At 50.6% G+C, this 66,092-nt stretch overlaps 1 protein-coding gene across 1 annotated transcript; it reads right to left on the bottom strand.

Moving 5' to 3' along the window:
• Positions 1 to 38,474: 38,474 nt before the first annotated feature.
• BPIFB4 (BPI fold containing family B member 4) lies at positions 38,475 to 65,814 on the bottom strand. The gene is made up of 16 exons (XM_060615566.3): positions 65,709 to 65,814; positions 64,874 to 64,936; positions 63,826 to 64,345; positions 62,754 to 62,858; positions 61,799 to 61,942; positions 58,779 to 58,842; positions 58,261 to 58,321; positions 57,052 to 57,143; positions 55,490 to 55,693; positions 53,685 to 53,738; positions 50,426 to 50,596; positions 49,258 to 49,325; positions 47,000 to 47,042; positions 45,005 to 45,068; positions 41,881 to 41,957; positions 38,475 to 38,767 (listed from the first exon to the last, which is right to left on the bottom strand). Exons 1-16 carry the CDS (start codon positions 65,812 to 65,814, stop codon positions 38,744 to 38,746), a joined length of 1,860 nt encoding a protein of 619 aa, XP_060471549.3. The 3' UTR covers positions 38,475 to 38,743.
• Between the last annotated feature and the right edge of the window lie 278 nt (positions 65,815 to 66,092).

The raw sequence follows: 66,092 nt of genomic DNA, 5'->3' as shown, positions 1-66,092 counted from the left end.
CAAGTGGCCCCATCCTTCTGTCTCTTGCCCCCCAAACATTCTGAAGATCGCCACGTGGGGTGCCATCGGGAGAAAGCCCACCACTCACAGGTTTGGAGGAGGATGTCTGCAAATCCTTGCTCCTCTGCACAGTCTCCTGGGATCTGCTAGGGGCTGGTGGCCTTTATGTGGTGGTGACAGGATGGGAGGCTGTGCACAGAAGCAAGCCCTGGTTCCGGGGCCATCCAGAGCGATTCCAAAGAAAATAACCCCTGTCCAGGATGAGCAGAGAGATTTCCAGCCCAAAGGTCACCCAGGATGCTTGAACTGAAATGGATGGACATGCAGAGGACTTTCTGCCAAGACTAAGACCAGGTTCTCATGGAGCATCCAGCTGCCAAGACGGTGGCCATTGTGAGTGGGGGTTGGGGTAAAGACTGAGAATGGATGAAGAGGAGAATGTTCTGGTGGGAGGACCAAGAGTGATCATCCAGCTAGTTCTGTCCTCACTTGGGAACTGAGGCACGGAGAGGGGAAGTAACCAATTTGAGGTCACCCAGCAAGACAGGTCCAGAGGTAGGGCTAGAATAATGGCTCACAGAGAGTCAGGGTCAGCGACCAGGGAGGTCATTCTACCCAACCCTCCTCTGGTGTCTGAATGCTCTTCACAAAATCTCGCGTGGTGGAGCCAGTCTCAGTATGATGTTTGTGCTGATGGAGAGCTTCCTATCCCCCACAGCCTGTTCCATCTAGCTGGTCGGGAGCTCCTCCTGGGAGTGAACAAAATTTGCCCCACATTACCTCCATATATGTGGGCAATAGTGAGGCCCAGAAAAGTCGAGCGTCTCACCTGAGGCTGCACAGCCAGTGTCAGGAGATACGCACCAACAGCCTCATCCCTGGTCTCCCTCTGCCCACTTGCCTCCATTCGCTCTACTCTCAGCACAGCAGCCGGAGGGGTGTTACTCAGCCTACCCCCAGAGTCCTCACCATGGCTCTCGAAGCCTGTGTCCTCTGTGCTCTGCCTTTCAGAATCATCTCCTACCTCTCCCTCCCCAGCCCCTACTGGCCTTCCTTCTGTTTCAGAAAGGTGCCAACCTCTTTCCTGCCGTGGTCCCTTGCAGAGGCTGTGCTCTCATCCCCAGTTGTCCCCAGCCCTTGACACCCACCTCCCCAGAACCTCCCTGACTATCCAGCTGAGGGAGCCAGCCGCTCCCACCCTCAGTTCCTTGCCGGCTTCTTTCACAACAAATCATCACAACTGGGTTTTTTTTTGTTTTAACTTGTTTCCTGCCCTCCAGCAAGTTGTTACTGTCCTGTGCTCTGGGCCTTCCTCTCGCATGGGTCCCTAAGACACTGACCTGTCCTTAGAATGTTCCGGGCCTCTCCCTGGAGCACCTTGTAAAGCCAGCCACCCACCTGGGCAGGTGGTGAGGTCCCCAACACCAGAGATGCTCAGAAATTGGACTAGGTGATTGCTGAGGTCCCGTGCAGCTTCATGTGGCTGGAGCTGTGGTTCCAGATCTCCCTGACCTAAGTTTAAAGAGTGATGTGCATTTTCACGATTCTTCCCTGCAGGTTCTCTTTCTGCCTGGGTCCGGCTGCCTTCCTGGGGATGTGGTTTCGTCAGGCTTCCCGCCTCTTTCTTTTTCTCACCTGCCTGGCCCCGCTGTGGCCTCCTGGAGCCACCGTGGCTGCTGTGGCACCGCTCCTCAGCACAGAGCACATCAGGACAAAACCAGCCTCTCCCCCTGGCATAGCTGCCTCTCACAGCTGAGCTCTGAGGTGATGTTGACTAGAAGCTTCTGTCCCCTGGGGTGCTCCTGGGGTGGCACAGAGACAGGCGAGTGAGTAGTGGGCCCTACACCTCCCCTGTGCAGCTCAAAGTTCCTGCTTCCTAAGGAGCCGTATTCTCCGGATCATTCTCTCCTCTGCTGCTTCACTGGCTCTGCTTACAGGCCCTCGCCACACCCTTAAGGGCTCCCATCTGCTGGAGCATTTGGGGGAATCCCCCAAATCTGGTGTAGACCAGGCTAAATCTATCAAAGTGGAGGGAACTCAGGCCCTCTTCTTCCTGGGGCTCTCCAGATCCTACTCCTAACAGTGGTGTGGGACCCTTGAACAAGCACATTTACATACGTGTGCACACATGCACACATATGGGCATGCGTGTGCATGTGCAAGAACAAGATGGCACAAGCTAGACTCCTCTGAAGAAAACAGATATGTTTCCCTGCCCGCAACGAGGAGAACTTACAGAAGCCTAGAGATCATGTTACCGCAGTTCTGAATGAGAAGAGCTTACTACCCACAAATCGGGGTTTGGGTCTCCACAGGTTGCCTGGGTCTGTTTTTTCCTTTAAAGACTTTAGATACAGGGGCACCTGGTGATTCAGTCGGTTAAGCGTCCGACTTCAGCCCGGGTCATGATCTCATGGTTCGTGGGTTCAGGCCCCACATTGGGCTCTGTGCTGACAGCTCAGAGCCTGGAGCCTGCTTCGGAGTCTGTGTCTCCCTCTCTCTCTGCTCCTCCCCTGCTTGCACTCTGTCTCTCAAAAATAAGTAAAAAACATTAAAAAAAAAAAGATGAAAAATAAATAAATAAACAAATAAGGACTTCAGATACAATTATCTGGTGAAGACCACTGGAGAATGAAACCAATACTAAGGAAATGAGAAAGTTTGTCATTTGAGTGTCTAGATCCAACTGTACCTGAAGTCATATATATCTCTGGACTTTTCGGTTCAAATAAATTTCTTCTTCCCTTTTTTTTTTTTTTTTTTTTTTTTGCTTTAGCCCGTGTGAGTGGGATTCCTGCCACTCAAACCCACAGCAGTCCTGACTCACACCTTTGTAGGCTCACGTTGGCCTCCTCCCTTCCGATGGCTACTTGAGGGTTACACCCTATACTTAAAACACTGCAGACCCCGAAGCCAGAGGGAGCTGAGAGTGCATCAGTTTAACCTCCGTGCTGGGAAGTCTGGGGAGCCTGTGGCCCAGAAAAGGAGAAGGACTGTGCAGTGACCTTGGACCCCTCTTATCTTCCTCTTTTCTTGTATGGCTTTCAATTTTGTTGGAATTTTCTAATTTGGGCAATAGCCTTAGAAAAAGAAAAGATTAGGGGCGCCTGTGTGGCTCAGTCAGTTAAGCGTCCAATTCTTAATTTTGGCTCAGGTCATGATCTCACGGTGTGTGGGTTCGAGCCTCATGTCAGGCTCTGGGCAGACAGTACGGAGCCTGCTTGGGATTTTCTCTCTCTCCCTCTCTCTCTCAGCCCTTCCCCCGCTCATGCTCTCCCTCTCTCTCTCAAAATAAGTAAATAAACATAAAAAAAGATTAAACAAAATTACTTAGGAAGCATGTTTAACGTACAGGTACTTGAGTCTGATCCCTAGCTAATTTGGGTCAGGGGTTCCTGGAGCCCCAAGGGGGTCCGTGTCTAGGCTACCCCCGGGGGTGGGGGGCGGTTGACCAGAAACGAAAACACCTGGACTGGATGACTCACTCAGAGGTGCCTTGTACCTTGATTCCTATGGCCTACCTGTGACCCTTCCCCAACCTCTGGAGCCCCAGCTCAGCCTAGACATGACCAGAACAAGCCTATAGATCATGTGAACAGCACCCTACAGTGTAGTCTGTCTTGCAGAAGCTGGTATGAGACCTGTACCAGCAGACGATGGACAGTAACAACTGCCATTTATTGGGCACCTACTTTGTACGGTGCTTTGACTTCATCTGGTTTCATCCCCCCAGCAGATTTGCGGGGTGTGTTACTGCCCCGTTTCTCGGATGAGGAGCGTGGGGCTGGGGCAGGAAAGACAACTTGCTCGAAGCCGGGGGACAGGAGAGGGCAGGGCTGGGAAATGGTAACCCGCCAATTGAGAGCGGCTGTTCCAGGCGCGGCCTCTTGGGAGAAGCAGCGAGTCCCCCTTTTCTGCCCAAGTGCCCTGCACCCAGTAGGGGCAGGGGAGTGTCCAGCAGCTGCTGGGTGCCTGGTGCTGGGCTCGATGCTTTCGGGGCACTTTCCCCAGCTAGTCCTCATGACCACCCTGTGAGGAGGTTTTGGGAGCCGCATTACCAGTTGAGGAAACTGAGGTTCAGAGAAAGGAGGTGGCTTGCCCTGGCCTTACAAAGACAGGAACTGGTCATCTGGGTCCCCAGGGAAGATCCCTCCACCCCTGTCACACTGAGGCCAGCTGGTGGGGCGGGAGAGCCCTGGAGCTTGAATATCCTGTTTATCCCTCAGCCTCTGCTGTTTGAGTTGGTTGTAACGCCTGGTGCCCTGGGCCTGTGTCAACCCGGAACAGGCCTCAGGAAACGCCAATGGGTGCCACTTGGCATCAGGCTGGGGAGCCCTGGCAGAGGGCTCAGGAGCATCCCGTGTGTCTCCTCTGTTCCCCCACCTGCCGCTCAGTAAGGACCCGGCGGCCTGTCCTTCAAGCAAACGTGGCCGGGGCGAGGGTGGGATGGGACTGGTGGCTGGGGACCTAGCTCTCCTCACGCTGACCGTGGTGCTACCATTAGAGCATGAGCAGGGTGGTGGCCCAGGTCCCCAAGCCTGGGGTGGGGACCTGGAGAACCCCTCTAATAGAGCTGTGCTGGGTGGCCTTGGACCAGTCATCAGACCCCCCCACCCCTCGCCTGGCACCTAGTTCTGCCAACGTGGGGCCCCTTTCCTCCGGCCTTGGGGCACAGAGCTGAGGACAGGGCTGAAATCCCTGAAGAGAGTTTTTCCCACCCCAGGGACACAGCCCAGAAGGCCGAATGTGTCGTAAAGACCTCAGGCCTCGGTTTCCTCGTCTGTAAAATGGGATAAACACCCCCGTGCCTGGATCCCAGGGGCAAAGTGGAAATCAAAAGGGTGCCGAGGGGGCTCTGAGGGTGGTGGTCAGAGCCTGGCTCGGGGCTTGGGCAGGCCTGGCTTCAAATCCCCTGTCTCTGCCTGTTGCTCGCTGAATGACCTGGATAAGGGGTGTCATCTCTGGAAGCCTCAGGTTCCCAATCTGTGAAATGGGACTAACAGCGGGACTTACCCTCCAGGGGTGTTGTTGAGGATGAGGAGGGTAACCTGTGTGGAAGGGTTAGCACGAGGTAGGCCCTCGACACATGGTAACAGCAGTGACGAGGGTGATTAAAGTTATTGCTGGTTTCTGGTCCCTTTACTCCTGTCCACCTCGGTTTTCCCATCTGCACACAGCCCTGCCACCACGGGGTTAGTGACAAGGCTAAAGGAGACAGTGCGTCCGATAGGCTTCATGCTCACCTAATGGCGGCTGTGCCTCTTCTTTTTGTGTGCAGTGAGGTCCTGATGAGCTGAAATGGGTTCAGGCTCCCCGTAGACCAGTGCCCACCAGTCCCGGCTCCCTGGGCCGCTGGTGTGTGGCTCGTGCATTTCCTCACTGGGCCTCAGTTTCCCCTCCCGGGCCAATTTAGGGAGGTCTGAGAACTCTGGTCTCGTGCACGACTCTGATCGCAGGGTTCGATGGAACATTCTGCTGAGATGGCCTCTGAGGCAGCTCCGGAGCTTGGAGGGGATGGTTGGTGAGTGATGTCTGCCACCTTTCAGGCCGGGCAAGAGGAGCCTGGGTGATCACTAATGGTCCCTCCGGCTTGGCCTGAGCACATCTGCGTTGAGTTGGCCTTGGTTGTGTGTCTCAGTCTTTCCCCTTGTTGACTGTGTGACAGCAGGCCAGTGCCCTAACCTCTCTGAGCCTCTGTTATTTTTAGCATAAAGTGAGAATCAGAACGGTCTCTACCTCAGAAGAGCTGCTAGCGGGGGGCTAGAGGAGGAAATGGCAGTGGAGAGCCCAGCTCAGCTCCTGCTGGAGGTGTTCCGTGGATAACAGTTACCGTCTCCGTTATTATTGCTGCAGTAAACAGTAGCGAGGGGTGATGCAGCACAGTGTGTAGGAGCCCAGGGAAATTGGGAGGGTGACAAGGGGCAGTGTGGGAGCATGACAAAGGACACAACAGGCCTGGGCTTAAATCCTCCCCCAGCCATTTACCAGCCCTGTGACCTTACCCTCTCAGAGACTCAGCCTTCTCATCTCTTAAGGGGGCACAATAAGTGTGCCTACCTCCCAGGACCAGTCTGAAAAGGAGACAAGGTAACATGTGCACAGCCTGTAAGCGCTTTTGAAAGATGTGTGGTTCTCATCCTCCCTCTAAATTTTTTTTTTTTAACGTTTATTTATTTTTGAAACAGAGAGAGACAGAGCATGAATAGGGGAGGGTCAGAGAGAGAGGGAGACACAGAATCTGAAACAGGCTCCAGGCTCTGAGCCATCAGCACAGAGCCCGACGCGGGGCTCGAACTCACGGACCGTGAGATCATGACCTGAGCCGAAGTCGGACACTTAACCGACTGAGCCACCCAGGCGCCCCTCATCCTCCCTCTAGAATGGAAGCTCCAGAAGGCAGGAATTCTTTTAAAAAACTTCTTTTTTTTTTAACATGTATTTATTTTTGAGAGACAGAGTGAGACAGAGTGCAAGCCGGGGAGAGTCAGAGAGGGAGACACAGAATCCGCAGCAGGCTCCAGGCTCTGGGCTGTCAGCACAGCTCAAACTCGCGAACAGCGAGACCATGACCTGAGCTGAAGTCGGACGCTTAACCAACTGAGCCACCCAGGCTCCCCGCTGTTATTATTTCTACACACAGGTCAAGGACTTCGCCCACAGGTGGCTCCCCCAAAGAAGAGCCATGGCTCTCTGTCTGCTAGTACTTTCCACGCGTATCTGCCTCTCCCCAGAGGTTATGGCACAACCCACCTCTCCTTTCTCGCTCTGGCCCCTGCTTGCTGACCTGCTTGGTGGCCCTCGGGGTGCAGAGTGGCCTTGATCATGGGCTTGGCTGGCCAGGCCCGCTTCTCCCCTCAGCTGTGCAGCCTTGGGTCTCCCTGGCCTCTCTGCTCTGGGTGCTAATGCTGGGCTCAGTGTTTCTCCGGTCTGCTGTGATGTCTGAGGACGTCAGTCTGGGGCTGGCACAATGCTGGGGTGCTGTATCAGTGTCCCCTCCCAGCCAAGTAAACGATCTCCAAACCCTCAGGACGCGGGTATGAGGGGGCACGCAAAGGGCCTTTGGTGGTGGCCAGGGAGGTCAGTCCCCTCCGAGGCCACCTGAGGTCCAGGCCGCTCGTCCGAGCCATCCCGGAAACAGAAACAGTAACAGCTCCTCTTGCGTATTCTGTCCCCTCTGTCCCCTCTCCAGGGGACAGGCAGTCTCCACGCATGGCAGGTATTTGCCTTTCGGGGACAAGGGCCCCAGCCTTGAGGGTCGTGGGATGAATTTCTCATTGAAAATCTCCAGTGAGGCATTAAGGATTAGCTGGCTGTCTCAAGCCTGGGACGTGCTACCTCGGTGTGACTACTAATCTCCACCGTGGCAGCTTCCTGGTCCCACTGACCCAGCCCTTAACCTCTGAGCTGGTATCTTTTTCCCAACATGGCTCAATTCCCTGGCAAGAAAGGTCCTAAAAGGTCATCCAGCTCACTGAGACCAGACAGGGGGAGCAGTGGGGCTGAGGTTGCAGAGGGGTGGGGCCTGGGGGCTGGGCTGAGGCTCACCCCTTCGTCAGGCGATGATGGCTGCAGAGATGCGCACCCACTCATCCACCCAGTGAAATTCCTGTATTTTACTGGAAAAGACTGAAAGGATTGTCCCCTTTCCTTTGAAATCAGTCAGGTGCGAATAATTCATCCAATTTACAATAGGCCCCCAGTTTCCCACACTTGAACTACCCACTCAGGAATTCTTGGCAAACAAGAAGGATCCAAGTGACAAATGTTTTCCCATGTATTGTCATTTTCACGACTGCTCAATGTAACAGTGAACAAAGTTGTCACAGTCTGAAGACCTTTAATTACACATGTTGGGATCCTGACGTTGGTTTTCTTTTCCTGATGTTAGAGAAAACACATTTTGTTTTTTCAGCTCTCAAACATTTCCCTCATTCGTTCACTCCCTCGTTCGTTCATTCATGTAACAAATGTAAGTTGTTTTGAGCTGGGACCACTCTTCCATTTGATCACCGTTTATTGGGCACCTCCTGACTACCACACCCTGTGTTGCAGTCAAAGATGACCTTGTTCCAGAGACGGGCCACCCTGTGGGGCAGTAGGTGAGCCCCTGCCATCACTCATGAGTGGCAGGAAATTATAGTGTCATATGTACTCACTCCCCCCAGACAACCAGAGGCAGGTGCTATTTTGTTCCCATTTTATAGACAAGGAAGCTGAGGCACAGAGAGGCCAAGTGAATAGCTCAGGGTCACTCACAGTGAGTACTTGGGATCAGAGCCCAGGTAGCCTGGTCCCAGAGTCCATGCTCCGAGCCTCTCACACCACACACTCGTTTATACCCTGGTAACTCACACCCCCTTGGCCTGTGGGAGCCCGTCATGGGCGGGGGAAGCGCTCGGATTCGTGTCTCTTCCCTAGCACCACCCAGCCCAAGGTCGGTGTCAGAGGAAGCACTCATTAAAATGTGTTAGTTGGAGGAACGTGGACTGGAGCTCCTTCAGGTCACGGCTCATGGCTCATGGCTCCGCCTCTTTGTGCGTCCTGCAGTCAGCTGTGGCCTGGCTTGCAGTGGGTCCCCATAAACACTAGAGTGCATTAGAATGCGAAGAACAGGTTAACGGACAGGCTGGCCATCTGGCAGAATAGATAAATGTAGGGGATGAGATCCAGAGTCCAGCGAGAAGATTCCAGAAACCTATGACTCCCTCTCCCGTCCATCCTCCCATCCCTTCATCCATTCATTCATCCCATATTTATGGAGCTTCTATTCTGGCCCTGCCCCACGCCAGGTGCTGTGCCCCAGAGAGCGCTCGTGTGTGCGTCTACCCTCAGACCCCACCAGAGTGTGGAGGCAAACATACCCGCCTGTGATTACTCTCCGCGAAGCAGGTAACATACTTGAACACGTTCTGTGCTTTGAAAACCCCTGCAGATGGTCAGAATTTTTCCTCCTGAGGCTTCGCTGCTGTCCCTGACCCAGAGCCCGGTCCTGGTGAAGGCCCTTCATAAAGAGAATCGCGTTGAACTGAGCCTTTTGAGACTTGAACGAAATGATAAGACATTATGGTACAGGTGGAGACAGAGAAGACAGAAAACAAACACTGGCATAATCCCCAAGCCTGGGGTGGCTTTGAGTATGTTTATCTTGCAGGGACTTGTAGTAATTGACCAGGCCTCAGTTTAAGTCCTAACCCTCCTACTTCCTAGCTGTGTGACCTTAGGCAAGTTACATCACCTCTCTGAGCCTCCAATCCTCATTTGCAAAATAGAAATCACCCGAAGGCCAATTTGCTGACACTGTCGTGAGGATTAAGTGAGGTTTAAGCCCCTTAGCACGGGGCCTGGCACATAGTAAGTGCTCAGTTAAGATAGGTCTGCAATGCCTGCCTGGGAGAAGGGTGGAGGGTCTCTATCCTGACCCTGCTTCTTACCAGCTCTGTGATTTTAGGCCAGGTAAGTCACTTCTTCGAACCTTCTCTCTAAAACCAGGTGCCGATCCTGGCAAGGAGGGACTGGGGGTACATTAAGTGAGAGGAGGCAGAGTTCCAGAACACTAGGTAGAGGCCGCCCAGGAGAAAGTATGGAGACAACAGCGAGCTGCCTGCCTTTCCTCACAGGACCTGGGTCCAGTGCGATCTCCGCTTACCACCATGCTCAGGCTCTCTGTTTCTTCTGGATCATCCCCAGGACTTCCTCTCTGGCCTCCTGAACCTGCTTTGCATCAACTCCTCCCAGTGCCCAGAGCTAGGTCTGAGGATGTCACACCCAGGCAGATCCCCCCCCATCCTTCAGGGCACCCCTTCTATGAAGCCCTCACCGGCACACTTAGCCGGCACTTCTCACTCGTAGGTTTTGAACAGGTGTCTTCCTTGCACGCGCATGCGCGCACACACACGCACAGACACACACGATTGTCAGCTCGGGGAGGCCAAGGTCTGTCTGGGATTCATTTCATTTCCTGCCATGTCCGACGCAGAGTGAGCGGAGATGCGTTTGTCAATTGCATCCGTCAGGGTTATTTGGGTTGCTGGGAATGGGAAGCACAACCCAAACTGCCTTAGGTGTGAAAGGGAGTCCTTGCTCACTCAACCTGAAGGTCCACGGGTTTCAGGTGCGGCTGAATCCAAGTGTTCAAAGGAATCTTCGGGGCCAGAGTTCCACAGTGACTCTCCGGGGTTTAAACATCCTTACTGGAGTCCGACAGGGTGCCATGCCGATCCTGCAGATAGGAGGACCACTGGGCCTCTGCAACTGGCAGCAAAGAGAGACATGAAAAGTTGTCACTGTGAAGCAGGCCTGTAGTAGCACATGGGAGAGGACAAGAGCGGAGGCCGGAGAGGCCCCTGGAAAAACCATGGCCACTACAGGCCTCTCCGGCCTTCGGCCTTGTCCTCTCCTATGTCCCCAACACTCATCGCTGAAAGAAAGGCTTTTGGAATCTGTGCATATTTTACAGGTGGGACAGGAGAGGCCCAGAGAGAGGAAAGGTCTGGTGTAAGGTCACCTGGAGAGCTAGTAGCTGAACTGTGGCTTGAACTCAGTTCTCAGGATGCCGAGGCCAGGGCTTTCTCTGGCCATCTTCCCTGGCTTTCGCCACAACCACGGAGAAATCCCAGGGAAGCCACTAGAGGCCTCTCAGATGAGTCAGGCCATTCCTGGCTCTACAGGGCGACTATAGGCTGCCCCTTCCTGCTTGAAGGGGATCGCGTCTCCTCCCCTGTCTTTTGCTGGGGACCCAATCTTGGTGAGAAACCTAGAGGAGACGGAGGTGGGCTGAGGCAAGCTATGATGATAGTCCTGAAGTCTGGCCAGGACAGCTCTCCTTTGTCCACTGCTCCTGTCTCCTCCCTTCCTTCCCCCACCCCTCAGCATAGGGGATTTGGGAAATAGAACGAAAACACAATGATGTAATAAAACAACAACAACAACAACAACAACAACAAAACCTTCCTGAGGTGCCTGGGTGGCTCAGTCAGTTGAGTGTCCAACTTTTGATTTCAGCTCAGGTCATGATCTCACGGTTCATGGGTTTGAAGCCTACGTTGGGTTCTGCACTGACAACATGGTGCCTGCTTGGAATATTCTCTCTCCCCCTCTCTCTGCCCTTTCCCTGCTCACTCTTTCTCTCCCTCTCAAAATAAAGAAAATAAAACTTAAAAAAAAAAAAAAACCTCCTTTAAGACTCAGAGATCACTTGGCTTTATTGGAGAGCTTCTCACAATAGAGTTGTGCAATATCCCGGGAATCTCACCACGATGCTTTTCACCAAAGTGAGACAGCCTGGAATCTTACATATAATACTAAGAACAACCTCACTTTAACACCAAGAGAATGGGTTAGCCCAGAAACCCAACGGTAATACCTTCACTATGGAATGAGATATCCCGATAGCTGACCACAACAGTGAAATATTTGAGGAACCCCATGATAGAAGTCTTCCCTATGGGGTAGGATATTCCAGGAACCCCACAACACTGATCATTATGGAGTAGAGAACTTCAGCAATTTCCCTGAAGTACTATTACAGAGTGAGTGAATTTCTTGACAATACTCTTCACCATGGAGTAGGTTAGTCCAGGAGCTCTATCTCAATGCTGATGCCTGCGGAGTGGGCTATCCCCAGAACTCCGCTCCTACATTGATCATTATGGAATGGGCTGCTTCAGGAAAATCTATAACAAGGATCACGATGGAATAGGAGAACCTAGAATTCAAATCTAACATTAATCACTATGGAGCAGGCTATCTCAGGAACCCCACTGGTCACTGTGGCATTGCTTATCCAAAAACCCAGCTTTAGTGCTCCTTATGGATCAAAATATGGATTCTGTGTCAGGGAGGCTCTCCATGGCCCCAGAGCCCATGCTTTCAGAGCCCTTGAGAAAGGACTGCTCAACACTGAAGAAGGCAATGAGGTTGGGAAACAATGGGGGTGGAGATGAGAAGAAAAAACTTACTTTCAATCAGCCAGTTAATGAAAGAGGCCGGGAAGTGTTTGTCCTGGGAAAAACTGGAAAGCCTCCATTAATTGAGCACCATCTGCATGCCAGGCCCCAAGTCTCTCATTTGATCCTTACAACAAACTTGCCATAGAGGGATTATAGACAAGAAAAAGGAGACTTGGAGATGTGAACTGCTTTGCCCAGGTCTTACAGTGAGCTGGTGGCAGAGCTGTTCCTACAATCTGGATTCCCAACTCTGAGTCTGGGCAGTTGAGTGCTGGAAGGCATGGGGGATGTTGTTTCCAAGGTCCCTGAAGGTCCTACTTTGTGGAACAAATCATATTCCTCATAATCAGAACTTCCCATGAGCCGGGGTGCTGGCTGGACCATGTTCATGTTTAGAAGAAGCTCAGAAGAGAGGGATGCAGGAGAGGCCACCATGGGCCACTCCCCCAGCATGGACCACTTCTCCACCGTGGACCACTTCTCCAGCCTGGACCCCACATATTGTGATCCTAAGTAACTAACCTGATTGTTTATTTTATGGATATAAATCTAGGGGAAAGGGGAATAAACCACTAAGTTTTGAATCTCTACTCTGTTGGACAAGGAACCAGACATCTTCTCATCTAATCATTGTACTATAGTTCATACATGTCAAAAAACCATAGATTAAGATACACATGATCTTAATGTGCCACTAAGAATTTTTTTTAATTGCCAACTATGGGATACCATTGAATATAAGACACATGTCAACTTCAGAAATGGTACAATGTGGGGGAAATGTGTGTCTTGGAATTGATGAGCTATGATCACTTCATATGGGTCTGATAATCACTCTCATCTGACAGATGAGAGAACTGAGGCATGGAGAGCTAAGGCCATGTGCCCAAGGTTGCACAGTCAAGCAGCAGCCAAGCCTGCCTCTCTTGACAGGGCAGCTGTGGCACATTTGCCTGACAGAGAAGACCAGTGAGTGATGGGGTGGGGCCACCACCGAGCTAGTCTCAGATATGAAGGTTTGGCTAATCTCAGAAGATTCTCAGGAGAGAACTTGCTGATTTTACCTGAAAGTCCAGGCAGTAATAAGGCTCAGACGATGTGGGCACTTGGGTGAGAGCAGAGTAAAGGTTCCTAAATAACTTGAGTGAGTGGACGTCTGAAGCAGAGAGAGGGACAGAGGTGGCAGTGGGAGGGAGGACAAGAGGAGACACAAGAGATCAAATTGAAATACAGACTCAGAACCTCCTTTGTCCTTGTCATACACAGACTTATCCAGAAGGGGGAGATAATTCCCAAATTGCTGGAAAATACATCGTAGGCCCAGAGCCCTACCGTCTTCCAGCACAAGAGAGTGGAACATTCTTAACTTGGCACATAACAATCCGTCCATCCATCCCTTTATCTGTCTGTACACCCATCCATTATCCTTCATCTTTCCCGCTTCTCTTATATCCATCCATCATTTTTACTGTCTCCTATTCTTCCATCCATTCACCCATACATCTAAATTCCCTTTCCTTCATTCTTCCTTCTTTCCATTCTCTTTCCATCATATTCTGTCCATACCTCCTTGTATTTATCCAGCCACTCATCCATTCTTCTATCCACCCATACTATCGTACATGTTTTCATTTATCTATTTTACTATTCGTTAATACTTCCGCCCCTTGTTCTGTCATCCAGCCACATTCTCCCCTTTCATTTCCAGTTCATACTCCAACAAAATATATATGGAGTGCCCGCTCTGTGCCCAAGTAGGAGCTATAAGACAAACACAAGAAAAACTACGACAGAGTCCCTCCCCTCAAGGAGCTTTTGTTCTAGTGGAAGAAACCAACAGTTACTATACAATATGATAAGCGTGATGGATACATGCACACAAGGTCGTGACAGTCCTGAGGAGGGAGTCAGTCCGCCTGGAGAGATCTGGAAAGACTTTGGAGAAGACAAACTATTGGAGCCACAACTTGAAGGGGTGTGGGATTTTTCCAGGCAGAGGGAGGAGCAAAACTATAATGTGTGAAAAGGTCCTGGAGTTTATGGGATGTCTGAGATCAGCTGGCTGGAGCAGCAAGATGGGGACAGAGGACAATAAGGCTGGAGCAGGAAAGGCCTTGACTGCCAGCTTTGGGGGTTTGAACTTGATCCTCCTGGTAACGGGAAGCTCCAGAAGATTCTGATCAGAGATAGGAGTCAGAAAAATCTCTCTGAAGCCATGAAGGGGAGAAAACAGGAGTGGGTGGGGTGGCTACAGCAGTGTCTTAGCAAGAGAGCAATGCTCAAGCCCATGGCACATCTTACTTTTCGGAATGCTCAACTGATTGATGATGCAGAGCCAGAATCAGACAACTGGCACAGCCAAAATACAGATAAGCAGAGGTCTCTGTGACAGGAGGCTTGGGCCACCCTTCCAGCCCAGCCCAGCCCCTGACGGGCCAGGTACAGAGTGGAGTGATTTTATCAGAGTCTTTTATAAACACGACACAAATCTCCTTCTTCCACAGGTGAAAATGGCTTGGCACACGTCAGTCCCCTATTTCTCTCCCCCTTCCCTAGCATCGGGGACGCGGACAAAGGACAGGGCAGTGAAATTCTGGGAGGCTGGAGAGTCCAGGGATAAAACTGCCGGTGTGGACTATCTCTCCCTACCTTGGCTGTCCCTCTGTACCTCTAGCTGATCTGTGGGGTCTACCTTTGTCAAACTCACCACGTTGGGTAAGGAGTTCTGCAGGACCCGTTTCAGCATGACTTCTGTCCCTGAAGAGAGCAGGCTGCAAAGGGGATCAGGGAAATTTATAATAACAACCATTATAGCTGATGGTTATAAAATGTTTTTCTTTCTGCTCCAAAGACCAGTCTCAGCGCTTGGCAAATATTAACTCAAATTACCATGATAGTTAAAAACACAGATTGTTTGCCTCCCAGTGCCGCTATTTCCTGGCTGTGTGATCTTGTCCAATTTACATAGCCTCTCTGTGCGTCTCCTGTGTAGCATGTAAAATAAAGTTCTTGTGACGATTCAGTAAGTAAAAGAAAGATATGGGCTGGAGGGCTACCTGTCATCAAAAGGGCATCTACCACCTTATGAACAGGTGGGAGCTTTTACATTCCTTGGGACTTGCTTTAAGGTGCATAGAAGGCATTTCTTCTTAGAAACCATGTTCTAAAATAGTGGTTGCCAAGTGGCAGGTTGCAGACCAAAAGAGGCCCACAGGAGTGTCTTCTTTTGCAAGCACAGTCTTTTAAAATTTTAGTGAGTTTTCAGAACTTAAAAATGAAGTAACTTTACATAAAAACCCAAATATCCACTTTCTGTTTAAGATTCAGAAATCTGACAAGACAGGGCCCGCCTTCCCAAATGGCCACAGTCAGCAGGAGCCAAAGAGGGATTGTCCTCTTCAGATAAGAAACATAGCGTCCAGTTTGCCATAGTTCCCACCACTCTCTGTTGGATCCCTAAAACTGAACTTGAACTCGTATGTTGTACTTCTCTTAACTGGAGCCCACTTACCGATTTTGCTAATTTCCTACCCCTAATGGGCTTTTAAGTTTGTGATCTTGGTTCTGAGGCATTGAATTCAGACTCTGGGAGCCAGAAAGGACCACAGACAGCTGGCAGTTGGGTTCTAGGGCTCGCCTGCCTATCTTTTTAAACCCATGTTCAATTTCACTCCTGAGTTATAGCACCCATCTGTGATTTACAGCATCCCTCTCAACCATGAAAAATGATCTTAGAGATTATCCATTAGGTGGTGACAGCATCTGGACACTTACTTATTCAGGGGGATGGTCTGTCTGAAATATAGTGCTACAGAATCTGATTAACCCTTAGTTCATTGCTCTTTTTAATAATGTTTTTAATGTTTAATGTTTAATGTTTATTTTTGAGAGAGAGAGAGAGAGAGAGAGCAATCAGTGGAGGGGCAGACAGAGAGGGAGAGACAGAATCTGAAGCAGGCTGCAGGCTCCAAGCTGTCAGCACAGAGCCCAGCCGGGGCTCAAACCCATGAACTGTGAGATCATGACCTGAGCCGAAGTCTGATGCTTAACCGACTGAGCCACCCAGGCACCCCAGCTCATTGCTCTTAAACTAAGTAAATGTGAATTTTTAGAACTCATCTAGTGAACCAAGCTTAGGTTTTTAGGGGAGACCACAAAAGAATTTTTGAGCCATCAGCTTATCTTTTTACATTTTAATACGTCCCTCCATCCATACACACATCCATCCTATATCCATCCATCTATCCATCCATCCATCCATCCATCCATTCATCTATGCATCCATCCATCCATCCATCCTCCCAGCCACCTATCCTTGCACTCATCCTCCTATTCATCTATTCATCTGTCCATCCAACCATCTACTCATCCTTCTCTGTCTTGTTCTCCAGTGTATCTCCAGGAACAACACTATAGTGAATGGCTCAGTATCTGTTGAGTAAATAAATGAACAAATTAATGACAAATATAAGGCAGCTTCTACTCCCACAGACCTCATGTAGGTGCACACACCCAATTACCACATAGTGTGAGAGGTGCTTTGACAGAGATCCTGCCCAGGGTCTCTCTGTGTGAACACAGACAAGGGGCCATGCAATACTCAGGGACACTTTCATGGGAGATACGTGCTTCTAGCAAGAAGATATCCTTTTCTGTTTAGAAATGTAGGTTCCCTGGTGGAGAAACCTGGTCAGAGGTTGAAATGAGAAGACAGATGCTCTGGTGGCATGGTTTGTTGCATCCTGACTGTGGTCCCCAGTGAGCCTGGTAGCTGCCACTGTGCTTAGCACTGTCCCCCACTGTGCCCTCCTTGTGTAGTACCTACCATTTTCACATGTGGATCCCAGTGAAGACAGTTTGACAGTTCTGCAGAGCGAGTAAGACTTGGCCAGATCTGGTCTGGGGCATCGCTAAGGGAGCCTCCATGGTCACATCCAGCATGGAGCCACTCAGGAAGCTGAGCAGGAGGACAGTGTGAGCTGAGTTCCTGGGGAACCTCCGATGGGGGCCTAAGCAAGAATGGCCTGGGAAGTCACAGCCAGGGCACTCCCTGGGTCCCAGACCACTCCTGGAGGCAAGTCACTGGGCTTGTTTTCTCCACCTCTGCAGTGCAGGCAACCCTCCCCTTCCAGAGCAAATGTTTGGGGTTGTTCTAAAGGCTTCCCTCAAGATGACCCAGACTCAGGCTGACCATTTATTGACTCTGCCCCAGATTGACCATATCTTCCAGATGACCCATTCTCTAGCTGACCAGAGCCATCAGATGGCCTATCCCCAATTTGACTATAATCACCAGATGACCTACCACCAATTTGACCATAATCACACCAGTCTGACCACTCATTAATCCCACCCCAAACTGACCCAAACCCCCAGTTTTCCCTGACCCAAGCTGACCACTTACTGGCTCTTCCCTAGATTGATCAAAACCACCAGATGACCCAGACTGACTATAACTGCCAGACACAGCCACCTCAGACCTGGCAGCACTTTCTAGAGAACCATTTGCAGGAAGACCACTGCCTGAAACACTCATAACTCCCACACCTATAATGTCAGGTTGGGCTGATGACTGTGGTCAGAGTAGCCAGGGTTTTTCATACCCTCTTGACCAAGCTGTCCAGGGAGAGTCATTCCTTTGTGGCCTAAAGACCCTTGGCCAATCACATTGCTTTTGTCAGCAGAGCCTTGAGCCCTCATCTCACTTTGATCAGGGTAACTCATGGTGACCCAAGCAGCCACATGGGTTCTCATGGGGTTCTCATGGACTTGGCCCAGCTGTTCTCACTGGGGGTGTGGTCAGCAGGTTTGTTTTCAAGGGCAAGACTGGATTTCTTGGTCTAGATACTGTACTCAGTGACATCGTCAGTGTCATGGTCCTTAGGAAAATGTACTTCTGGTCCTTCTCAGAGGAGTTCTGTTCACAGATGTGGACAGCTCCTCTGCTGCTTGAAGAACTGCTGGTGGCCAGAGCCTTCTGGTTGCTCCCACTGAGAAGGCCCATCCCAAGCACACCACCATGGCCAAGCACCTGGCTAGTCTTGAGAAGGCCTATGTCCAACAGACCACCGCTGCTCAGGAGACCTCCAGTTCTACTGCCACTAGAGCCACAGGAATAAGCTCATCCCAGAAACAGCTCTGTGACCCTGCCCAGGAACCAGGATAAGGGTTACCTTCGCAGATGTAGAACTGAGACTCTCTTACTAGATTTTATTGAGCATTTGACTCAGGAGGCAATGACAAGTCAGACACAAGGGGACCACACTGGGGCTATTTATGATGGAGCAGAGAAAATGATGATACAGTTATGCTCTGAGAAACAAGCACGGTGGCCTCAAGGGGGGTGTAACTGCTTTACCGTAGACAGCTTCCCAGATCTTGGTGTTAGTGGTCTGAGAGGCCCGGGGGACTTCTGAACTTTGAAATCACTGGAATAACACCTCTCCCCTTTTGATAAATCAATCTTTTTGCTTAACTATTTCATAGGGAAAGTTTTTGTCCCTTGCAATCAAACAATCTCTATGACAGAAATTAGTATCTGGAGTGGGGTTCCAGATAAGAAACCATCAGAGACAATATGGACCAGACTCTGGACTTGAGGCATATGAGTGGTTTCCAAAGTCTTTTATCAGAAGACCGGAAGCCACAAGTCTGTGATAATGTGGTTCCAAAGCAGCTGGCACTGCAATCTCATGGGACTCAGGTCATCAGAGACGGAGGCTGGAAAGATTTGCCTGGGAACCAAGTGTAAGAAGACTACAGTGAGAGGGCAGAGAAATGACATGAGGTTTGTATTAAACATACAATCTAGACACCAAATGGGATCCAAAAGGGATTAGGAACCTCTAGGAAAGGCAGAGGGCCTCCTGTATCACTTGCAAATCTAAGCACTTCTAATGAGTCAGACTTGGTGACAGGTGTCAGCTTGTCCAACAGAGGGGAGTTTCTTCTGGAATCTCCTTGGAAGGAGCTTCCAAGAAGCATGGGGTAACTTACCTGTTTGGGACCTGGGACCTCCAAAATGAGCATGGCTTGTGCTAAGCAGGTGCCAGGGGAGGAAGAGAGCCCACAAACACATCCCCACGTTCCCTCTGGGTACCGATGGAGACAAGATTTGGTCAACAGGGAAACCTTAGTCTGGGATCCAGGAGCCCTGGCGTCTCATTTGATCTTCCCGGTCACTTTCTGTGTGGCTGCATCAAGCCACTCAATTTCTCTGAGCCTCTCTGAGCTTCTTCATCTGCAAACCTGACATATTTTTACTTGTCCTGCCTCTTGAGAGGAAAACACGGCCCTGGATATAGAAGTGCTTTGTAAATGGGCAGTAAGTTCCTCTGCACATGTGGTCCTAAGAACAGCCAGAGTTTACTAAGTGTGTTCTGTGCCCGACATCTTGCCAAGCACTTTGTCTCCATCACCCCATTTTACCTTCATGAGGACCTTATGAAATACATGCTTTTATCATGCTTGCTTTATGGCCAGAGAAGTGAGGTGTGGGGAGAGAGAATAATTTGCCCTAGAACACACAGCTGATTAGTGGCAGTTAGAACCCAAAGCCAGGCAGGCTGGCCCCAGAGCGCATACTACGGTCTAACGCTTCCATTGGTAGACACAGCAAGCAGCAGTCGCCATTTGCCGAGGGCCTACTCTGTGCCAGTTCCCACGCTAGGTGCTTTCCACTCACCATTTCACTTAGTCAAATCTTCTTAACAACCTTGAGAGGCACGCACTATTAACTTCAATTTATAGCCGAAGAAATGGAAGTGAGATAATTTTGGCCAAGGTGACTCAGCGGTAATGACAGAGCCAGGATTATGAGAGATGGTTATTGTTTGAATTCCCTCGGATACTTGAGCTAGTGGATGAGGATGCTATGGTAGATTGCATTTTCCAAAGACGACCACAACTATATATTTATCCTGTCCCACATCTTCTGCATGCAATGTTAATACGGGGGTGGGGGGGGGGTGTCTGTATTCCTCCTCCATGAGTCGGGGTAAAGCTGGCGATTGCTCCAAAGAATGCAGCACAACCAAAGTGATGCTGTGCTTCCATTCTCTCTTTCTGGAGACACCTGCCCTGGGCTTCAGTCACTATGTTATGAGGAATCCCAGGCCATCCAGAGTCCACAGGTAAGCTCCAACCGACAGTCCCAGCCAAGGACACTGCTAATAGCCAGCATCACCCGCCAGACATGTCAGTGAGCAAGCCTTCAGGTGACTACAACCCCAGCCAATACCTAATTCCAACACAGAGAGAGTCCAGGCTGGAACCGTCCAACTCAACTGCTCCTGAATTCCTGATAGAGGCCACCAAATTTGGGGGGCAATTTGTTATGCAACAATATATAACTAAATTGGATGCAAAGGAAGTGGTAACAAGGGCTAAAGCCAATGATCTCCCTTATCACAGTCATTATAGCAACTTACTCATCCTTGTGTGTCACCTCTTGAAGAAAGACTCTGATATGATATCCCCGGATCCTAGCACAGAGCCTACAGGTATACAGCAGGCATTAATGGTAGGAATATTCTTCTCTGCCCATTTTCTTTAGCTCAGTCCCACCACGGGGGAGGCAAGGAGACAAAGGCAGGATGGGTGGTGAGCTGGGCCAACCTCCTCAGTTCCAGAGAAGATCAGCAAGGACTCCCCTTTGGCAAGAATGGGAGTGGATTAGAGTGGGGGCTTATAGGTGGTTATGGAGGCAGGAAGATCCAGCTCCCAGTTCCAGGCTCACCATCTAATTGCTGGGTGACTTTGGCTGAGTCAAGTTACCTCTCTGAGCCTAAGTCTCTCAGCTGTAAAATGAAGCTGAGAGCAGACCCTTGTTACAAGGAGGTTGGAGGATGAATAAGATAATGTGCACAAAGCCCCTGGCATGGCACTGGGCCCATGAGAAACCTTAATGGATGGCAGTGATCATGGAAAGGAATTTCTTTTTTATTTTTTTAATTTGTTTTTAAAGAGAGAGCATGAGTGGGGGGAGAAGGGCAGGGGCAGGAGAGAGAGAGAGAGAGAGAGAGAGAGAGAGAATCTTAAGTAGGCTCTGCACTCAGCACAGGGCCCACAGTGGAGCTCGATCCCATGACCCTGGAATCATGACCTGAGCCAAAATCAAGAGTCAGATGCTCTGCTGACTGAGCCACCCAGGCACTCCTGGAAAGATAATTTCTTATTAAAAAAAAATTTTAATGTTTATTTTTGAGAGAGAGAGAGAGAGAGCATGAGTAGGGGAGGGGCAGAGTGAGAGGGAGACACAGAATCCAAAGTAGGCTCCAGGCTCTGAGGTGTCAGCACAGATCCTGCTGTGGGTTCAAAGTTGCAAACTGGGAGATCATGACCTGAGCCGAAGAGGGGCGCTTAACCAACTGAGCCACCCAGGCGCTCCCTGGAAAGGTAATTTCTTAATAATCTAACAGAGATGGCAGCCTCTTGAGAATCACCTGGAATTTGTTTTTAATACTATAGACATTGGGAGGGAATGTCCCCTCCCCACCCCCAACTCCCTACCCCCCACCATCTCCAGTCCTAGGCCTGGGCTTTTTCTGTGTGTGTTGGAGGTGGGGAGGAGATGGTATGAGCCCAGTGGGGAAGGGAGAAGGCTGAGAAAGGTCCTCATCAGCCTTCCTTGTAGATCAGGACTGACAGTAGTCGCTTTCCAGAAGTCTAGACCAGGGGGTAAAGGATTCAAATGCCTTCAGGAGCCAGGCAAGCAGCTCAAATGAGGGAAGGGGCTGCCATGCACTGGAGGGCAAGTGCCTTTCAAAATGTGCGATTTTTACAAGACACTAGCCAACCGTACCATATGGGAGACGTGGACCCCTTCTGGTTAGAACTTAGAACTTTCCAGAAAAGCAGGGATTTTTTTTTTTTTTTAAATTCTGATGAAGTGCCTGTAAATGTAAGGTCCTTTTTTGTTTTGTTCACTGCTTATTTCCAGCCTCCACAGTAGGGCCTGGCTTATCATGGACACACACACACACAACTTGTCAAGAGCGTGAATTGAAACTTTTGATTTTAAGATATTGGCAACTAAGTCAGATTTCAAAAGTTATTCAAATAGGGACGTCTGGGTGGCTCAGTCGGTTAAGCATCCAACTTTCGGTTTCAGCTTAGGTCATGATCTCACGGTTCATGGGTTCGACACCTGAGTTGAGCTCTGCGATGACAGTGTGGAGCCTGCTTAGGATTCTCTTTCCCTCTCTCTCTGCCCTTCTCCTCTTCATGCTCTCTCTCTCAAAATAAATAAGTAAACTTAATAAAAAAAGTGATTCAAATATATGTTGTGGGACACATGCACACATGTGCACACGCGTGTGCACTCACACTGCTGGGCTCCATCCCTGGGACTGCCAGTTTAAGAACTCAAGCCCCGAACTATAGCTGAGCGAGCTGGATGGAGGGAAAACAGACACAAGGAGCTTGGGATTGGAGGTCACCAGAGTAGGGCAGACCTCACCCTCCCTGGGTGTGAGGAGGCAGATATGGAATGTTGGGTCTGCGCTCTCACCTGATGGATGCTCACGAAGGCTTGAATGTGAGAAATGCTGGAAAGAATGGCCTGTGGAGTGCCTCCAGGCCTCAGGTTGACCAGAAAGCTGAGGGAGGAGGCAGCAGGACCTCCCAGGGCCACTCTGCAGCCTGGGTGACGGGCAGTGGGCACAGCCAACACACACAGGGGGGACTTGTTTGTGGCCCAAGTGCATCCCAGGGAGGGGAGGGCAGAAGAAGGGAGGAGCCAGGGTTCCTGGACTGGATTTCATTTGAGTTAGAAGAAAGAAATATGAGAGAGAGCTGACAGACGCAGAGACACGAGTGGATCTCACAGGCATTATGTTGAACAAAAGAAGTCAGTACGATTCTGCTTCCATGGAGATAAAAAGCGGATGAGACAAGACTCACCCATGGGGATAGAGGTCAGAAGAGTAGTCCCCTCTGGGGGCAGGTATGACCTGGATGGGGCATAGGGGAGACTCTTGGGTGATGGAAGTGTTCTGTCTTGAGATTTGGGCAGTGATTACATGGGCGTACACATAAGGAAAGAGTCATCGAGATGTACATTTTATGTATGCAACTCAATTTAAAAAGAAATTTTAAAATTTAAAGAAATTTTAAGAAATGTGGAAGAAAGGAAGAAAGAAGAAAGACGAAGGAAGGAAGGAAGGAAGGAAGAAAGGAAGGAAGGAAGAAAGAAAGGAGAGAGTGGGGAAGGAAGGGAGGGAGGAATTAAGGAAGAAAGACAGTGGGCAGGCAGGAGGGCACTCCTTTGCTGGAGGACTCAGAAGCTCATCATATCTATTACACCATCTGGTTTTTACTACCACGTTTAAGTGGCTTTGACCCAGATTTTTCTCTCACAGGACTGTCTCTGAAATCAGGAGGCATCTTACAATTCATGTGTTTAATTCGCAGTGCATTGGCTTTCTTGGTAGTACGTACAAAAGACTCATGTCATGTGGTGCCCGCGGGGTCCCCTCTCGAGCACCCTGCAGATGAAGGAGGGGGGAATTATGCCCTCATAAACTGGACCAAGAAATGGAACAACTACAGTTATGATTGTTGTTTGCAGACTCCCAATTGCAATCCCCACCCCACCACCCCCTTGGATCCCCCACAGGACCCCGGTCATGTGAAGGGAGCTCATGCCCCCTTCCGGCCTGGGACCTGTGGGGAGGTGGCCAAAGCAGTCTCACACACGAGCAGAGCTCGTGGGCTCTCTGGGCTAATAGCCCCCAGAACAATGACAACGACAATTGCGCCAGCAGATTCTGGGCCCTGCGCTTAGCACTCATCTCTCATCTCTGTGTCCCTTCCTCCCAGGCAGGGAGTGCTCTGAATCCTTAATATTTGCCACAAATGAGCAAAATCAACACAGTGTGTTCATAAGCCGACACATTTCTGGTCTTTGGACAAGTGGGCTTTGGATTTCCCATAGGTGTGGTGTTGGTTATTTGACAGACATAATATACCAAAGGTTGAGGGTCTCCATTCTGCAGATCTGGAAACTGAGGCCCCAGGGTCATCTGGCAGGTCAGCGTCACGGCTAGGACCAGAACCCAGGGCTCCAGCTCCTTATCCAGCACCACCCGGCTGCTCTCCAGGCCTCTGAGAGCAGGGAATGTGGGACCCTTACCTGGGTTATGGCTCCCGTCACCTGGGACCTTCGGGTCTCCTCCACCTGCCCCTGGAGTGAGAGCCAGCGGTGGAGAAGAGCTTAAGTAGCAGGCAGGAGGGGGCGGGCAGGTGCCCTGGGGGCCCTAAGCAGAACTTCTGGAAGACTGGCCACTTGTGGCTGATAACAGCAAGGAGGTGGGGTGGAGAACAGGAGGCCTGAGGAGGGTGAGGCCATGAAGTCAGCTGGGTGGGAACTTGTCACTTCCTGAAACCACCATGAATCCCTGCGTGTGTGTGTGTGTGTGTGTGTGTGTGTGTGTGTGTCTGTGTGTGTGTTGCATCATGTATGCAATTGTGTGTGTGGGTGTGTGTGTGGAGGGGTTCTCTGCAGGCACCCACGTCTCTTGGTGTGCATCTTGCAAAGTTCTGGGAAGAGGCCACGGCTTTTACATGATTCCCTGAGGCATCTTAAGTGCCCTGGAAGTTAACTCCCATTTTTAGGCAACTTCCTGTGGAGTCTCTTAGTTTTCTTGGGGGAGAATCACTGACTTGGGGCAGACTGTCAGCCTTTCTGTGGGTGTCAGAAATCTCAAAATTCGTAAGGAAACTCACATTTCTGAGAGGACACTCGAATTCTTGAGAAATGCTAACCTTTCCTTATGAAATTTTTCTATGTTGAAGAGCCTTTGTTTCTAAGAATTCTAACGACAGCTCAGAAAGACCAGTGTTCTATAAGAATATAGTGTCTGGGGGTAGGGGGTGGGGTGGTGCACTAATCCTGAGGGAATTCCGGGGCATTGTCAACATCCCTAAGGAGTCTCAGTGGTGTTGGGAGAATTCTGGTTCTGGCTGAGAGAAGGGCCACAATTTCTCTGGAAATGCCAGTACTCCTGTGGGAATTCTCCCTCCTCCCAGGGGTCACCAAAGGAGAAGCAGAGCCCCCAGGCTGGGCCCAGAGTCCCCAGAGTGGCTTTAGGGGCTCTGTCATTGGCCAGCTGGGGAATCTTGAATGTGTCATGTCCTATTACAGGGTCTCAGATGCCCTCCAGGCACTGGCCTCAGCAGTGCTTCCCTGGTGGTCGGGAAGGCTGACCGCAAACTCTAAAGGGTGGTGCCATTGGAGGGCTGTTGTGGCCATGAGGATGGGTCTTTCTGTCGCCATTCACTCATCCTTAGTGTGTTTCTCCTGGGAGAGGAGGCTGTGGCCCAGAGAGGCAAAGGGGCTCAGTGAGATCACACAGCAAATGAGTGCTGCACGAGGGACCTAGGTCCCCTGACTTCCACAGGGGAGGAGGTCTCACTTCATCTTAACCCCACTTTCTCATCCCTCCCAGGCACCCAGGCTGTGCCCTGTGTCCTTAGGATGCCACTGGTGTGGGAATTCGGACCTGGCCACAAGGTGACCAGGCCAAAGGACGCCTGGGCTGGGCAGGCTGCCTGGCAAGAGCTGGCTGGCCTCCCTCTCTGCCTGTAGGCTCTTTGCCCATTTTGCACCTCGCTCATGGGAAATGGTGGGACGGTGCCAGGCCTGAGGGATAGGACGGTGTGACCAGTCTCAGTCAGGGCTGAGGACGCTCACAACCAAACAGCCAGGGTGGCTTTTGGGTAAGTCCCTTTTCTTGAAGCCTCAGTTTGTACCATCTGTAAAATGGGCACATATATGGGTCTGGAGACCTCCATCGGGGAGGGTTGGGAGGAGGTTTATCTGCTGAGATGGGGGGATGGGGCAAATCAGCCGGGCCAGCTTTCCCTCTCATCTCGGGGTCCGGATGCAGAACCTCGTGGGCTGTCCCTTTCTCCATCTGTCCACAGCCCTGGGGATTTACATGCAGCATTATCCCAGAGCCTCGGAAGACACACTAATTTTTAGTCAGAGAAACCTCCACCTGAGCAGACTCCAAATCATTTTGTTTGTACTAATACAATTTGGTTTAAACCATGTGCCTCTCACATCTTTACTGAAGCAGAACATGCAAACACAAAGTGCACAAAGCATAAGCATAGAGCTGGCGGCATTAGCATGAAGTGAAGCTTCCCGTGTGTTAAGGGCTGGCTTGTGTCCACCTCCCAAATCGATATGCTGAAATCCCAACTCCCAGCACCTCAGAATGTGCCCGCACTTGGAGAGAGAGAGAGCCTTTAAACAGGTCATTAAGTTAAAATGAGGTCATGAGGGTCAACCCTAATTCAATCTGAACGATGTCTTTATACAAAGAGGGGATTGGTGCTAAGAGGGAAAAAGGCAAGGCAGAGAGTATGAAGCGTTGAGAGAAAGGGGGAGAAATTTTTGATACAGAGGTCGGAGAAGTCCTCACTGAGAAGGTGACTTAGAGCAAAGACTGCAGGAGGTGAGAAAGGAGGCCATAATTATATCTCAGGGACGAGCTGTCTGGGCAGAGGGGGCAGCATGTGCAAAGGCCTTGGGGTGGAAAAGGTGCCTGTGTGTTAGAGGAGTAGTTAGGAGGTCAGTAGGGCTGTCGCAAAGCTAACAAATGGGAAAAGAACAGGGGAGGGGGTTGGCAGGCAGAGAGGGAAGTGCACTCCTCTGAATCAAAAATATGTATCTTGATTAAAAGTTCTTCAATTTTGTTTTTTACCATAAGGCACTGTTTAAAATAATCTTTTACATTGTTATTGCAATTAACATTCATGGATAGTCTATTAACAATTTAATAATGATTAAACACAAAGTAATATTGATTTGGAAGTAGATGTTTTATGGAAATGAACAGAGCTTTTTCTCAATTTGTTCTTTTATCCGCACATGAATTTAGTCACTGCTGGAAGGGACAGGATTCAGCAAACCAGCAGAGACCTAATTTTCAACTTCGGAGAACTAAGTGCTATAAAATTTTGCTGTTTGTTTGGCAAATGGGTGGACATGGGGGAGTTTCATTAAGACGGTGTTGCTCAATTCTCGGAACTGCTTCCAACATTTATGCCAAAAATCACGAGATTGTGATCAAAGATTGTTTCCCAATAACTCTAAGTAGATTGGTAGCAGCAATAACACTCCTCTTCTGCTGAAAGCAAATTGAAAACCACCTGGCTCGCTTCCCGGGCATTGGTGGGGCCATCACACCCCTTTTGTTCAGAGCCCTGGCGGCCAGGCTCCCAGCCGATGCCCTTGAACAGGGATTAGGGACGGAAAGGGAACTATCTTTCAGAAAGGGGGAGAAGGAATGTCTGTAGAAGGGAAGGTGGGGAGCTTTGTGGGAGAAGCCACTTTTGAGAGGAAGGTTCTTGGGAAAGAGAACACAGACACACTGAGAATCGGGAAATGAGGAAATGGATTCCCGTGACCAGTCCTACAGATGAAGCCATAGAAAGTTCTCTTGTATCCCCGCTCCATCCCCCGGGACTCAGTGAGGAAGCGCATTGCGGGCTCTGGGTTCAAATCCTGAATCTGCCCTTCGTTATCAGTGTGTTCTCATACTGATTGACCAACTCGCCTACGCCTCAATTTCCTCATCTGTAAACGGGGACAAGAATAAGGCAGTGACGAATGGTCTGGCCAGCACATGGCAAGTGCTCAGAGAATCTTGGCTGCTTCTGTGAAAAGATTTTAATAGGACTTTATCACCATTGTCACCACTATTATCCTCATTGACCAGGGGCTGTCTTGGGAGTGAGAGGGCCTGGAGGGGCAGGGCTTCTGCAACCCACTGTCCTGCAACCCAAGCAGCCCACCCCCAAAAGCTGTTTTTCTATCAGGCTGCCCGGAAACTCTCATTTGGTCAAAGAGCTCAGTTTGAACACTCTGGTAAGATGATGTGGACTGCTGATTCCCAGCCTCACACCCTGCTCCTCTGGTCATTTTTCATGACCCCGTGTTTGGCTGAGTTTAAATGTCACCCCATTGTCTCTGTGGCTTAGGTTAGAAACACATGCTCTGAAGTCAGGACAACCTGCATTTGAATCTCAGCTTTGCTCTTCACGCTTGAGGTGGCCCCAAGATACCTTTCTGAGCCTCCGTGTCCTCGTCTGTCTGTCAGATGCAGTTGGTGCTTGTACGTGAAGTAAAGGGCTATTGTGACGGCTGGCTGAGTCGCCTGCCAAGGGCACATCACGTGTCAGGCACCAAGTAAGCCTGAACCACAGCTGCTCTTAGGATGAGGGCGAGGAGTCTTTTGGGTGTGAGCAGAAGGCCTGGCTTGTCACAGAGCCCTGTCCTTTCCTCACCAGGTGGCCTTGAGAAGTCACACCTTCCCATGCCCCATGCCTCAGTCTCCCATCTGTGAAATGGGAATCCCAACCTCTGCTCTGCCTCACAGCTCCCACATGAGGGTCGAATGAATCACAGCTACAGCACGTTCTGTAACCCTCCAGTCGGGGAGGGTCTGCCCAAGTCTGGGAAGAGGAGCTGGGGCCTGCACCCTGCTCTCTGCCAGTGCCATAGAGACAGGAGAGGACCCTGGCATTTAGAGGCTGCGTAGCGGCCAAGATCCCAAGACTGGCAGCCTTGGCAAAGATTCCCAAGATCCAGCATGGCCTCTCAAACAGTAGAGCCGCCTAAGCTCAAAGGACAGGAGGCAGGGGAGGCTGTCTTACTCATCCTGTGTCCCGGAACATAGTAGTTGCTCAATGAACGATCGGTAGATGAAGAATCAGATGCGTGGCCCATGAAAGGGTGGATCTGGGCAAGGACAGGAGCCGGGAGACTCTTCTGGTGCAGAAACCAGGGAACAAGGCCCTGAAGCAGGACAATGCCAATAAACAGTTTGAACGATCTGGGCAACTTGGAGAGAGGGTGACGGTTGCACATCCGGGATGAGGGATGAGGGCAGGTAGAGGGAGGACAGAGAGAGCTGTGAGGGTGCAGCCAGAGAGACTGGGGGTGAGGGGCGGTGCAGAATTCCCCAGGGGGGCAGGTGAATCGGGGGGGGGGGCTTCAGGTGAGATGTTAGTGTTCAGATGGGGCGGAGGTGGGGGCCGGGCCAGGCAGGGGGCTCAGGGCTGACAACAAGGGCTCCTGAGAGCTGAGCCCTGTGGCTCCCCTAGGGCAACAGCCCGGCTTGTTTTTATCAAGCCCAGGCCAGGCCAGTTTCTGCATTTGCCCTTTTCCAAGTCACCTCTTGTGGGGAAAGTGCAGGGGGGCCAGGAGCTGACAGCTGGGCTGACTCTCTGTCATAGTCACCTCCATGCAGGGGACAGGAGCAGACTCATGGGATTTGGGGAATCGCTTGAAACGCCCTCAAGTCAGTCAGGCCCAGCTGGGTTCAGCATCAAATACCTGGGTCCCAAAACCAACTCTGTCACCTGCTTGCTATGTGCCCCTTGTTCTCTCCAGACTCAGTTTCACTGATTGCACAATTAAGAGTGTTAACTAAAACAGTGTTTCTCCAGGTCTTTCCCCCAATCCACCCGTGAAGCTTATTAAACTCAGATTCCAGTTCTCCATCTTGAAGTTACTGAGTGAGAAGCACTGAGAGGGGGCCTGGTGGCCTGCATTTTTACATGCTGCCCCGGGGATTCTATGTTCACCAGGGTGTGACACAGACGGTCACAGTGATGAAGTGGAAGGGGCTTTGATGTGAACTCAAGAGACTTGGTCCTGACCCTGCCACACTACTGGCACGTAGCCCTGGGCTAGCCCCTTTGACTCTCTGGGCCTCAGTTTCCCCATCTCCAAAATGGGAAAGGCTATACTTAATGATCCACAAGGGGTGGGGGTGGGGTTTGCATTTCTCGAGCACCCGCCAGGTGTCCAGAACCCCACCTTTGGGGCTTTTAGGCTGATGGATCATTGAATCGCAGACATTGACTCTTCCCCCAGAATTGTGTGAAAAATGGAAAGTTGAATCATTTGAGGGCAAGCTTTGGTGACGTTGGTGAAGTCCTGTGTCCAGTCAGAGAGCCTCAGTGTGGCAGCGGGCAGTTGGGGACATAGGACGGCCCTCTTGCCTAAGCTCAGACCTCAGGGCTCGGGGGTAGGGACATCGCAGGGATCTAGGCCTCAGACTGGGTGAGCGTCCTTTTCACACAGGGAGGTCCTGGGAAAATGAAATGTCAATGTCCCGTTAACCAGGCCTATACCAGTGGTCTCCTCTCTTCCTCCAAGGCCCTGACCGAGGCTCCAGCCTTTCCCACTGTGGTCTACCTTGTCCACACTAGCATAGCCAACACCAACATCAGGTTCCTCTCCTCCTCAAGAACCTTCCATAGCTCCCCACTGCCAACGGGAGGAAATCCAAACTCTTCAGCCAAACCTGCAGGCCTCCACAATCTGCTGTGAGCTTCCTGCTAGTTAAGTTCCACCTTCCACTGCTCACTTGCTCTGGTCAGACTAGTCTTTTTTCTACTCCCCAGAGTCTCTGGGCTTTCCTCCTTCTGGCCTTTGCTCTCTGTGGTGAAGTGAAAAGGAGCAGGTTCTGAAGTCAGACCTGGGCCACGCTCCTGTCCCTCTACTTACTTGCTGTGCTAACTTGGCCAAGTCCCTTGAGCCCTCTGAGCATCACATCCTCATCTATTAAGTGAGGATCATCCCCTTTGTTCCCCAGAATGGTTTCAAGGATTTTGCGAGATAATGGGTAGGAAGTGCCTGTCACTGCTCCTGGAACTTGCTAGAACTTCCCCTTCCATCCTTCTCCCTTTGTTAACCCGACCTGTCTTAGTGGGTATAAACTCAGAATGTCGTGTCTACCTCCCGTGCTTTGCCCGACCCAAAGACCAACCCAATAACACCAGAAGGATCAAGGTTCCTTTTACCTGAGGAGCCCCAGGGTGGGGCCCTGGGTGCTGCCTTCTCAAAGATTCCCAAATGGCTTTGAGAAGACCGTGTCCAGAGGTGTGGGGATGGACAGGCAGAAGGGGCCTTGGGAAGTTTGTATTCAAAGAAGAGGCTCTCTCAGCGGGCACAGGGGAGGGTCACGCTCAGAGCCGAAAAGCTCCAGCCGTGGGGAGTGTGGGAGCCACGGGCCACAGGCCAGCGTGTGTGGCTCATTGTGCGTTTTCTTGTTTTTCAGATGACATCACCATCTTTGAGCAACCCTTCCAGGGGACCCAACGTGGGTGCTCCACCAAATGGACCACTGGACAACAGAGATGACCACCACCTCCAGAAAAAACCAATACACCGAAAAGCATGCGTGGGGTCTCTCTCTCTCTTTCCTTTCAGCCTTTTTCTTGCTGTGCCAACTGCTTGTTGTTCCTCATAAGACCACCACCACCGCCACCCCAGCTGTCACCACCACCCCCACGACCACACGGCACCAGCTAGAAGCTCCTGGAAGCCATGGGGCCGGTCGATTGTCTACTGTCCTTACGCCACTCCTGTAATTTTCCAGGTGCCCCTTGCCCAGATATTAAATCAGCAAAACTTGTGTGTGGCACATAGCACTGTTCTGAGCACTTTCTCCACATTCATGCATTTAACACTTACACTGCCCTGGAGAGGTTAAGGAGCCTGCCTGTGGTCACACAGCAGGGGTGGCAGGATTAGACCAGGTAGCCTTACTCAAGGCCATGCTCCACCCTGTGTCCGATCCCTTTCTGTGTCAGAGACAAAGGAGAATGTGGGACACGCACGCACGTGTCTTCCACAGAACATCTTTACCTGCGGGGAGTTGTGCTTGTCAGATTGTAATGTTTCTAAGGAAGACCAGGAACCCCACTGAGTCTCTTAATGTCCTGCGTGAGTTAAGAGAGGTGGGATGGGCTGTCACCGCAGGCCGCAGGGTCTGCTCTGGGGAAACCCATTCATGGGATCAGAGCACCTCCTCCCCCAGTCCAGCTGGCCGAGGCCAAGTGCGACGGCCGATACCAGCTCTCGTCTTCCCCCCAAATCTAAGTGAACCAAGTCGGTTTTGGGGCTTGGACATCTCAAAATTTGAGGATGCTGGCTTGAGGCCAAAGTGAGGTGTCTTGTAAATAACACCTGGGTTTTCCCGGCACTCTACTTAATGGGGAATAAAAACCCATAAGTCTCCCTGGCTGGCTTCTGTCTTCTAGGGTCCCGAGAGTTCGCCTGATTGTGATAAAAAGGAATCCAAGCCCCATCCTGCCTAGGGATATACGACATCTCTGGTTTGGGCAGGTTCCAAAACAATTATGTTCGATTACCCAAAGGTCCTTATAACTGCTCCTCAGAATGATCCCTCCCAGTGCACAGATGCTTGATGACAAAACCAGTGATGATACTGGTCTCTCCCCAAGTAAAGACTCATGATGCGGTGGCGGGAGGTGGCTGGCTGATGTGGGGTTCTGGCCATGTTTGGGAGTGACAAGCTACAGGCTGAACGAATGTCCTCTCTGTGCCTGGCTCGGGACTGGGTACCCACTTGGTGCGTGTTTACTAGGGTGATCTTACGTCCCTTCTTGCAAAGAACGGTTCTGGCTGTGCCTGTTGTCCTATGTACGTGTTAATAGCGCCCCTTTCACTCACAGAGCTGTCCCAGGTTGGACGATGGATTAAATGGCTTCACCGTGTTTAAACCTCATGACAATCCCACGTGGCAGTTTTGGGGAGGTCTTCATTTGACAGCAGGGCACCAGCTTCAGAGTGTCCTAGGCCTGGGAAAGAATCCCAGTGCTGCCACCTGCATACCGTCTGACGATGGGAACTTAGCTTCTCAGAGCCTCAGTTGCCTCATCTGTGTAATGGGAAGGAGAAGTAATCATACTTGCATGATGGTAGTTGTGTGTGCTTAGCACAATCCCCAGCACATAGTAAGTGCTCAATAAATGGCTGCTATTATGGCAATGACTTCGATGACGACGATGTCTTCCCATTTTTGACTCAAAAGACCTACCTTCTCAAATCGTCAGAGAAAGGCCAAGACTCCACAGTACAGACCGATGGGCTCAGCGTGGGACTCAAGGAGTGGTCTGGTGCCCTTAGGGACTACAGTCCACTTCACAGTGCTTCTAGGTCAGAACCATCTGCTTAAACAATTGTTTTTAATGTTTATTTTTGAGAGAGAGAGAGAGCGAGAGCAGGGGAGGGCCAGAGAGAGAGGGGGGACACAGAATCCAAAGCAGGCTCCAGGTCTGAGCCTAATGTGGGGCTCAAACTCACAAACCGCGAGATCATGACCCGAGCCGAAGTGGGACGCTTCACCGACTGAGCCACCCAGGCGCCCCTGGAACCATCTGCTTAAATGGGGAGTGAGTGACCCCCTCTGGGATTGGCGATAGGGTCTTGGCACTCCCCCCCTCCCCAGATGGGACCTGGGTTCAAACAGAGACTGGAAGGACTTGCAAGGATGTCAGCCAAATGCCAGTGTAAATGGCCTGGGACAAACAGGTTCTACGGGAGGACACTGGCAGGGCCCAACCTCTTTGGCTGCCTGACTGACACCAGAAAACTGAGCAGGTGCAAGGAAGGGCCTCAGGCTCAACACTGGAACTTGCGGCCACCCAAGCGCCTAGTCAACATCACCCGTGGCAGAAAAATGGCCCCGTTAACCCACAGAAGCAGGATAAATAATCAATTGTTGGGATTTTTAAGCCATTAAGTTTTGGAGTGGTTTGTGATATAATAAGTGATTGAAACAGAGTATTTCCTAGGAATCACCAGCCTCAAAAGCAATGTTACTGAACACACCAGCAACCTGTGTTGTGCCTGCTACTTTGACCTGGGGACGCCCTTCCCCTTTCTGCACCTCCCCGTACTCATCTGAAAAGTGGGAGCACTGGACTAGAATAGTACTGGTTCTAGTGGAGGGCCTACAAGTGGGATTTTAGGTGTGGGGCTGAAGGTGAGGGTGGTGAAGGTAAGAGGCAACGAAGTGAACTTCACAGGCAGCAGGGACGCTCACAGGTTCCCATGACATTGTGACAAAGTAGCCGTTTTGATGAACCTGGAAGGGCCTTTGTGACTGCTTTGACTGAGTACAACAGGGGGGAGCCTGGGTGGCTCAGTTGGTTAAGCGGCCGACTTCAGCTCAGGTCGTGATCTCACGGTTCGTGTGTTCGAGCCCCGCGTCAGGCTCTGTGCTGACAGCTCGGAGCCTGGAGCCTGCTTCGGATTCTGTGTCTCCCTCCCTCTCTGCCACTTCCCTGCTCACGCTCTCTCTCTCTCTCTCTCTCTCTCTCTCAAAAATAAATAAAGCTTAAAGAATTTTTAATAAAAAAAAATAAATGAGTACAACAGGAGTGACACTACATGACCTCCAAAACTAGATCATAAAGTGCCACGCAGGTTCCATTTTGTGCCCTTGGGAGGCTCACATTTTGAACCCAGCAAGCACATGGACAGGCTGCGTGGAGGTGTTCTGGCTGGCAGCCAACATCAGCCCCCAGACAGGTGAGTGAAGAAGCTTCCAAATGATTCCAGCTGCAGCCCTCAAGTCACTCTCGGCCATTCTTCCCAGCTGAGGCCCGGACATCTTGGAGCAGAGAGAAGCTGTCATGACTCACAGAATCTGTGAGGAAACTGAGACTGTGTTTTATGTCACCAAGTTTTGAGATGGCTTGTTACTCAGGCTTAGCAGCAGAAACTTCTAAATGAGCTCCTGGAGGGGGCTTCCAGAGTTTGCTATTCGTCAGCTATGACTGAAGAAGAAGACCAGTGAAGTTACATGGCAAGTCTCATGGCCATGTCCCACCAGGAACCTGCTCAAGCAGCCCCACTTTGCCTCGAAGCTTGTGGAACTGCTTAATAGAGGCTCTTCTCGCTTTTAAACTTAAAACAGCAGTTTAGGGGCGCCCGGCTGGCTCAGTCGGTGGAGCGTGCAACTCTTGATCTCAGGGTTGTAAGTTCGAGCCCCACGTTGGGTGCAGACATCACTGAAAAATAAAATCTTAAAAAGTAAAATGAAACAACTGTTCACTTGGTGGTTTGGTCAATATCATTGTGAGCTGAAGGAGGATGGGGCAGCGTGGTCCGAGGCCTGAGCAATCCGCCAGGTGTTGATGATCCTCTCCTGTTGTATCAGCTGCACTAATCTAATCCCATCATGCCTCACTCCTCCACTAGCACCCGCCAGTGCCCCAGAAGTCCAAGCATTCTGGACCATGTATCATCATTTGGACCCTCAACCCCGTGCTACTCTGCCTAAATTCTAATATGATCCAACTTCGTCCCTTCCTCCTTCCCTATTCTTCCAAATCTTTCCGTCTTCCTACTTTAAAGAATGACTGAACGTGTCCTTTGAATGTTGAGAAACCACAGTCGATGGAAAATGAAACGAGTTATTTATAATCCAAAAGTTCTACACCCCCCCCCAAAGTTTTAGAAAATTAAATAGCAGAAGAAATTAAACTTGTTGGAGCATACAGGTGTGTTTTAATGTCTGAGGAAGGGTTGTAAGGGGCCTATGGAGAGCTTCACTGCCCCTCCTCCAGGGAGGACCAGGGGACACATGGCTAGGGGCAGACCCTACAGGGGTCCTTGTGGACAGTGATGTGGGATTTGGATTTTGCTCTGGATGCCATGAAAAGCCCATAGAAGGGCTTGAAGCAGGGAAAGGAGGTGATTGGATGTCTGCAATTACAAAAACCTCTGGCCACTGAGTGGAAAATGGATAGTATGTGCCAGCCTGGAAGAGCAGAGACCAATGACAAAGTTGGAATGGTTCAGAAGAGAGATGATGGGAGGAACCAAGGTGGAGGTAGAAATAGAAACAAATGGACGAATTCATGGGAATTACAGGAGTTGATTCTAACACAATGGCAGTAGGAACAGCAAAGCCATGCATGACCCATCCGCCTGGGAACCAAGTTCCGGATTCTCTTCACAGACACCGCCCTCTAAGGCGGGACTTCCTCTCCTCTAGCCTTTCCCAGAACAGACTGGACAGGAAGTCCTGCCCCACTTCTCTCTGAGCGGCACCCCCCCCCCCCCATCTCTGGGGCTAGGATTTGGGCGTTACCAAGGAGACCAGGGGAGAAAGAGACCCTAGATCCTTCCGCTAGGAAGAAGAGTGATAATACAAAAGTTTCAAAAAAAAAAAAGTTTTAAAAATCCCGTAGAAAATTAAATGGCAGAAGAAATTAAACTTCTGCCCCAGAGAGGTCTGTCTGATGATGGTGTGTTTCCTCTTTGGAGAGATTGACCTTCCTTGACCACCCAATGGTGCCTCCCCCTCTCCTTTCCCTCTCTGATACGTGTCCCTGTTTATTCCCTCCCTTTATGACCCTCAAGACAATCTCAAAATAGCCTTTTTGGTCATTTGCTTATTGTTTTCGTCGGCCTTATTATTTAAGGTGTATCTTGCGGACCAGAATCTAAGCTTCTAAACTTCGTGAGGGCAGAATGGGCACTCAGAGAAGGAAGGAAGGAAGGAAGGAAGGAAGGAAAGAAGGAAGGATGCAGCCAGGAATACACCCAATACACTATTGAGTTACATAAACTATTGGGAAAAACCAAACCAAACCAAACAAACAAACAAAAACAACAACAAAAAAAGTCTTTAAAAAAAATCCCTGGGAGGAAAAGCTATCTTAATTCTGTAAAAGGGACTTCAGTGTTTCTATGCACTCTCAAGGCTGGAAGCTGGGATCAAATAGCTCTGCTGAAACCACTCTGAATGTGCCCTGTGGCTCTAAACATAGCCATGGAGCCGTTTGGGAGAGCAGCCTCTGCCTTGCTCTGGGAGGGGTTCCTTGGGCACTCTCTTGCCAGCATGTCAAATGCCCTTCCTTGTTCTCAGTTTAGCTCTGATCAGAGGCAAGGGGCCCCGAGGGCTCACACTTGCGACACTAGCACTAACCACAGCAAGCCCAGATTGAGTGCTTAACTGTGTGCCAGCCTTAGTGCCAAACACTTCAGAAAAAAAAAATCTCATTTAAATAGCTTCACACTTAGAGTGTAATAACAATTATTATTATCCATTTTACAGATGGGAAAACCGAAGTTCAGAAGGCTAAGGGTCTCACCAAGTCAACCAACTGGCAGAGAGGGAAGAGCCCCATCCTTCTGACGCCAAGATGCTTATTCTCTAGTGACCTCCTGACACCAGAGTTGAGTTTAGTGACGCACAAAGCTGTCTTGTTGGCAGGGGAACCTCTCTGTAGAATGCCGTGTGATTGTTTTGAACATGAAGACACTGGCTGTTCCCCTCGCTGTCTGGCAGATAGGGTTTCCAGGAGCCTTTGGGTGTGGGTTAGCCAAATAGGTACTCTGAACTGACAATACATTGGCAGGGTCTGGGCTTCAGTGAACCTGGAGTCATTGGGCTTTATTTCTAGAAACCAAGGGCATGCATGAGAAGGACCAGTTTGTGAACCTCATTTTCTGGGCTACTGCTGCATCTGGGCCTCCCCAGTTTGTACCTGAAGGCATGAGGTGCCTTGGGTTTCTGTAGAATCTCTGTGCAACAGGAGTCTCGCTATCCCCCTGTCCTAGCCTCATCTCCCCAGGAGGACATGGGAGAGCGTGGAACATAGTGCCTGTGCTCAGCAATATGTCTGGTTTTCCTCCCCTTCCTCACCATAGGAAAGGATCACACTTCCCTACCCCTTGAGGTCAGGCAGGGTCATGTGACCTGCTTTGGCCAATGAAATATGAAAAGAAGTGATATGCCTCTCTTCCTAGCAGATGCATGGGAGCAGTACAGGTGTGTGACTCTCTGTGCTTTCTTTCTGCTCAGGACTATACAGTTTTGGGGCCAAACTCAGTGGGGCTTCTCCCTGCAGCTTATGAACAGAATCAGTGTGGTGGGTGGTTAAGACATGGGCTCTGGAGCTCACTCATCAGGTTCCAACCCCAGCTCTGCCACTTTGCAGCTGTGTGACCTTGGGCAAGTCCCTGCATTTCTTGGTTCCTCGGTTTCCCCATCTGCAAAATAGGGACCCACCTGGTACCTACCTCATGGTGCTCTCATGAGGTTAAATGAGATCAAGACACAAAGCCTGAGTGCAGGGCTCAGCAGGTAGTTAAGCCCTTGACGGACATGAGCTCTCAGAAAGATGGGGCAGAAGGGTATCTTTTTTTTGTGCCCTGGGATCTGGGATACAGCCATCCACCCTTTAGGATCTGGGAAAGTCTTTCTGGGGACACAGAAGAGGAAAGGAAGGGAGAAAGCAGCTGAAAGCTGAGGAAGGAGAGGAGACCCTCGTCATCATGGCACACGGGAGGTAGGCTAGACGGCAGTTCCTCTGGCAGTGTGGAGTCTGATGATTCTGAACTTGTTGCTTCTGAGTCTGGGCCCTCCCTGTGTGCTGAGGAGTGGTGGGGGAAACCGAGGCAAGAGGAATCAGCCAAATTGAGCCCTGAACCAAGGCAGTGAGAACTGAATTAAATCCCCTCCTGTCCATCTGTAGGGTCCTCATAGGTATCTGACATTTTTTTCACTCATGACCTGAACCATCCTCCATCAGGTCATAGCTACAGCTGCCAGCTGCCCCTGGCCAGCCATCGAGGGAAGAAACACCCAGACCCTGAGGGAAGGTCTTTGTGGAGACTTGCCCCAACTGCAGGGAAATTGGAATCTTTTATTGAAAGTGTAAAGTATGCGGTGTGGAGTCTGGCATGGAGTCCAAAAGGCCTCAGTCCTCCAGGTGACCTCCTTCCCCCTGTGGGTGCTGACTGTAAGGCTAACCGTGGGTGGGACTGTTTGCCCACAGGGCCAATGGCTGGTTCCTTTTTTGGGTGGGGGCATGTGGGAAGAGGGTTGCAGGGCTGGGGAAGGACTGTCATAGGGGGCTGAAGGGACTCGGGGCCAGGGGCTGTGTTAGAGCCTTTCCAGGGCTGGTTCTGGCTTCTTCCAGGGCTTCGGCAGCATCTCTGCTTCTGTTGTTCAGGCACTCAGCACCAGAAGGTCCTTGGAGAACAGAAGAGAGAATCCAGTTAATGGATGAGATGACTTCTGCCTGCAGCCTAGTAGTCACCTGCCTTTGGATTGGGCAAGTCACATTTCTGGGAAGGAGCAGTTCTGAAGAGAGGAGACAATTGGGGGCAAGGGGTCTGAAGATCACCCTGGCCATGTCATTGGCTTGCCCTGTACAGGGGAATATTGGGCAAGACACTTCCCTCCCCACCCCTCATCTCTTTCTTCTCCCAGATAAGAGAAGCAGGCCTGGGCCTTTGTCCACGCTCTCCCCAAATCCAATTTCCACAACTAAAAATATCTACAACAAAGTAAATAATAGGTTTAACCCACAGAACAAAATAAATACCCATGAGTCTGTACTGATATAAATTATTGGATCAATAAATAAATGGTGAGCAGGGATGGTTCTTCCTCGTAGGAGATTTCTACCTAATAAATGTGAAAGGAGTTATAGAGTCTCCATTGGGCAAACACTGCACTAATAACTGTTGCAGACAAGAACCATTAAAGAATGTTAAAATGAGTGGCAGAAAGCATGATGAGAAGTAGGATATTTGGGTCATCTCCAAGTATCTCCTTGTGAGATATTTATTAGTTACAATGGGAAAAATCGTAACGTAACAGTGGGGAAACTGGCAGGAACCACCTTAACCACATGATCAAAGTCAATATCCCTGGGAAGAAGGCGACATTGTGTGCCCCTGATACGGTGCACTGAGAAGGCACACAGCATCGCTTCAGTGGTGTTCTTGCCAAAAATACATAACCTCAATCTAATCATGAGAAAACATCTGTCAAATCCAAATTGTAGGGCACCCCACACAACGGGCCAGACTCATCAGAAATGTCAAGGTCATAAAACACAAGGGAAAATTTAGCAGCTGTCACACATTGGAGGACGCTGTCGCAGATTTGGACTGATGACCAAATGCAAAGTGGGATCCTGGATCCTAAACCAGACAAAGGACATCAGTGGGAAAACTGTCAAGGAAGGCCTGTAGATCAGTTAATAGTTTTGTATCAGTGTGAACTTCCTGGTTTTGATCATTATACTCTGGGTATATAAGATGGCAACATTAGGGGAAACTGAGTGAAGAGTGTTCTAGTGCTCTGTGTACTATTTTTTCAACTCTTCTGTAAGTCTAAAATTGTTTGAAAATGAAAAATTAGGGGCGCCTTGGTGGCTCAGTTGTTAAGCATCTGACTTTGGCTCAGGTCATGATCTCACAGTTGGTGAGTTCAAGTCCCACATCGGGTGAGCTCAAGCCCTGCTTTGGGTGAACACGAGCCCACTTCAGGTAAAAGATGAACCCTGCTTCGGGTGATCCCTGCTTCTCTCTCTCTCTCTCTCTCTCTCTCTCCCCTTCTGGGATTCTTCCTCTCTCTGCCCCTTGCTCACTTGCGCCCCCTCTCTCTCTCTCAACAACAAAAAAAGAAAATGAAAAATTAAAATACATGGCTAGACCCATATAATAATAACAAGAAGAAAGAGGAAGAGGAAGAAGGAGGAGAAGAGAAGGAGAAGAATTAGCTACTATTTACAGAGGTTGTACGAGACCAAGACTGGACTGGGTCTTTAAATCAGTGGTTCTGCTACTAGGAATTTATCCAAGGGATACAGGAGGGATACATAGAGGGAGAGAGAATCTTGAGCGGGCTCTCCCTCTCCCTCTGCCCCTCACCTCTGCTCACATGCAGGAGCTCTAAATAAATAAATAAATAAATAAAATGCTGTATCTCATTTAATCTCTCATCACAAACCCTATGAAAGGGGCATTACCGTCCCCATTTTCAGATGAGGAAACTGAGGCTCAGGGCAGCACCGAGGCCCTCCAGGAGCTCAAGAGATGGGACCAGGACACGCACCACTGAGGACCATCCCAGCGCCTACATCTGACCTCTGTCCGCACTGTCCCTTCAAGGTCACTGCCCGCCTCCTTTGCTCTCCTGAGGTGGTGGTGGGGGCCACCCCTGGGCTGAGACCCAAGCCCAACAGGTGTGTGAGGAGCTGGGCTCTCTGCACGCTGCTGGAGGCGGTGTGGACGGGGCCATCTTTTGAAAAGGAAATGGTTGTTCTGGGGGAAAAGCCCATTCTTTCCATTTCTGGAAGTGTGTTCTGAGGAGCATACTGAATCCCAGACCCAGAAACACCTTTATGCACCACGATCTTTATTACAATGAGGACACTGAGGATGATGGACCATTCTAGACTCCTCACTGTGTGCCAGGGGCTGTTTAAGGCACTTTACACGTAGAATCTCACTTTATTCTAAAAGTAGCCCTATAGTTAGGTACTATGGTTAGCCCCTTTTTACAGAGGAGAAAACAGGCTCAGAGAAGTTAAGTAACTTATCTGGAGTCATCCAGCAGGATACTGGCAGAGGCAGGATTTGAACCCAGGCTGTTGGGTTCTAGCATCCTCATTCTTTAATGCTACTGCCCTACTGATCAAAATTGTGTTTAAAAATAAAACTCCAGAAAGACTGGGATGAAACAGCAAAATGCTCTAAATGTTCATTTCTAGGTTGCAAATATGTCTAAGAGGATAAACAGGTGTTTGTTTAATCTTTTATGTATTTTCCAAATTGCAGATAATGAGCATATGCGGTTTTTATAGTGGAAAAAGACCCCCTGCATTTGAATTTCAAGGCAACTGCCATGATTATAATTAGCAATTACTTCAGGAATATTTATCCAAAGGCCCATCTTCCCACTGGCTGGGCGAGCTTTGCAAGGGTCAGGGTTGTACATTTTGCTCACTGCTGTATTCCCAGCCCCTTGCACATTATTTGGCACTCAGAAGGTGCTCAGTAAAAGTTTTTCCAATGAACTACATCACACTTCCACTTTGGGTGAGCCCCTTACTGCTCTGAGCCTCAGTATTCCCATCTGCGAGATGGAGGCGAGGACGTCTGCCATGAGGACGAAATGAGATGGTGGGTTGGAAAACTTTATTTAAGGGTTCTTAAGCTTGGTGTCCTGTTCCCCCAGCCCCGCCCTTTGAGGAAACAAGCCCCTCTTGCCCCACCCTTCACCTCCCTTCTCTTCCTCATCCCAATTCCTGGGCATGGAGCGGAGAGCGAAAAGAGCTCTTCCTCCCTTACCTCCAAGACGTCGATGTCTGCATTGCTGAAATCGATGTTGAGGATTTTGGGGAGAGGGACGCCAGAGCCCAGCACGGCTGTGAAAAGAGACAACAACAAAACGGTCAGGCACAGTCAGCGTGGCTAAGACGTGTCAGCCACACAGGAGGCTACCAATATTTTCAAGGAAACCAGCCATTTCTCCTCCATCTCTTTGTCCTTGTAGATGCTCCCACCTAGAGCACACTCCCTCACCCTTGACTGCCTGCCAGGTTCTGAGCCTTCCCCGGGACTGTTTGGATGTCATGCCCTCTATGAGATTTCCTCCACCCCAGGCCGAGCAACCTTGGGCTCCTGCCTCTCCCTCGAACTGCCCCCCCACCATTATTGAAATCACAGAATGTTAATTCTCTGCTTCCACATCTGTCACCTCTACCCATCTTGTGAGTTTCTTGCAGGCAAGGACTGTGTCCCCGGTGTCACCCAGCCCTGGGCTGGGCACAGAGGAGTGGACAGATGTTTGCTGAATGGAGGTATGGAAGGATACACATGGGGCCCCAACAAGTGACTGCCATGGGATGTGCTGTTTGCTTTTAGATTGGCAGAACTGAAGTAGATTCATACTGATTCATGTTCTGGGAAGGAAGGAAGGAAGGAAGGAAGGAAGGAAGGAAAGAAGGAAGGAGAGAAGGAAGGAAGGAAGGGAGGAAGGAAGGGAGGAGAGAAGGAAGGAAGGAGAGAAGGAAGGAAGGAAGGAAGGAGAGAAGGAAGGAAGGAAGGGAGGAAGGAAGGGAGGAGAGAAGGAAGGAAGGAGAGAAGGAAGGAAGGAAGGAAGGGAGGAAGGAAGGGAGGAGATAAGGAAGGAAGGAGAGAAGGAAGGAAGGAAAGGAAGAAGGAAGGAAGGGAGGAGAGAAGGAAGTAAGGGAGGAAGGAAGGGAGGAGAGAAGGAAGGAAGGAAGGAAGGAAAGAAGGAAGGAAGGAAGGGAGAGAAGGAAGGGAGGAGAGAAGGAAGGAAGGAGAGAAGGAAGGAAGGAGAGAAGGAAAGAAGGAAGGGAGGAAGGAAGGGAGGAGAGAAGGAAGGAAGGAGAGAAGGAAGGAAGGGAGGAGAGAAGGAAGGAAGGAGAGAAGGAAGGAAGGAGAGAAGGAAAGAAGGAAGGGAGGAAGGAAGGGAGGAGAGAAGGAAGGAAGGAGAGAAGGAAGGAAGGAAGGGAGGAAGGAAGGGAGGAGAGAAGGAAGGAAGGAAGGGAGGAAGGAAGGAAAGGAAGAAGGAAGGAAGGGAGGAAAGAACATAAGAAGGAAGAGAGGGATGAAAAGACAAGTGAAGGAATCTGGATTAAATGAAGTCAAACAGATTTTCTGCCTCCAGCAGGACTTTTCAGAGAGCAAGGGACATTGTAAACCTACCCCAGAGTAGTATATTCAGAATTTCCCAAACTTGCTTGGCGCCACGGAACCCTTTCCTTAAGAGTATCTTATGGGACGAATTTTTTCACGGAACCCACTTTGAGAATCCTGGCTCTTCTCCAATCTCTCACTTTTGAGAATGGCAAATTGCATTACAGCGAGACCAAGGGGCCTGCTGCCCAGTTCACACCACCTCTTAGTGACCAAGCCAGGGTGAGAGTCTCCACCTTTTGCCTCACAGGTCAGCCCAGCCCAGCCTAGCTCCTGACATCGTCCTCTCCCACTGGCGAACGTGCCTGGCCTTGGTGACCAGGGCTTTTCTGTGATTGAGATTTGACCTCCTCTGGTGATAGTTTTTGGGATAAAGGTCCATCTGACATCAAGAGCACCCCCAACGAACCCTCGCTGGTAGAGCTCACAGCAGCCCCTCTCTGTCCTCTTCTCCATGATGCAGAAGCAGGGAGAGGGAGGGTGCGGCCAGACCGGCAGAGGCCTTGGGGGCGAGGTTTCCAGTTAAAACGGGGTTCAGCTACCCCAGCCTCCAGTGGCCCTGCAGGTCAGGTGGCTTCCTGATAACATCCTTGAGGCACCACAGAGAGGGGGAATCATGCTCAGTCCCTTCTTTTTATGAAGTTGGGCAAGAAAACCCTCTCATGATAATGTGGCTGCCAAGGGGGCGGATTCTGGGTTAGGAGGCTGGGGAGATCAGTAAGAGCAACTTTAGCTTTATCTGTACTGATGAAACTTTCTACAACAATAATGTATTCACACTGTCTCTGCATGTAAAATTAAATACGTGATATCAAAGATAAAAAAACCACAAAACACAAAACACAAAAAACAAAAACAAAAATCAATCAGGGACATAACAATATCAATATACCTAATAATACTAAACTATATACCTAAAAATGATTAAGAAGGTAAATCTCACATTATGGGTATTTTACCATGACTAAAAATAAACCTCAAAGATTACAGGAAATATCTTATGCCATATATATTTTTTTAATGGAGAAAAAAGAGTTTAATAGGAAATATAACCAGGGGTCGAGACTAATTGCCTCTGGGAGGTGAGATTTTACCTTTTATTTATTATTTATTTATTAAAAAAAAAATTTTTTTTAACGTTTATTTATTTTTGAGACAGAGAGAGACAGAGCATGAACAGGGGAGGGGCAGACAGAGAGGGAGACACAGAATCTGAAACAGGCTCCAGGCTCTGAGCTGTCAGCAGAGCCCGACGTGGGGCTCGAACTCACGGACCGTGAGATCATGACCTGAGCCGAAGTCGGACACTTAACCGACGAAGCCACCCAGGAGCTCCGAGATTTTACCTTTTAAACTGTTCAGGACTTTCTAAAACTTACACACATATAATTTTCATGTGTGATCAGAATTTTACATGGATAATCAGAAAAATCAGCCAAATAAGTGAAGAAGAAGGAAAGGGAGGAGGAAGAGGAGGAGGAGGGGGAGGAGAAGGAGGAGGAGAAGGAGAGAAAAAGGAGGAGAAGGAGGAGAAGGAGAGAAGAAGGCGGCAGAAGCAGCAAATATGGAAGTTGATGCACCCTTGGGGCAACATTTGCACTCAGAGGGTTAAATAAATAAGCTTAGAATGAAGTTCTCAGGAATACGGTTGAGGTAGAATGGCTGTGTGTCAAACATGCCCGATGAACCAGCAGCCACCAGGTCCCCAAGCCACCCCCCACCCCCGCGGAGGCACAGGCACCGCTCTCACCGTTCATGGCGGGCAGAAACGCCAGGTCGAAGATCTTCCCCACCAGCACCTCCAAGAGGCCAACCTGCAGGGAAAGGATGAGAACTCAACCCAGGCAGTGGTTCGCTCAGATCCCGGGGGCCCCTTGAGGCTCTGCCTTGTGGCCGGAAGGCGCAGAGCTGCTCTGGGAGAATCTGGGAGCTGCCGTGACTTTAGAACCACCTAGGTGGACAGCCGCAAGGCGCATCTGTGCACCTGCTCTCGGTGTAGTTGGGGAGACTGAGGCCCAGAGCAGGGCAAGCACCGGTCCCAGGCTTATGGTGAGGCAGGGACTGGGGGAGGCCCGGAGCACTGGTCTACCGTGGCTCGCTCTGCAGCCACCCTGGTGTCATGGAAGGCCCTCGGGCTGTGTAGCCAACACTCTGGGGTTCCATCCCAGCTCAGTCTCCGTGGGCCTCTGAGAAGTCTCTCTCACCTCTCTAACCCTCAGTTTCCTCAGCTGTAAAATGGGCCAGCAAGCCCAGCCTGCAAGGATGCGGCGAGGATCACAGGCAGATCAGGTAAAATACCTGGCCTTGAGACTTCTCATGTGTGCACGCTCTTGACTTCTCTAAGCCCTGGTTTCCACAGCTGAAGATAGGAGTGAATACTCCTTTCTCATACAGAGGTTGTAAAAGCCGAATGTAAACTCCTCCATGTAAAGTCCCCGCCTTGCTGTAGAACCTCATGGTGTGGCCTCGACAAGAGCACGGGACTTTCATCCCAGCGCTGTGACCTTGGGCAAGCCCCCCAGCTTCTCTGCATTGGGCTGCCTTATCTGGAAAACGGGCTAATAGCTCTACCCAAATCATAAGTTTGTTGTGAGGATTAAACGAGAGAAATTTGGTTAAAAAAAAAGAAGCAGCAGCTTAATTTGGTGCCAGTCTCTGTGGCCCCAGAAATAGTCTCTAATTTCACACTGTGCGAGCTTCTTTTCTTCTCGGAGTCCAGAGATGCCAGTTCTGGTCCCAGCTGTGCCCCAGGCAGCTGTGAGGCACGTCGCTGCCCAGCCCTGGGCCCCAGCTTCTCCATCTATAAAATGCGGCTGGTGACACCAGCAACATGGGTTGTGGAGGCTGGGGGTGGAAAAACCCCAAAATGGGCAACATGGTAGGTATTTGACTCTCTCTGTGCACATGGAAGTCTCACCACGACTGTTCTAGAAAGCAAACATCTGTTGTCAATTTGTAAAAGAGAAGAGGGGCATTTCTGGAGACTCTTGGTGGTGCGGGGGGACCCAAGAATAAACAGATGAAACGGGACCCACCCCTAGAATCTGAGCTTCTCCGGTTAGAAAGGCAGAATTTCAGAACGTGGTGGTAAAGGGGTGGTTAGAAACATATCCGGGACTGTTTGCTTTACAGATGAGGAAACTGAGGCTCGGAGTGGGTTGGTATTGCCCAAAGTCACATAGGAGTCAGTGGCAAAGCCAAGCCTCCAGATCCAGAAAGGAAGGGGTCCTGGGATGTGGCTGTCCCTACCGCCCCCCTGCTTCAGAGCAGAGGGATTTGGGCTAGGTTGCCTCCATTAGAGCAGGTGGTTTAAAATGGGACAGCCTTGGGCGCCTGGTTGGCTCAGTTGGTTTGGCATCCGACTTCGACTCAGGTCATGATCTCGCGGTTCATGAGTTCGAGCCCCGCTTCGGGCTCTGTGCTGACACCTCAGAGCCTGGAGCCTGCTTCCAATCCTGTGTCTCCCTCTCTCTGCCCCTCCCCACTGATGCTCTCTCTCTCTCTCTCTCTCAAAAATAAAAAATAAAAACCATTAAAATGGGACAGCCTCATTGGCAGAGTTGGAGCTGTGAGTGTGTACTCTGCCCCTCACTGGCTTTGGGGCCTCAGTTTCTCCACCTGTAAAGGAGGCCTGGCAGAGATGGTGCCAATGTTTAGGAATTCACAGACTCCCTCGGCCCCCGCTAGCCACGTGGGGACACCGTTCCCAGAATATCTTGCCCTTGAGCTTGCGCTTAGTACTTACATCAAAGTTGCCTACGTTTGAGGTTCTGAGGTTGAGGTGAGTCCTGCCAATAAAGCAAACGACCTGTTAGAAGTGGTGATTGCCTGAGAATCATATGGGATTTATATTCCCATAAACTATCTAAAGCCCCTCCGCGAACATCCTTACAAAGACCTTGCTTGACCCGGGGGGGCAGTCAGTAAGAACGACATTGATCTCCGCGTATTGAGCACCAACTATGTATTAGACGCGACACAGAGGCTTTTATACTCTACACAGGAGCCCCTTAGCGGAGGTTTTGTTTTCCGTGGTCTCAGTGACCCGCACTCAGCTGCAGTCTGGAAGAGATGATCCCCCTTCTGATGTGCTGTCGAAGGTCAGTGGTAGCCTAATGCTACATCACAGTGCCTACATCATTCACCCGGCTTCATTCATCTCGGCACCTAGGCATTTTATCGTCTCGCATCATCACCAGAAGGCGGGTGAGTACAGCACAGTATTTTGAGAAAGAGAGACGTAAATTTTATTATGGGGTGTTGTTATAATTGTCCTCTTTTATTATGGTTGTTGTTAATCTCTTACCGGGCCTAGTTTATAAATTGAACGTTATCACAGGTAAATTTGTACCGGAAGACCCAGACCCAGTAGAGGTGGGGTTCGGTACCGTCTGCACTTTCAGGCATCTGCTGGGGGTCTTGGAACGTATCCCCTGCGGATAAGGAGGGACTGTCTGTACATAAGGCTCAAATCATAACTGTGACCCCTACTGGCTGTATGTCCTTGGCCAAAGTACTTAGCCTCTCTATGCCTCAGTTTCCTCGTCTGCAAAGTGACTGGCTGCAAGGACTAAAGGAATCATCCAAGTCAAGCCCGTGCCTGGTACATGGTGCGTGCCATGCACACATAAGCAATCATCCCTACCTCGCCGGATCCTTCCGGCAACCCTGTCTGGGAGTAACCTGAGGCTCCCGGGGTAACTGACCATGGCCACAGAGCTCAGAGGGGAGAGCCCAGGACTCTGCCCTGAGGTGCGTTTTTGGCTGCTGGGCTATTCTGAGGAGGGAGGCTCAAGGCCTGGGTTTGAGGTCCCTGTCTGTGCTGTGAGGGTCTCAGTCTCACTGCACCCGAATCTCACCTGCAAACCCACAGCCCTACCTGCGGCCAGACCAGACTCACCCATGGGGCAAAGCCATTGGGGCCGTAGGGCATCCAGCAGGACAGAAACCAGTGTTTTACTGCCGACTTCCATTCCCTTCCCTCCTTTTCCCTCAGCCCCTCCATCCACAACACCGCAGCTTTTTCCTGCCCTTTAAAGTTTGCCTGGACTGCTCTGGCTGCCCCCAAGCCCTCACTGGCCCCTTCTCATCATCCAGGCCTTAGGTCGGGCATCACCTCCTTAGAAACTCTTGGATGGCTCTGAGTCATGTCTTATTTTGAGTAATTCCCATTGTTGGGCTTGATCAACTGTCATAAGAAGAAAAAGTGATAATGAACGAGGCACACGCTGACAATTTTACACACAGTCTCACTTATCTTGAAGTGGGAATGAGAATAGTACTTACTGCCATAGGCTGAGGTCAAGAATGAAATGAATTGAGACACATTCAGGGCTTAGCTGAATGCCTGGCACGTAGTGTTATTATGAGTCCTATGAGGTAGGGACTATTATCCCCATTTTCAGATGAGAAAGCTGAGTTTCAGAGAGGCAAAGTCACTTGGCCTTTGTCACACAGCCTGTCAGTGGTCACGTTAGGATCTGAGCTCATATGGCCTGGCTCCAAAGCCTGCACTTGTAACCACGCGATGCAGCTCCAGCTCAGACAGACCTGGGCTGGCCCAGAGCCCCTCTCTGGACCTGCTGTGTGGGCCTGAGTAAGGCAACCCGCCTCTCTAAGCCCTAGTTGTCTCCTCTTTAAGATGGGAGATGCCGCAGGGCCATTGCAAGGCTGAACAAGAGAATGCACATAAATACCTAGTGCAAAGCCTGGCCCATCATCATCACGGCCGTCATTATTATTATTGATATGGTAGTTGTTGTCGGCAGTAGGTTCCTTCTAGCAAGCTCACGGCATCACCCCCACTGCCTAGCTTGCGCCAGCGGCCTTGGCGGTCACAGCCCATTTTCACCTTTGCAGCCTCTTGGATTTACCCAGCCCTGACAGCCACGCTGGGGGACCTCTGGTGACCTCCCAGATGTCCCTTCAGGAGCTGGCACCAGGCACGGCAGCACCAAGGAGGCCTTTCTGAGCAGCAGGGGCCCGAGTCTGCAACCCCCTTACTTGTCCAGCTTGGCGTCGATCATCAGCTTATCCCCCTCCACGGAAAACATGGCCAAGAGTTCTGTGTCCTGGAGGAAAGAGGGATGAGAACGAAGTGTGGCCACTGGGAGCGCTCTGTGCACCAGGCACTGGCTGGGCGCCGCGTCAGCACTCAGTGTAACACAGGCTGTTCCCCGAGGTCTTGGCCAAACCTCCTTTTACGGGCCGGCCAAGGCCCCCCTAACGCTCACTCGGCCAGATGAAAAAGAAGGTGTGAGAGTGATCCAGGCAGTGGGAAGGGTATGTGCCAAAGCCCTGGGGCAGGAAAAAGGATGGCGTTAGATGGAAGAGAGAAAGCCGGAGAGCAAGGAGGTAAGAGGGCTGCAGGAGACTGAGTGGGAAGGGGCCAGATCGGGCAGGACCAGAAAAATCAAGGCTGCATCCTGGAGGCACTGGAGAGCCATGGCAGGACTCTGAGCTGGATCATACAGACATTTAGGCTATTGATGGAAAAATTTCCACACATCAGGGGCTGATCAACAGGGGACTGAATCAGGCACAGCCATGTCCACTCCCTGGGTGAGAACCAGCCCTTTGAATCTGACATCTGATGATGCCCAGAAAGGACCCCCAATACACCATGGCTTGGCATGGTCTAGCTGAGAATACCCACTTCCCGGATTAGAAGTGGCTCATTTGGTCTTGAGCCCTGGGAGGAAAGACTGAGAAGACATAGCAGATGGGGCAGAACCCTAAGTGTCTGAATCTTGAGCTTTAACCACCAAGGGGGAAATGGCACTTAACACAGCACATTGCTTCAACAAATAGGTGCTTTACTGAGCACCTACTATGTGTAGCACTCTGTGGCTAGGCTCTGAGGATGCTGTAGTGAATAAGACAAATTACATCTCTGTCCAGAAATAAACTAACAAATGCATTTTATAGTGTCAGGTTAAGGCTACAAACCAAGTAACGCAAGAGAGGCAGAGAGAGAGAGAGAGAGAGAGAGAGAGAGAGAGAGAGACGCATCCAAGCTCACATAGCTAAAAGTGCTAAAGGTTGAATTTGAATCAGATCATCTGGCCCCAAGTTGGGCTTATAGTCACTGCGGTTGGTTTTATGGGGATCTGAGGGGGTCTGGGGACTCCGGAAGACCACTCGGCGCCCCCTCCCCCCCACTGATACTCACTACATCGATGAGGCAGATGGTGGTCTCAACGTCATTGGGCTGGGAGACCATGACCTCGGAGGTGGCGAACACCCTCACCAGTGCCTTGTCCTTCTGCAGCGTCACTGAAGGCGGGTTCGGTACCTGGATCCTGATGGTGAGTGGGCGGGACTCGGGGTACTGCTGGAACACCTTGCGGGGGGGACACCAGGCCAGAGTGAGTGGGGCCCTGGGTAGCGGGGTCAGCAGCCAACTCTAAACACATGGCACAGGGTGTCACCCTGGGCACCTGCAGCAATGCCCGAGCCCTGCATGCATGTGAGGGCTCTCACCTGCTGCCGCATTTGGGGAGGGGGCTGCCCTCTCCGAGACCCTCACAGGGGGTTGCTACGAGAATTAAATGTGGGGGTGCTGGCAAAGCCTCGAGCTCAATGCCCGATGCATGGAAATGCTCAGAATTTGCGACTGAGCAAGATGGGTTTGTCCGGACATGCATGATCGCATCGAATCATTACAACAAATCCATAGGGTATTATTTTCTCCATGTGACAGAGTTAAAAAACTGAGGTTCAAGCAAATTGTCCAAAGTCAGCAGGCGAGCTGAGATGGCAGCCCAGGGCTGTGTCACTCAGAAGCCCAGGGCCCATCTCCCCTCCTGCTGCCTCTGGACACCCCACCTGGAATGAGGAAGTTTGTATTTTGGGGCACCTCACAGTGAAAACTCAGAGCAAGGCACAGCCTACCTGGGTTTGCAGGGGTCTCTGGAGGCCCCCAGGTGGGAGGACTCTGAGCCTGTTTGCCGTGAATGGACTCCCCAAAAGCTAATGAGCTAAAGGGACGGTTCATCAAAAAGTCAGTTCCCATATGTGCTGAATTACTGCTTTACCAAAAACTTTATTTTAAGGAACATTCTTCTTTCTTCTTTCTTTTTTTAAAAAGACTTTAATCTCTACACCCAGCGTGGGGCTCACATTCATGACCCCCAAGATGAAGAGTTGCATGCTCTTCTGACTGAGCCAGCCAGATGCCCCGAAGGAACACTTTTCTTAAATATACTAAATGGGGGCGCCTGGGTGGCTCAGTCGGTTAGGTGCCCGACTTCAGCTCAGGTCATGATCTCGTGGTTTGTGAGTTCGAGCCCCACGTCGGGCTCTGGGCTGACGGCTCGGAGCCTGGAGCCTGCTTCGGATTCTGTGTCTCCCTCTCTCTCTGCCCCTCCCCCACTCACGCTCTGTCTCTCTCTCCTTCAAAACTAAACATTAAAAAAATTTTTAAAAATATATATTAAATGAATTTAACTATATGGGAAAAACTACAAAGGTACTTTAAAAGGAAATCCATGTAAATGGAAACTTCTCCACAGGCAATGCAGCAGTGTGGATCCTGGAACTAAGAAGATTCTACTCATGTTCTTGAACACATTGTCAAGGTGAAATTCTTTTATTTATTCTTAATTATTTTTAAAAAGTTTTTGTAAAGTTTATTTATTTATTTTGAGAGAGCACAAGCGGGGTAGGAGCAGACAGAGAGGGAGGGAGAGAGAATCCCAAGCAGGCTCCATGCTTTCAGCACAGAGCCCGATGCAGGGCTCAAACTCACGAACGGAGAGATCATGACCTGAGCCAAAATCAAGAGTCAGATGCTTAACTAACCGCATCCGACTGAGCCGCCCAGGCGCCCCAAGGTGAAATTCTTTTAAACAAACTCTTGATCTGTTGGCGAATCTAGTAGATTTAGCCAAATGACCACTGAGCGAATTCACCCTTTGGCAAATTGGCTTTCAACAAATCAATAATGTGGTAACTGGCTTTTCACAAGGGGATTTTGGGGATACCTGGAGGAGCCAACCCCAACATACACGGTCTCCAATAATTAGCAACACCTTCCTTCACAGGGACGCGGAGAGGTTACCTCAAACTCTCCCCACAGCAGCAGGAGACCCAGGATGCACACCCCAGCTCTGATTAAGCCTGGATCTCCGGGGGACACTCTCCCGTGTCTAGCCTGAATCTCCGCTGCTGCAGACCCAGAGTCCAATTTCAAGGTCTGAGTCTTTGTGCCAGCACAGCATTTGCCATGTTGTGTGACTTCTCTGAGCCTCTGTTTCCCTGTCTTGAAATGGATTGCTCCCCTTTTCTGGCCCCATGAATGAGGGGGATGATTAAAACCAAATAAAAGAGGGGATTATTAATTTTTTTCATAAACTGTAAAGTGCAGTGGACATAGAAGTGGTCCAGTAAATAAAAGGTCTATTTGATAGAACTCTACCTGCCCCTGGGACCTGCCGCTGTTTTTGACCTCAGATAATGGTGCTATGCCATTCAGCTTCCAACCACATGAGGGCGATAGTGATCATTTGTTGACTTGGGTCTCCTTTCCTGCTTCTGAAGTCGAACCAGGAGCAGAACAGAACAGGTAGAAAAGAGATGAAAAATGTCTAAAATGGTCGTAGGTTACAGCAATCCTTTGTACCTGCATAGCGTTTACTGTGTAAGAAGCTCTCTGCTGCCAGGTGCAGGTTAACAGGTTTTGGACCAGCGCTGGGACAAGAACTGGGATCGGAAAGGCCTTTGTTCCAACCATATATGGCTAATAATCTGACAAGAGCACACTTGCCCTTTTTTTTTTTTTTTTAAAAAAGACTTTGTTATTATGAACAAGAACAATAATAGTGAACATTTATCAAATGCCTACTCTGTGCTTATGTTCAACTCCCAGGTTCACAGCCACACGGTGAAGTGGGCATTGTTAGCCCCATTTCCCAGAGGAGAAAACGGAGGCTCAGAGAGACGTCATTTGCCTATGATAGTATGGTTGAGACATGCTTAGCTGGAATTCAAGTTCATGTTTGCTCCAAAAATCTGGCTCCTCCCATCTGAGCCACCATGCACCTGCGCGTGTCAGCACCTTTATGTGAACCATCATCACCTTCATCTCCTTCACTCTCCTAGACGAAGGTGTGGAGTAGGAGCTCGCATCCTTTTTTTACCGATGAGGAAGCCAAGGCTCAGAGATGTTAAGACTCTTGCCTGAAGACACACAGCGATGAAGTAGCCAGACAAGGATTAGAAATGTGCAGACCAGTCCACTGCTACAGCTCAGGGTCTTTCCACCTCAACCCTCCATGCCCTCCTGGCATGGAGATTTGGACACCACACCTTTGTCACTGCACTCGGATCACCCCACCCTGGTTGTGGGCGTCTCCCCTTCTGACCCAGTTCCCGGGACACCTAGAAGGAGGGGAGGGCTGAAGACAAGGGGACGCGTCTGCTTTACGTACCTTGGGAATCAGAGCTCCCAGCGTGGACGTGGTGAGAGGAGGAAGTTCTTCAAACTGCAGGGCAAGAAGGGGCATGTGAGTCCCTGAGGCCGCAGGGACAGACAGGAGTTGCTAACACAGTGCTTAAACTCCTACACACCCTCAGGCAACCAGCAGGGGCATCTTCTTCCCTTCAAAGACCTCTTGGGAGGTCCTGCCTGTCCAATGGCAACCCACACACTAATCATGGCAGCCGTTTTGTGGTTAAGGGGACAGGGCCAGCCACTTAAGCTTACTATAGGCATGACTTTATGGGGCAGGAGGTAAGAAAAGACCTGACTCTTTCTTCTCTAGATGTAATTCTTAACTTTTTTTGTTGATTTATTTAATTAATTAATTTATTTATTTATTCATTCATTCAGAGAGAGAGAGAGAAAGAGGCAGAAAGAGAAGGAGAGAGAATCCTAAGCAGGCTCTGCATGCCAGCTTGGAGCCCCACGTGGGCCTTGAACCCACAAATCGTGAGATCATGACCTGAGTCAAAACCAAGAGTCAGATGCTTAACCGACTGAGCCACCCAGGCGTGCCTAAATGTAATTATTTATCAAAACAAGGTGAACATCGGTGAGTCCATGTGCATAACCCAGTGTCCACTAAATGCATAATTCTGCCATATCCAAAGATCTGCTTTTGAAAACCTCAAATACTAAAAAATGAAAAGTCAGTACCATTTGGCAGAAAGAAATGGCAACTGTGAAAGTAAATGCAATAAAAATGAAACAGTGCCATTATATTCTCCATGGATCTTGTTGTCTGTGGAGGGCTTTGAGGGGGGTGAGTCCTGTTCTCTCTGAGTTACAAAGAGAACACTTAGAAGTACAAGAGAAGATTAACTATATACTAGCACCAAATGGAGACTTCTTGGTGGAATCAAGATGGACATAATTCATACGGTGGTTTTTTGGAGAATAGCTTGTTCTTAGGAGACACACACAAATTTATGGAGTGGGATGTCATGTTTCTAAAAACTTAAATTGTTCAACAATAGCTAGGTAGCTTGCTGATAGATAGGTTAGATAGGTGGATGAATGGAATGATGGAAGGAAGGAAGGAAGGAAAGAAGGAAGGGAGGGAGGAAGGAAAGGAGGGAGGAAGGGAGGAAGGAAGGGAGGGAGGGAGGAAGGGAGGAAGGGAGGGAGGGAAGAGGGGAGGAAGGGAGGGAGGAAGGAAGCATGGATGAGTAGGTGGGTAGATCAGGGGGTGAGCAGATGGATGGATCCGTAGACATGAAGCAAATATGGCAAAATATTAACTGGTGAATCTAGGTGAAGGATATTTGGGCACTGATTGTGCTATTTTGTAACTTTTCTGAAGGCTTGACATTTTTAAAAGAAAACGTTTGGAAAGAAAATCATTCTGGAGCATACCTTATTCTTATGTATCTTTCAGTTATTTAATATCAATGTTTACCAAGTAAAAGGATCCTAACCATTTATATTGAGATACGTATGTAAGAATATATACTATGATTTTAAAGAAGGAGTGACATAAAATTAAATAGAACTGAATAGAGATCATCATCATATGATTTGATGTTCTTTAATGCCACGTCTATGAATCACCTAAAATCATCTCAGTCACCGTGCTTTGGTAAACACTGACATGACCAATACATGCCCGTGAGTGCGAAATGAGTCAGGGGCGCACTGTCTACTTACTGTTCTCACTTGAAAGCAATTTGCCCAAGGCTGTGGGGACTAGACAAGACCAACGGGGAGCTGTTTGCTGCCCGGCCCAGCCCACCTCCGGATGGGACCATGACTCACCATGCCATCGGTGATGTCGATATCCAGTGCCCCCTGCTTCTGCAGGAGGGCCAACACTGAGCCCAGGAAGTTGGCAGAAATGGCCAGTTGGGAGTTGGTGTTGTCGCCCATGGGGGGTAATTCTGGCATCTTTTGTCTGGGAGTCATGGCTGGTCGCCCCAGTGGATAGTCAATGAGCTCGCCTCCAGCCTCCCCGACCAGAGTCTGGGGAAGCAGAGAGGAAAGGGGTCACAGGGAGGGTTACAGGGAGATGAGCGGAGGAGGCTGAGACGGGGGTGACGTCCTGGCAGCCTTCCTCGATTAAACCCACTGGGTCTGAGTTACCCTTTCTTTTATGGTCCCTGGCTTTTCTTCATTTGTGATGGCATGGAACCTCCTGCAGTTCTCATTTTATGACCACTTACAGCCATGAGCTATCGCCCTTTATTTTAAATACGTGTACAACATGGATTCTTGCCCCTCCGCCCTGCCAAAAGGAGCTAATTACGTGTCCGCACGGTGCCCATGGCGTATCTACTCCCTGAAGACCAGACCCCTCTCCCTGCTCTACAGATGCTGTGTGGTCTGCCCGTGGGGACTTCTCCGCCTCGTTGAAAGCCACTCCGTCCCTACTGCCCCTGGTCAGTCCCTGCCACCACCTCACTACTCCCACCGTGGCTCCTTCCCACATACTGTTCCCTGACCCACGCTCTTCTCTTATTATGGCCCACTTACTGGCAGGTCTCAGTTTACATGTCACTTCCTCCAGGAAGCCCTTCATGACCTCCCTGGATACAGCCTGACTCCTTGCTATAGTCTCTGATATCCTGGGACCCTCTTGCACAGAACTGATGATCTTTAATTGTGTATTTGTTTGAGTGACTCTTGGATGGCTTAGCCCCTCCAACGGATTGTAAGCTCCATTAAGGCAGAGGTCTTGCCTTGTTCACGGTGCACTCCCAGCCCCAGCACGGAGTCTGGCACACAGCAGGTAACCGACAAACACCTCTTGAATGACTACTGTTTGTGAATAGACTGGGGGGCACGTATATGTGTTCACACGTATCCTGTGTACGTGGCAGCGTGGGGTTCACCCGCAGTTCTGTAGCTGATAGAGCAGTGGGGGAAGCACCCATGTTGGTACAGGCTGGGGGGGAAGAACGTGTGTGTGTGCCCCGTGCACAGGTAGGAGTCAGACTCAGTGGTGTGCTGGAACCCGCTCACGCCAGCTCGGAAGAGCAAAAGCTCCATGCATGTGATATAAAGTTAGTAGCTTGAAACTGGCCATGGTGGGAGTCTTTAGAGCATGGACATCAGCACGGAGGTCACCTTATTATGTCATACAGTGGCTGTGAAGACAGACGGACCAATCTACATAAAGCACTTGGAACGTGCCTGCCACTCAGCGAACACTTGGTAAGTGCTGGCTGCGATTGTGTTTCCTGATGTGGCTTCTGGAAGGTCTTCAAGTAATCAGAAGAGGGTCCTGGTCCAACACTGCTTCCCAGACACTGAGTAGAAGCCCATGGGTCTGGCGCTCACACCCTTGCCTGCCTTCCCTTCCCTGAGGCCCCGGCACTCACGTTGAGGTCCAGCTCCAGGAATTCCCCGGTCACGAGCGGGAGGCTGGAGAAGGTGTACTGAACACTTCCCAATATCCCCAGAGGAACCAGAGCTGCAGGAAAAGGTGGGGTCATAGGGAGTCCCCTTCATCCTCCCAGATGCCTTCCCTTCTTATGCCCCAAAGGGGGCGGGGCAGCAACACTCCAGCTCCAGATGGCAGCATGAAAAGAGCAAGAGTTCTGGGTTCAAATCCCACCTCTGCCTCTTCCTTGCTGTGTGACCTCAGGCAAGACACTGTGTCTCTCTGAACCTCAGTTTCTTCCTCTGTAAAATAGGTTTGTATAACTCCTTGGACTATATTGTGGTGTCTGTGGGATTCTGGATATTGATAAGCTTTGTAAACTGTGGAGTACTGTGACCAGGGAGGAAGTTTTAAGGTTCCACAACGTGGTGCTTAATTGAAGCTGGCATTTCCCTGACTGCTTATGGCCAACAGCCCCATCCTCTGGGCTCTCCCTCCCTTGTTCCTGGCCACAAAAGGACAGAATTTCACCCGTCTGCAAAAGCCATCCCCAAACTTCCTGGGGTCCCAGAGAGATGGGAGCGCCACCCAAGAGGGCTGCCCTGTATGGCTATAGATACTATGCACCTCACAAGTCACGTGCCTCCGTTATGTTGCAGTCTATGTGAAAGGAGGTCCCTGCCACCCTGCTGTGTGTGAACCACACAACCATACGGGGCAGGCTTGCCTCCAGTAATGTTCACTCAGAAATCGTGGACCACGGCTGGTATCGGAGCCTGGTTCTAGGGACCTGAACGGTATTCATGGTGTCTCCTGTTATTCACTCTCCAATCCCTCTGTGGGCTGAAGCTAGCCCCCCATATTAGAGTTGAGGAAACTGGAAAGAGTCTTTCCAAGTCCACACAGCTGTCAGGAAAGAGCCAGGGCTCTGACCAGCCTCACTGTCTCTGTCCAGAAACTTAGCCACCGGGCCAGGTGGGATGCTCCTCCCTCCGGGGGCATGTCTGGCGCCAAGAGGGAAGGCCAGGTAGCCTCTCTCCTGTGACATCAGCCATACCTCGCTCTAAGGGCCCGAGAGGGGCCTGGTGCCCCCACCACACTGGACCTTCCTCCCAGACATGCTATGCGCCCCCGGCGCCTTCCCTGGCTGGGCCCAAATCAGGGCTGGAAGACGCTGGCTGAATGAAGCAAAACAGGAAGGACTTACAGTCCACGAGACCCAGCTGGTCGTTGACAAGACCCAGCACCACATCCACGATGGGGCAGAGCTGTGGGGGGAGAGATGGCATGAGGTTCTGGAGCCGGGGCTGGGCGCTGGGGCACGGGGCGCAGGAATAGCAATGACAATAGCTGCGTTTACTGCCTGCGTGCTCTGTGCCTGGCACTGTCCTCCCCACAGCCCTGTGGGGAAGGCGCTCTCCTGATCCCCATTTTATAGATGGGAAAACCGAGATCAGAGAGGTGATAGGATTGTCACGTGGCTCGGAAGTGCCCGAGCTGGGATTCAAACCAGAACTGTGTGACTCTTAAGCCCCACTTCCTTATCCCGTCACTCATCTGTCCCTCCACATTCGTCAGGGTCCTCCCCAGACCTCCAAGAACAGGCCCCAGCCCTCTGGCTCCTCTGGGTCACCTGCACGCCTGCAGGGATGGAGGCTGGACTGCGCTCCCTCTGTCTGGGGAAAGTCTGTGCTCCTTGCTCCCCATCCCAGGATAGGTTCTTACCAAGTCAGGGAGGACGTTGGCCAGGACTCGGTTCACTAAGTTGTCCACGAGGTTGGGGAGAAGCCTGAGGAAAGAGGAGTGGGGGAGGAGGAGGGAGCTCACCAAGCTTGTCCATGCAGCGTCCCGAGCCAGGCCCTGGGCAGCGAGAACCCCTGAGTGCTGGAAAATTGTTCCGAAAGCCAGACAGACAATGTACATTCACCACAGACCTGGCCGGAAAGGCTGCCCAGGCAAATTGCTTGGCTTTTCATTCACTCATTCACTCATCCATCCATCCATCCATCCATCTGTTCATTCAACAGATGCTCCTTGAACTCTGCACTGGGCTAGGCCCAGGCTGGGATGCTCCTGTGTGCAGAAGTCACTCCCTCCTGCTCATCTGCCCCTCTAGCGGGCTGCTTGCTGCAGGAAAACGAACATATTCCTCTGTCCAAGCACCCAGCACAGTACGTGCTCGATAAATGTGTGTGGAAGGGAGGGGAGGAGAAATACTGGCCGACAAAATGTGCTCATGGGGTCCACAGGAGACAACGAGCTGTTGCTGTTGAAAGTCTGGGAGATGGGATTGGTTCTACAGACAAGGAAACAGCTCTGGAGAAGTGGTCCAAGTGCATCATCCAGCTGTAAACAAACCGTCCTAACCAGTTGGTTAAGGGGGGGAAGAGATCATAGTATTGATGCATAGGCAAGACACATAGATGGACAGACAGACTTGTAGGGCAAGGGTTTATTTCCCGAGGCCCCGCAGTGATGAGAAGGTGAGCGAAACATGGTCATCCTCACTCAGTGTCACCGATAGCTTGGCCCCTTAAAAATCCGCCCCTCTGTCCCCACTGAACACTGCCCTGCCTGCACCCTCCCAGCTTGTGTCCAACGCTTGCCAGCTTGACAGAGCAAAGCGTTTCTTGAGATCATGTCCTAATTAGAACATTTCTGTACACGTTTTGGTCTCCTTCTTAGGTGGATTCACAGCTTAAGGGACCTTGTGTTGGTTCCAATGCTCTGTGGATGATAAGGCCCTTGAGAATTTATCCATGCATGGGTGCGTGCATGCGTGTGTGTGCATATGTGTGTGTGGGGGGGTAATTTGAATTTAACCTATGTCCATTCATGGCACAGACTGTTGTCTCCTTCTGAGAAATTATCCAACAGATACATCGGCCCATGTTTAAAATGTACATAATTCACTGTAACCTATTCGTCAGAGCAGAAGATTAGACAAATTGCAATGTCCCCACACCAGGGGACTGGACGAATACATGATGGCTCATCCGGACAACGGAGTACCACACAGCTGTAAAAAGTTAAACAAAAAGGAAGCTCTCGATGTCCAAATACAGGAAAATCTCCAAATAGAGTAAATGAAAAAGTGCAAGATGATGTTTATAGTATGTGTCCACTTGTGTTAAAAGGAGGGTGGGGAATGAGACTCTATGTTCATGTTTGCTTCATTTGTAGAAAAGAATTGGAAGGAGAATCAAGAAACAAGCACAGTGAGCTTGTGGGGGGGGGGGAGCGGGGAGATGGGAGACAGGGTGAGAGGGGGCTCTCCAGTCTGTGCCTTTGTATTTTTTTTTATATCTTTGAACCATGTACTACCAAAAATATTTCCTAGAAAATTAAAAAAATCTGTGAGGTTTTAGGACGCCTGGGTGGCTCAGTCGAATAAGCATCCAGCTCTTGATTTTGGCTCAGGTCATGACCTCGCGGTTCATGGGTTCAAGCATCGCACCCTCTCACTCACAATAAATAAATAAACTTAAAAAATCAATCTTTGAGGTTTCTGGGTGCTTCTCTCCCCTCCTCTTCTCACCAAAATATCAGGGGCCAATTTTCTCTGTCCTTACCCACTCTAGAGCAGAAACAAAGACTCAGAGAAGCTCACATGAATCAGAAATTCTTGGGGTCAAGTCGTACAGTGAGGTTATCTGCTCCCAAAGTCTAGATAAGATGAGCACTGGAGTGACAGGGGCAAAGAGATTGATAAGACAGGAGGGGGAGGAGCAGGCAGCCAGAGGCCTCAATGGGAGAAGCCAAAGACACCTTTCCCATGATGAAGGCCAGGGAGGGAGGAGAAAGGGGCTCAGCTCTGAGCTGCCCTGGTGTGCCCTCATCCAAGACCATCACCTGGAGGCAGCGTACCCCTCAATACACACACACTTGGAACCTCTCTGGTTGTGTTGGCCATTTTGTAGGGAGGATATGATAGAAAAAACCCAACCCCTAACCAAGGTTGCATTGGATAGAACCAACTGGGAAACTTCCCCATGAGTTGGGGCTCCAAGGGACAGAAAATTCCTGCTAGACATATATTCAGAAAACTCTTAAAATTTTGTTTTAATTTTTATTCATTTTTGAGAGAGAGAGAGAGAGAGAGAGAAAATGAGTGGGGGAGGGGCAGAGAGAGAGACAGAGGGAGACACAGAATCTGAAGTAGGCTCTAGTCTCTGAGCTGTCAGCACCGAGCTGATGTGGGGCTCGAACCCCCAAACTGCGAGATCATGACCTGAGCTGAAGTCAGATGCTTAAACCAACTGAGCCACCCAGGCGCCCCAGAAAACTCTTTTTCAAAATATTTATTTATTTTTAGAGGGGAGAAAGGGCAGAGAAAGGGAGAGGAAGCATCCCAAGCAGGCTCTGCACTGTCAGCACAGAGCCCAACATGGGGCTCGAAGCCACAAACCGTGAGATCATGAGGCGAGCCGAAATCTAGAGTTGGAGGTGTAATCAGCTGAGCCACCCAGGCGCCCCTCTTCAGAAAACTTAAAATGTGCCAGGTTCTGTACTGTTTTGCATTCGTTACCTCCATTCCAAAGGGAAAGAGAATTAGCCCATTTCACAGACACAGCAAGTGGAGCTCAGATTCAGAGGGCAACAGAATTGCTCAAAGTCACACAGCAAGGAATCGTGGAGGTTGAACCGCAGGCTGCTTCTAGAGCCTCTGCTCCTGACCACATGGTTTATCAAAGATAGACCGCTCCACCGTCCACCGAGGCGCTCCACTGCCCACCGGTACTCACCCTCGAAGCAGCTTGACTTTGATACCCCCCAGGAGGGTGTCACATCGCTCTACAACTAGCCGAGGGTAGCCTGTGCGGTCCATGGTCAGCCGGACCTTGGCCGTGATGTTCACTTCCACCGCGATGTCCAGAAAGCCAATGAGACTAGAGGAGGTCGTGGGGCCAGGGAGACGGCTAGTCAACCTCAGCCTCCAGGCCTCCAGCCTCATTCAGTTCTACCCAGCACCTTGCACCTTGGGCTGTCTTTGCTGTCCCGCCCCTTGCTGTCGTGCATCTATTCTGCACCTTGCTCATCTCTAGGGGTCCCAAACCAGAAGGCTTCCCAGGTCCCTCTACATCCATGAACAAATCCATCTCCCACTTAGCCAATGAGAGAGCCTCAAAGGCTGGGAACAAGAGTCAATAAATGAACTCTACACATAAATTCTGGTTTTCAAAGTGACTACCCACTGACCTAGCCTTATAGACAGGACCTCGTCCCATGGGGAGAAATCAGCACAAAAGTCCACACTCTAAAGTCCTCCGCTAAGCACCTACTTTGTGGCGGGCACTATCAGGGAGACATTTTCTTGCTTTCCCTCCCTTGCGGCCACAGCCACCTGGAAAAGGGCATGTCACTATGTCCGTGGCAGGTGAAGACACTAAGACTTGGTGACATTAGGGGCTGACCAGAGGTCACACAGCTTGTAACAGAGTCAGGATTCAAAGCCAGGCTGTCACCTGTCTCTAGCCTCCCAGATCTTAACACCCATGCAGGCTACCTTCACTGCTGACCGGGACCGGAAGATGGCCTGAGCCCAAGGGTATAAGTCAGGTGCCGGTAACACATTCGGTGTTAGTATTCCTCACATTACGGACAAAGAGGCTGGGGTGCAGACAGGGGAAATGACCTGCTCAAGATCTTTCATCCAGGACCTCGGGTGGTGGGGACCCCTCCAGGGCTGAGGGTACACACCTCTTCCCGTTGATGGCCACGCGGGTGTACAAGCTCAGGTAGACGCCCACACCAGGCAGGAGCCGCACGGACACTCGGGGGAGGGTCAGCTCCACGATGCGCAGCCTGCATAGGACCCAGGCTGGTGAGATGGTCATCCCCGGGGTCTGCCATGCTTCACTGGGGGTGCCCTGTGTCATACACCCCCTTCTCTGTGCCACATTCATTCCCCCTAACTCTAAAGAGACCTGAGGTTTGTGGATAGAACTTGGAAAACACAGAGAAGTGACAGGGAAAAAATGCCATGACCCACACTCTCATTGCCTAGAGGCCCACTGTTTATATTTCCTTGTATTTCCTTTGAATTTTTTTCTTGTAAAGATGCCATTCTCCCTGCTTATCCTTGCCCTTCTTTTCCTGGTTCCTTCCTACAAATTCTCTGCTTCAGTTTAAGACCCTCTTCCTCCAGGAAGCCTTCCCTGACCTCCCCCACTATACACATCCTTATTTCTCCATGAGCTGCTAACCAGTGTTATAACTGCATGATTATTTTCAGGCGTCTTTATCAAAGCCCATATACCCCATCGGCTTGCAAGCTCTGTGAGGACTAAAGATGTGTCTTTTCTTGGCTAACCATGTGTCCTTGTCCCCAGTGCCAACACAGTGGCCTGCACATAGGAGACGTGCTCAGTATTTGTTGAATTAAATAGTGACTATGAGAATATGAGAAGGAGACTGGGCATAGCTGAAATTATATGTGTGTAGTTTTAAATCCTTGCACATTTTCTACTTTAACTATGATGATGACCATTCCGTAGCTGAGGAAATTGAGACTCAGAGAGATGAAAACAATGGCCCAAAGTCACACACATACATAAAAAGGTGAGCTGTGACTCAAATTCAGGGCTGTTTAGTGACTAGACCCAAAGCCACACAACTTGGGACTCTCAAGATATCCAGTCCTGAGGCCAAGTCTTGAAGTGCATGGGGCTCTGAAGACTGTCACCCCTCCAACTCTAGGCCCCTGGGGTGATCACCATGTTTGTTAAGTTCATCATTTGGGCTTGATAGGGAGAACCTGGCCCCTCCTTACCCGGTGATGCCCTGCACGGTGCTGAGGATGCCGCCCTCGCCAAGCACGCCCAGGACTCCACCTCCTCCGAGAAGTCCTCCATCACCAAGGAGACCACCTCCTCCGAGCAGGCCACCTTGGCCCGACAGGATGCCATCGGCTGCCAGCATGCCCCCAGTGCCCAGCAAACCACCTGGGCCCAGTGCCCCAGTGGCTACACCGGGTGGTATCTCTCCGGGCCGCAGCTCCCTCCGGTGAAGCCTGCTCATGGCTGCCGCACCTTCGGCCGACCTGTACTGCCCACGGCCCCTGTGGCCGCCATATGCATTGTCAGCATTGCGGTAGTCACCTTTTCGGAGGTCCCTGATGCTTCCATCTGACTCAAGGATCTCACCGTATCTGTATTTGCCCCCCAGCTGAGCAGTGTTGTCATTGGTCTCGATGTGACCATACTTGTAATTACCGCCAAGCTGCTTGCCATTGGTATATTTGGGGGGACGCTCTCGAACATGGAAATCGTTGTAGGGAATGCCACCGACACCTCGGGGGAATTCAACGCGTCTGTAGTCATCGTAATGGTGTCGGCCACCACCCAGAAGACCACCACCGCCACCCAAGAGACCACCACCACTGCCACCCAAGAGCCCCCCACCACTGCCACCCAAGAGCCCCCCGCCACTGCCACCCAAGAGCCCCCCGCCATTGCTGCCTCCGCCGCCCAAAAGCCCCCCACCACTGCCACCCAAGAGCCCCCTGCCATTGCTGCCTCCGCCACCCAACAGCCCCCCGCCACTGCCACCCAAGAGTCCCCCACCACTGCCACCCAAGAGCCCCCCGCCATTGCTGCCTCCGCCACCCAACAGCCCCCCGCCACTGCCACCCAAAAGCCCCCCGCCATTGCTGCCTCCGCCACCCAATAAGCCTCCCCCAACCCCACCCAACAGGTCACCACCACCCCCTCCGCTCCCACCACCAAGCAGGCCCCCCAGAAGGCCACCGCTCCCACCACCTCCACTTCCACCAAGCAGACCCCCCAGGAGAGGTCCTCCACCATCACCACCAGCTTTACCCATGGGCACCTCTCTCAGGGCTGAGCGGAGAGCATCACTCTGCTGCAGGGTGCCTGAAATGGCTGCAGAGAAGCAGAGGCATTAGTGAGGGCTTCCTCCCCCAGGTGCCACCTCTGGCCCACTCCTTGGCTCTCTGGGCCCCACCTTTCCCACCAGTAGAATGTCAAGGTCGAATGGGAAGACTCCCCCAGACCAATCCAGCCCTGACATTCAGGTGGGCTCACTGACTGCTAACCTGGACCTGCTCTTGCTTTAACTAGATTTCAACATCATTCACCGAACCTGGAAAGATTTTCTTCCTTCTACTCCCTTTCAAGTGCTCCACACTTTAGAGCTTATAAACCTTCTTGGATGGCATCAGAGCAGGTCTTTGTTTGCCAGATGACAAAAATGAGCTCCCAAGAATTAAAGGGGGGAATAATTACAGCCCCCACATTTGAAGGCCTTCAATGTATGTACCAGGAATGGGACCACGTTTTCAGAAGGCTACTTCATTCATTCTCAAACCAGTCCTCTATGACGGGGGCCACAATCACATCCATGTTGCAGACGAGAAAACTGAGGCTCAGAGAATTCAAGTTGTGGACTTAAGGTCGGTCAGTATTTGAACCCTGGGAAGGCTGACTCGAGGACCCAAGCTCTTAGTCACTGCTTCTACCGCCTCAGGCATGAAGTCCTCAACATGGTGTAAGTGTGTTGGGAATGGTAACCAAAAGCAAAAGGGGAATAATTTACCCACCCACCTGATGTGAAGAGGGTCCTTGGGACTTCAGAGTTGGCTGGACTGCCCTGCCCACCCCACGTCACCCCTGACTGCCGCAGGCCTGGACTCACCATTGCTCAGCACGTCTTTGGTAACCCTGAGGACAGTGTTTGTTTCTGCGCGGGTGCCACAGAGAGCTGCCACAGACAGAGCAGCCATGCACCAGGCTGTCCACATGCTGGCACTGCTTCCCTGCTGAGGAGACAGTGCATCAGAGTCACCACCCTGGAAGCAGGTGGAGCTAGGTACTCCCTGCCAAGAATCGTATCGGGATCCCGAGGCTCAGGGACATACGGGGCAGGGTCCAGAATTCCCAATACCATCTTCTAAGTTGAATGAATGAAATGAATCTGGAGACACAGAGCAGACCCATTAACCAAACTGTCCTAGAAACATGGATGTCTGATTATCCCCCAGGATGAAATTTCCAAATGGAGCATCAGGGAGAGAGGTCA

This window comes from Panthera onca, chromosome A3 (genome assembly GCF_046562875.1).
Source record: "Panthera onca isolate mPanOnc1 chromosome A3, mPanOnc1 haplotype 2, whole genome shotgun sequence".
In the NCBI taxonomy this organism is placed as follows: domain Eukaryota; kingdom Metazoa; phylum Chordata; class Mammalia; order Carnivora; family Felidae; genus Panthera; species Panthera onca.
Note: the sequence above shows the minus strand (reverse complement) of the source record. Positions and strands in the feature narration are given on the sequence as shown.

What these genes read in the sequence shown, in the direction of transcription:
- BPIFB4 (XM_060615566.3), bottom strand. Translation starts at nt 65,814, where the DNA reads ATGTGGACAGCCTGGTGCATGGCTGCTCTGTCTGTGGCAGCTCTCTGT. An exon ending in GTGGCCATCAACGGGAAGAG is followed by an intron (nt 61,943 to 62,753) that starts GTGTGTACCCTC and finishes GACCTCCTCTAG; the next exon opens with TCTCATTGGCTTTCTGGACA. An exon ending in TCCTGGAGCTGGACCTCAAC is followed by an intron (nt 55,694 to 57,051) that starts GTGAGTGCCGGG and finishes CTGCTTCCCCAG; the next exon opens with ACTCTGGTCGGGGAGGCTGG.